Source organism: Camelus bactrianus, chromosome 28, assembly GCF_048773025.1.
Source record: "Camelus bactrianus isolate YW-2024 breed Bactrian camel chromosome 28, ASM4877302v1, whole genome shotgun sequence".
Classification (NCBI taxonomy): domain Eukaryota; kingdom Metazoa; phylum Chordata; class Mammalia; order Artiodactyla; family Camelidae; genus Camelus; species Camelus bactrianus.
The window spans coordinates 10,481,703-10,542,650 of NC_133566.1; the positions used below are offsets into that span (position 1 = coordinate 10,481,703).

General features: G+C 53.2%; 2 protein-coding genes across 3 annotated transcripts; one reads left to right on the forward strand and one right to left on the reverse strand.

Annotated features, from left to right (window-relative positions):
* The first annotated feature begins 7,578 nt into the window (after window positions 1–7,578).
* On the forward strand, window positions 7,579–39,463 carry UXS1 (UDP-glucuronate decarboxylase 1). 2 transcript variants are annotated; one of them, XM_074354375.1, is made up of 15 exons: window positions 7,579–7,750; window positions 15,930–15,957; window positions 17,241–17,289; window positions 18,114–18,157; window positions 20,989–21,049; window positions 23,813–23,993; window positions 27,057–27,161; window positions 29,784–29,843; window positions 31,597–31,718; window positions 32,259–32,378; window positions 32,682–32,725; window positions 35,492–35,552; window positions 36,920–36,977; window positions 38,616–38,719; window positions 38,975–39,463. In XM_074354375.1, the coding sequence occupies exons 1-15, from the start codon at window positions 7,657–7,659 to the stop codon at window positions 39,107–39,109; spliced, it is 1,266 nt and encodes a 421-aa protein (XP_074210476.1). In that variant the 5' UTR covers window positions 7,579–7,656; the 3' UTR covers window positions 39,110–39,463. The 2 variants fall into 2 exon arrangements, with proteins under 2 accessions (XP_074210476.1, XP_074210477.1); XM_074354376.1 differs by having other exon boundaries at window positions 7,581–7,750; window positions 38,978–39,463.
* A 3,070-nt stretch (window positions 39,464–42,533) lies between these two features.
* Window positions 42,534–50,686, reverse strand: ECRG4 (ECRG4 augurin precursor). The gene is made up of 4 exons (XM_010959102.3): window positions 50,312–50,686; window positions 47,809–47,856; window positions 45,540–45,697; window positions 42,534–42,885 (listed from the first exon to the last, which is right to left on the reverse strand). Exons 1-4 carry the CDS (start codon window positions 50,478–50,480, stop codon window positions 42,727–42,729), a joined length of 534 nt encoding a protein of 177 aa, XP_010957404.2. The 5' UTR covers window positions 50,481–50,686; the 3' UTR covers window positions 42,534–42,726.
* Window positions 50,687–60,948: the final 10,262 nt, after the last annotated feature.

Genomic DNA, 60,948 nt, shown 5'->3' on the forward strand with positions numbered 1-60,948 from the left:
GCCTCTCCACACCCGAATTTCTCTATTTGTACATCAGAGGCCACAGGTCTTGCCTGCTCTGCATGGCTCTGCGCCCCGCTCTAGAGGGCCTCCACCTTCTTCCCCTTCTCCCTCTTCCATAGTGGGGCCTGGAATGTAGTTTTGTTTTTTTTTTTTTAATCTCCTGAAGAAACCTCTTACGAGCGGTCCTCGCTAGGCTGACTCAGGACAACCCCCTCCAGTCCTCAAATGCCTAGTTTCCGGGAAATGAATTTCCCCTCGTTGAGGCCTTGTGCTTTTCCCAGCTGGGCCAGGAGCCGTCAGCAAGGAGGGCAGACCAAGCCGGACGTGACCGGAGGGCAAGTCTGATGCCGGTTCCAGCAGGATCACGGGAAGGTGGGGACATTCACCTGCCACTTGAAACTATCCAGCGACGGATGCAGGATTTCTGATTGCTCATCAAAGTGCTAAGTGTTGCTTCACAACGATTAGACTTTCCTTAAAGAAAACAGTGTCCTTTCTACCTGACCCTGAGGAAAGTACTGGAAGTACTGCACTGCGCACGGTCATTCTCCCAACAGCTTTATTTTTCTTTTCTTTTTTTGGGGAGGGAAGTAATTAGGTTTAATTATTTATTTAATGGAGGTACTGGGGATTGAAACCAGGACCTTGTGCACGCTAAGCACACGTTGTACACTGAGCTATAGCCCCCACCCCCAGAACTTTTTTTAATTTAAAAAGCAAAATTACTTCTGGATGAGCCAAAGTTAGGTTCTGAAGCACATTTTCAGGAGCCCACTCTGAACGTATTTGGCTCAAGGAAAGAAAGGAGGAGGGCGTGTTGCAATCCCACTGAACCAAGCACATTTCACAAGGCTGTCCTCCCCCGTCAGGGGTGATATATTAACACTGATTTGCAATTAAACACTAATTAAGTGGCTGGGTAACGGACCATCTTTCCAAACAGCTACCAAGACCTCCTTTCCATTTCAAACAGGCTTTGCCTCCCCTCCTGGGAAAGGAAGAATCAAAGACAGAATATGAACACTTTTTTTTTTTTTGCAAGGCTTTTACATTTTCACTCTTAAAACCATCTGGTGTCACTTCGTAACCATGTACTTAGAGTGCTCACACATTAATCGGACTTCTAATGAACAGATTCATAGTAGTTGGAGGTGACTATTTACAAAGCAAGGAGTCCACCTCTGAGCCCGATGATAATAACCGTTTTAAAAAGTGAACTTGGGGAATCGTGATGGTGTACGTCTGACGGCTGCCTTTCTTTTCTTCGCTGATGGGACGCTGATTACTCAACCCACCCCAGAGAAATCATCATCTTTAATGGCTAATGCAAACTTCACAAAATCCCAAATTGAAACCGTGATTTGCCAGTATGTCACCCTTCCCCAGAGTCAGCTGGTCGATGAGTAGTCGCTGGGCACTCGCACTCCAGCTAGCACTCGCCGTAACAACCGGAATTTACAGCCTGCTCATCGGAAGCCTGGCCCCGGCAGAGCGACTGTTACCAGTCAGATGCACAAATCACGGTTTATGCTTCCGCAGAGGAAGAGCCTTAAGGCGTAACTGAAGGCAGCTTCTTTCCCTCCCCTCAGCTCCGCACCAATAATCGCTCAGCACACAGGCCCTTGTATTTTCTCCTCAAAGATCCTTCAAGTTCTACAGAAGCTTGGAATTAAGCACTACAAATATTACTAGTCCCAGAAGGGGCGATCTCCTCCTAAACCTGGCTTCAGCCTATCACCAGTGAAACCGTCTGTCACGTGAGATCTGCGGGGCCCTCCAGGTGCTCAGCCCCTCCGCTGGTCGCCCTCTGCCCACACTCTCCAGTGACCCCGCTTGGCCAGCGGAGCAAACCTCAAACACCCGCAGGGAAAGAGGCAAGCGCCTCACAACTCACGCCCACTCCCCTTGGCACCCGCTCACGGGGCTCGCCCTCTCTGGCCCCTGGGGCCTGTCATCAGCCTCCCCACTCATCCCCTGTGGTTGCGACTGTCCCCCAGATCCTTGTCTGGCTTGTGGGGGTCCCAGCTCTGCTCTGCTCTGAGGCTCTGAGCCCTGCATAATCCCTGGGGTATTGGTGCACCCCATTGTCTTGCTTCAGCTGCTGCAATAAAATATGATATCGTTAACTCACCACTGATAAATAGTTGTCCTTGGTTAGCTAACAAATGAGCCCTTCGGTAACTTAGTTTGCAGCCTTACTTCCTTTTTGTGCAGAAATTCTGCTTGATGAGATGTTCTAGTTTGCATGTTCTGATTTTTCTGACCTTTGCTTTTCTGTGAACTGGGGATACTGCTGTAAGCGCTCAGTCTGGAAACGTAAGACTGCGTAGTATTCCTGTAGCACAGATGTGTGTCACTGTGTGGTAAGCATGGTGATTTGTCATCCAACCTGATAAAATAATCTACATTCTACTGTGCCTTCATAGTGGACATTCAAAGTCCACTTTTCTTTCCTTATTTTGGCATAATGGTAATAAGAAACAGTGTCGTGATCTGTAGATACCAGTGGCAACTGAAACGTGGTGGAGTTACGGCTGCGTCACCACGACTCCCAGGGTGCTGGGTGACAGTGGGGTGATGAGTGTCACAGGCAGTCTCTGCAGCCCCGCGAGTGAGTGTGTTTATGTAGCAGTAAAACTGGATGGCATGAAGTGGGCATTTCATACCATGTTCATGTCACAAAATACAATTCTCCTTTTGATTTTCTTTTAACCATTTAACATGCACAATGATTCTCCACTTGTTGGCCACACAAGAGCAGGTCAGCAGGCTGTGTAGCGGGGTGAACCTGTCTGGTAATCCCGGACCTCCCAGGACCGCGCTGCCCACCTTCAGAGAGAATCACAACCAGGGTAAGAGAGCATTAGGGCAGGTGTGTGCACATGTGTGTGCGGTCGAGACAGCCACGGAGGCTGTGGTTCTAAGCCCCAGGGCCCTGGTTTCTTTGGTCCTCCCTTTGATTTTGTGAGTCACTCCAGCATCCTTCTTTTGGGAGCAGACTACATTGATTTTCATCATTTGCAACCGTAATGGTCCTAACAGTAAACTGAGTTCATCAGTTGCCAGCAACCTCAGACTGGTGTGTCTTGGTGACACCGCACCAGAGCGCTTCCAGCACCAATATGATGGAGAGTTGATGGAAGATGAGAGTGCCAGCATCACATTTCTCTTGGCGACTGACTTTCTCGGGGCACCGACTACGATAGCACAACCTGTACTTCTGTGACGGTCCTTACAAAGTGAGGTAACACATTTCAAAATTGAAATTCCCTTTTTCTTCACTAGTGAGGATGGTCAGCATGCCTTCGAATAACATTTTCTGTATGATATTTTGCAAAATGAAAAAAAAAAAAGAAAATTATCAGAAAAGTTCAAAGGGTTAACAAACCCAGAGGTGAAGGGGTGTATTGAAATCAACCAGTAACACTAATTGCTAGTTACCAATGTGCTCCCTCCAGCGTTAAACTCAGCGTTTTGAAAAAGCACAGTTTGCTAGTGCTGACTTATTGTCGTGAGAGTCAGCTATTCTGAGCCAAAACAGGCCCTGTCCTGTTTTATGTACATTATTTCTAATCCCCACGGCAACCCTGAAAAGTGTGCATTTTTCAACCCATTTCACAGATGGGGGCTCAAGGAGGTAAGGGAACGTGGCCAGAGCTGGGCTCGGAGTCAATGGACACACAGTCCTGAGTATCAGGCCTGTCCCTCTGCAGTGGTGGCCGGCCTCGGGCAGGGGAGGCGGAGGTCTCTGTCATATGAAACATGGTTAGCAGGACTCCTTGGAGAAACAGGGGCTGTAGGACTGTGGCAGGAAATACACAAGATGGGCCCGGAGTATCTTACAGCACCAGAAAGTAAGGAAATGCTTAAAAAAAAAAACAAAAAAAACCCACAACTACAAGATGAGGCTGTATCATTGGGGCACAGGAGCTGCCAATGACTCAAGCTGAAACAATTCGAGCAAGACAATACCTAAGTATGAGTATTGCATTATAACTGACAGTATAAAATAAAAGTCTCCGCGAGTCCATATGCTATAAATAAATGCGTGAATCACTGAATAAATGGGAGAGGAGACGAACCTCCCTTCATGAAGAATTCCAAGTGATCTCTGTAGATCCTACAGCGTGGAGGAGGCGAGCAGAACTACCCACTCCTTATGCGTGGCTGTGGTCGGTGACTTCCTTCCGAAGGGTACAGAATGGAAAGGGGGAAAGAGGAACACCTGATGGACATGACCTCAGCCAGGGGGTCAAGGTCGACAGCAGCTGAAACAGGTCAGGAGTGTGACACCTTGATGTGAAGTGACATAAACCCTAAACGCCAGTGAGATGCTAGCCAGAGCGGAGACCAGTGGGGGCTGGGGAGGAATGCTCCCTACCATCGTCTCAATGTTTCTGCAAATCTACAACTGTTCTAAAAAAAAAAATTTTTTTTTTTGAAAAGACACAGGAATGGGAATTTAGATACACAGTTTGGAGTTGTTTTCATCGCTGGGATGTAAACCCTCCTGTGTCCGAAGCTGCAGGTCGTCAAGTGCGCTCACTCCCCCAGTGCAAGTGGGATACAAAGCAGCTGGGCAGTGAGGCCACCTCCAGGCCATCCTTCCGCTGAGACCCAGGGGAGTCAGACCCCCTAGGACAGGACTCCAGTGCAGGTGTGACGGCCAGGGGTGGCGGGACACAGCAGGGACCCACCATGGCACAGGGAGGACCCGCTTCATCATAGGCAGCTCAGAAGTGGACCTGAGACCCACCCAGAAGATGTGTCAGCCGAGGTCTAGTCAGGAAAACTACCTGAAGGATTTCAAAAAGATGGCATTTAATATAGGAGTCTGGGCCCAGGGCTGGGAGGGTAAGAAGAGCATAAAGCAGAGGGATCCTGGAGGGCAGGAAAGGATAGGCAATGCCCAGCAACCAGAAGCTGGGATGCCCATGGCGGTCAGCTCCAGGTGAGCTCAGAAGAGAAGCTTGATTCTAGGCGGGGTGGATCCCTGAAAAGGTATCTCCCCACTCTGGGCTGCTGAGGCCCAGAATCCCCCACCCTCAATACCAAACTGGCAGTGCTCGCAACTTCCAGCAACTACTAGCTACAGCCACAGTGGGAGAGCCCAAAGCAGACGGTCTCTCTTCTTCCCGCTCATCTTCCACCAAGGCTGACCCTGCAGGTCCTGCCAGGAGCTGGGCGATCTGGAAGATGCAGTGTGGACCTCCATCCCCACCGCCCCCAGCCCAGCAGATAGAACACAGCAGAGAGGAGCAGACAAAGGCTGAGACCACTGACAAACAGGCAGCAGAGAGATTAACCCTTAAAAAGAACAAAATAATGCCATTTGCAGCAACATGGATGGACCTGGAGATCATCATTTTAGGTGAAATAAGTCAGACAGAGAACGAAAAATACCAGATATCACTCATACGTGGAATCTTAAAAAAAAAAAAGACACAAATGAACTTTTTTACAAAACAGAAACAGACTCACAGACATAGAAAACAAACTTTCTGTTGCTGGGGGTGGGAAAACAGGGGTAAGAGATAAATTGGAAGTTCAAGATTTACAGATACAAACTACTGTATATAAAACAGATAACAGGTTTCTACTGTCTAGCACAGGGAACTATATTCAATATCTTGTAGTAACCTATAATGGAAAAGGATATGAAAAGGAATATATGTATGTAGATGGGTGACTGAAACACGATGCTGTGCACCAGAAATTGACACAACATTGTAAACTGACTATACTTCAATTTTTAAAAAATGGTTAAAAAATGACCCTTAAAAAAGAAAAAAAGATATTAACTCTTGAAGACAGCATGGCTGACTCATGGTTTCTACTAATGTTGGAGGATGTCCACGAGGCCTCCTTTCCCACCTACCTCCGGGTGCACACTTGCTATTGCTTACTCCTGGATTCTGGCTTTGGCTGAGCTGAAATCAGGGTGTCGGGCCCCCGACAGCTTCCAGGTGCTCATGACAGCAGCACCTACTCTGACTGCACCGGCTGATGGTATTTTCCATGCACTTAATCCCAGGGGGCAGGAGAAGGTGGCCACGGTGGATGGTGGCAGAAGACACTCAACAGGAATGCCACGTTGAGGGAGTTTTGACCAGACACCAGACAGAGTGTATTTCACAATTTCTGGCCTGCTAGAACTGATAAATATCTATCAACTAAATCCCACCTACAACCCCATAAGCTTGGAATCTGCTTACAGCTTCAATCTGATTTTGCCTGAGGGCAAGTGTCAACAAAGTCTTTTCTCACTGAGCCTCGCCTTTTATCTACAAATCAAGGAATCGCAGAAGCAGAGGAGCCCAGGGCCCTACCTGCTCCAGACGCTTCTTTGCAAAAATCACAGATTTAACCCCAACTCAAAAGGTAGATGATGTGGAAACTAAGACCCTCAGACAAAAAGCGGTTTGTCCCCGGCTGGTGTGCTCTGGAAGCTCACGCCAGGGGTCTCTCTGCTTCCAAACGTCACCTGGCAGCCTCCCTGGACCCTGCAGAGGGGGTGGGCTGGGGGAGGGCCTCGGCTTCCTGGCAGGGGGCCACCCCAGGTGCGGCAGCGGCATCCACCTCAGGGAAGGGGCACCTCAGGGAAGGGGCACCTCAGGGAAGGGGCTCTGCAAGTTTCCTCTCGTTCAGTGACTCTCCGCAGTTAGTGGGGAGACCTGGAGGAAGGCTGTACTGGAATCACGGGATCACCGCATTGGTGCTGTGCGGTTTGAAAGACGTAACCTATTACTGCTTTGATTTATTGCGAGCTATGGTGTTTATTTTCTTGGAGGTTTACAATAAAGTTGAGGATAGGTATTCGATTGTTCAGTTTAGCAAAAGAGCCTGGCGTTCCCAGAGGTCGTTCCCGCGACCAGGCGCGCTGTTCCTCCCCGGGCTGAAGGTCTGCAGGTGGGTCCGCAGCCCCCCGCGCTCAGGGTCTCTCTCCGGGCATCCCCTGGCCCGGCAGCGCCCAGATCCGCGCTCACCTTCCGTCCCCTCCAGGGGACAGCACTCCGTGGATCCACGATGCCGTCCGCATCCGTGCGTCCTCCGACGCAGCTCCTTGCTGGGAGCAGGCGCGCAGTAGGTGCTCCTGGGAGACTAAGCTCAGGGCCCGCCTTTGCCGTGAGCACACCCTCGGCGCTCAACTACGGCCGAATAAACGTGCACGCCCGGCAGGGGCTGGACGCGGCGCGCGCTCCTTCCCGGGTAGGGCGGCGCGGTCCACGCCTCCCTTCCTGGCCTGTCCTCATCTTACACCACCAGCATTGCTATCTTAGGATAATAATAACTCCTTATTTTAAAAGAAAGACGTCTCAGCCGATTGCAGAAGCGGGGAAAACGCCCGGCGTCTAGAGTCCAGCCTGTTCAGGTCCCGGACAAGCCCCGCCGCACGCTCAGCCCCGCAGGGGCGCACCCCGCTCCCTCCCTCCCTCCGCCCGGGACCGGCTCCCGGCCGGCGCATGCGCATGCGCACCTGCCGCCCGCGCCCCCGGCCGGGCCGCGCCACTGCGCCTGCGGGGCGGGGCGGAGCGGGCGCGGCGCATGCGCGCGGGCCCCGCCGGCAGGAAGCGGGCGCGGGGCGGGGCCTCGGGGCCGCCCCCGCCGCCGCCGCCGCGCACGGAGCCCAGCGGCCGCAGCGCGCGGCCCGGGATGCTGAGCCAGGCGCTGCTGCGCCTCGCGTCCGCCGTCAGCCGCAGGAGGATGAAGCTGCTGCTGGGCGTCGCGCTGCTCGCCTACGTGGCCTGTGAGTGCGCGCGGGGCCATTCATTCCCGCCGGCGGCCTGCTCCCGGCCTGCCCGTTCCTCGCGCGCCGCGGCCGGCCGGACAGCGGGCGCGGACCCTCGGCCCTCGGGCCCCGCCGCCCCCGCCGCGTTCCTGGTGGTGCCGCGCCGCCGGCGGCTCGAGGGGGACAGGAATGCTGTCGCCCGGCGGCGCCCCCGCTCTGGCTGCCTGCCTCCCGGGGAAATTACTCAGCGTTTAACTGCTGGGGAGCCCGGTGTCCCCGGACCCCGCCGTCCCGCGGCCGCGCCCAGGTGTCCGGACGCCCGGGGGTCCCCGCGCCCAGGGATCCAGGAGCCCAGGTGTCCGGACCCCCGAGGGTCCCCGCGCCCAGTTGTCCAGACTCCCTGGGATCCAGGAGCCCAGATGTCCGGACGCCCCGGGGTCCCCGCACCCAGGTATCCGGACTCCTGGGGGTCCAGGAGCCCAGGTGTCCAGGGACGCGGGTCGGCCCAGCGCGGAGGCGCAGCTCGGGGGATCCCAGGCCCGTTAGGCTGGTGCGCTTCTCGTGTCATCACTCACGGCAGCTACGGGGCGACGGGCAGGAGGGGCACTTGGCAGGCATGTGGTGGACCCTGTGTCTTCTTAGAGGCAGAAGCTATTCCTTAAAAAAAAAAAAAATCTATTCGGTGGGAATGTATTTTCCTTGCTACTATTAATACTTCACCAAGTACCAAAATTGGACCAAGTGTGAGCTCCGTTTGACTCCTAGTCACGAGACTGATACACGCTGAAACCAAACACCCGCTCACCGGTTGAGTTCCCAAGATCTGATTGCTGAGGTGAGGGCGCCTCGGGAAAGTGACTTGGGCTGAGCTCTAGGAAGACACCTAGACTGAGAGCCGGCCTGTCGGGTGCAGCCTAGCTGTCCTAGGAGGTGGAGCCCGGGAAGCTCCAGCGGCCCCTGGTTGCTAGGCAAGGCTTCAGGCCGTGATGCGTGTTACGTGGGAGTAGTTTGCAAGGGAGGAAGAGCCAGTCTGAAGTGTGAGCCTGTCTTGAGCCCGGAAGACAGACTTCAGGGAAAAGATCACTTCGAAGCTGTATAACTGTTGTTAGGACTGTGATAACAAGACCTGAATATGCTGTGCGCTTCCCCACGTGTGCGTGAGTCCGTTTCCTTGTCTCATTAATTGTCTCAACAATCCTAGGAACTAGGTACTTTGACTGTTCCCATTCTAGAGGTGAGTAAATTAAGGCCAAGAGAAATCAGGCAGATTTACGGACGGTCACATAGATGATAATAAGCTTTAGAGACCAGGATTTGAATGCAGAAAGGCCTGGAGGCCAGGGTGAGAACTTGGGTCTGGGGCAGGCCCAGTGTTGATTTGGGCGTTTCTAAAAGTAGGGGTCTAGGGAGCAATGGAGAGTTCTCCACCGTTCTGTAGACCAGGAAATCTTACTGAGTCCTCACCGCTGTCTGTCAAGCCCTTACTGCTGTCCTTAGTCCTGTGGTTAGTCCCGGGAGCCCCTGGGAGCAGAACACCTGGGCGGTGGTTTTCAAACTGGCGTGTTTGTCCGAATCACCTGGAGGGTTTTCAGAACACAGGTCGCTACCTCCCACCTCAAGTTTCTGATTCTGTAGGTCTGGGTGTGGCCTGACCGTTTGAGTGTCTAATAGCTTCACCTCAGATGCTGTTGGTGTGGTCTGGAGCCCCACTTTTAGAATGACAAGCTTAGGAGGTGAGGTGGCTGTGACTTAGATAAGCACCCAGACAAAGGTTAAATTGCACACAGGTACAAAGGAAGGAAAGGAGAGCAGGAGGGCTTGTGACAGGCACGCTCTGGGACGCACGTTTCCCCGGGAAGGGAGTCTTGGGTGGAGAAAGGACAGATGTATGGGAGTTAGTCGGGGACATAGGAGGGATGTGTTCTAAAGGAACAGCACGTGCAGCAGTCCTGGGGCTGCAAGAGCAGGAAGTGTTCTAGGAGTGCCGACAAGTTGCAGTGGTTGGGTGTGAAAACGGGGTAGTGATGAGGCTGCCTGGCAGACTGGCAGAGCAGGCAGGCCTGGGAGGGGCCTTGTACCAGCTCAGGAAGTGGGGGAACTGAACTGGGAGGGTCGGAGACTCGGGTGACCATAGCAGTGAGCAGGGTGGTAGATTTTAGGCACTTGGCAGAGAAGGTGGCTCCTGATGGGCGGGGTCCAAGGACACGAAGGTAGAAGCGAGCAGCGATGCCTGTGATGTCAGGTCTCCGCTCTCCTTGTTCATAGTCTTACCTGGCCATTTGTGGAAGCCATCTGAGCTCCCAGAAGACACACAGCCCCCTCCTGGGAGTGCTCTCCCCGGTCCGCTCCATTTCTCACGTCTTTCTCCATCTCGTGTGCCTGTGCGGGCCTGGCCTCCTGCTTGCTGACACACGTCTGACCCAGGGCTCCAGGCACAGGCTGCCTTGCCCTGCACTGGGGCGCTTTTTCGTGCGTGTGTTGTCTTCTCGGTAGCAGGGATTTCAGTCCCTGGAGCACTTAGATCAGAGCTGTAGCTCCTTGGACGCCTTGGAGGTCTGACCGTCTGAAAATCATGCCAGCCTGCCAGGTGGAGACCAGCTTGAGCTACCTGTAGTGTCTGTGACATGCACAGTCGCCTTTGCAGGATGTGTTGGTGTCCCCCGGGCACTGTTTCCCCGACCCAGGGGCCAGCACTTCACTTCTCTGAGCTGGTGATTTCGGTATTTGTCTTTGTGATGCAGAATCACGTGCTTCCTGATTTTTCATTTGTGGAGACTACTAGCGACCTTCTGCTTTAGAAGATGATTATTTGTTCTGCTTCCTTTCCTCCCACCCATGCTCACCGGCCTGCCCCCATGTGGATGTGTAATTTCGAGATCGACATTTACTGTTCTTGCGGTTGACTCAGTGTTACAGGGAGCCACGCTGTGTGTTACCTGGTGTTTTTCTTGGAGCTCATTTCTCCGCTTTCCATGCATGATTCCTTGTTGGATTCAAATCTTTGTCTCCCGTGTCCGTCTCCCCCAAGAGCATCAGCATCCCCGCCTCCCTGAGGAAGGAAGGGTGTGCCCAGAGCCTTCGGACTTCATGCTGCTGACTGTGGCTCCCCAAACCCTTCGGCCTGGAGATCTCCAGTCCCCTGACTTCCTCTCATTTATTTCCCCTGGGTGTCACGGGAGGTGAGTTTTGAGGCATTAGCTGCAAATGTCTTCTCTGTCTTCACAGGTAATTGACAGACGGATGGAGCAGAATTCTAGAGAAGTCTCCCTCAGAACCACTCATGTGTGGCTCCATCCTTCCTAAGCCTTTCTCTGGGCACTTGGTTTCTCCCGGGATCCCAGGCCCCTCTTCTGCCCTTGGTGCCCGAGGTTGGGCTGGTGTGGCCGCAGCCCAGTGCCCGCCCCGCCCGTCCACCCACCCAGGGACGTGCAGCCCCGCCATCGAGGACCCTCACTGCAGCTCTGGGAATACCCTGAGCCATCCTTTGTCTGCTCCCTCCCCTCTGTTTTCTCCGCTTCTGGAGTGTTATCTCTCAGGTGTGGAGTTGCCGTTATCCCGCGGGTGTGGACTTGCCGCGTCTAGCGCTTTTAATTTCCCCTCTCTGTCATTTTAGACTTTCACTCTACTTTTTCAATTTCGTCATCTTCATAAGCTAACTCTTCTAGTGATGTGAAACATTTGTTTTTGCTATCAGTTTTCATTTGAGGGTTCTTTTTCTTTTTTCCCTCTAAATTAAGAAACTAAGACAAGTGGTCTTTGTTGGTTGCAGCGTCTTCTCACAATGTTTCATTTGCTCAGTCTCCTTGCTCTGAAGAGTCTCTTTCCCCCGGTGGCTTCCTTTCTCCTGCGAGGCTGGCCCAGGACCCTGGGCCGGCTGCTCTGTCTGGGTGGAGGACTGGGTGGGGGGACCCTAGCTGCCCCCTGGCCCTCAGCCGCCTTCCTTGTGGGCCGAGTGGTCAGCACCCTCCCAGCTGTGTTGCCAGCTCTCCCAGGCGTCCTGGGGGCCCCGGGCGAGGACACAGTGCCGTGAGGGTCGTCCCAGCTGATGAGGGGCTCCCCAGCCCCAGACCCCCGTTCCACCCTCTGCAGAGATGGGACCGGGCATCTCTGTTTTCCCTGGACACAGGGACTCTCAGAGGCCCAGCGAGGTCTGGTTCTGCAGGCCACGCACTCAGCATCCATCGGCAGTCCTCGCCTAGATCAGTTTTTACTTTGAAATCACAGAACGGTCATCTCCTAATTCTATAACTCCTTTCTGCCTATTAATTGGTGATCTTGGCCTCGCTCTGTCTCCTCTCTCTCTCTGTTCACTTCCTGCAGCTGCTGTCACAAACTGCTACAAACTGGGCGGGTTTAAAACAAGGGACACGTATTTTCTCACAGTTCTCAAGGCCACAGTCAGAAGTCGAGGTCTTGGCTGGCCCGCTCCCTCTGAAGGCATCCTCGGGCTCTGGGATGCTTCACGGCCCTGTGGTGGTCACGTGGCCCTTCCTCTCCTGTTTGTCTCATCTCCCCCTTCCCTTGTAAGGACACTTGTCATGGGATTGAGGGCCCCGCTGTGTGATCTAGGATGACCTTTCAGTCTCAGGATCTTTAATTACATCTGCTACGACCCTTCTTCCAGGTCAGGTCATATCCCCAGGTTCTCGGAATTGGCATGTGGACATATTGGGGGGGTCACCATTAGTTTACGCCCTTTTTATTTAAGTCACTGCGGACTCGTGGGTTCTTTGAGCCTTTGAGCACTTCCTTCATGCCCATCTAGTTTTTCCATTACCCCAAACCTGGACTCAGCCGTCTCTCCAGCGAGTCCTGGCTCCTGTCCATGGAGAATGTGGACTGGAAATCAGGGTCCGAGCACTGGTGGGGGTGTCATTGCCTCCAGCCCTTGCGGTGGACAGAGCCAGGACAGGGACACGTTTTTACCAATCACGAGTTGACGCTAACACCCCCCGTTTAAATCACACCCGGCTTCTTCCCTACCTGCCCCCTTTCCGCCAGGCTCTTTCCTTCTTCCCATAGTGAAAGGCTGGGTTCTGACAGCAGTGAAAACTCCTTTGCTCTGTCCTCCCAGACAAGACAGTGTCAGAATCACTGCATCAGTGCCACTCAGTGATAGAGCAAATGCTTAGCATGCACGAGGTGCTGGGCTCAATCCCCAGTACTTCCACTGGAAAAGAAAAAAAAAGGAAAAAAAATTCCACTACCAACAGCAAACTTAAGAAAGTTCAGAATTTCTTTGTAGTTCTTTTTGTCCTTGGACTGTCACCTCGCTGCAGGGCACAGAAACTGTGTTCCAAAGCTCCGTGAAACACTTTTTTCTCTGCCGGATATGGATACAAGTGAGTTTATTTGTTTTCTGTTTGATGTTCCATTTTAGGGTTTGCTTTTTCCTTTGTCATTGTTGCCAGGGGTAAGCTGTTTGCTGGTTCAGAAGTCAGGCTGAACGCAGAGCTGCGACTCTTCCTAGTCACGTTGTCCTCAGTTGCTGTCTCTGTCTTCGGTCTCCTTCTGCGGGCGTGGACTGGGGTCTGCGTGTGCGCGCGTCCCTGCTCCTCCCTGTGACCCAGAAGGCAGCGGACCACAGCGGCCGGTTTGCTTTTTTCCTTCACTGCGTGGCATTTCCTGGAATGTTCTCAAATCAGTGTCTGGACTCACTTGTGCCTGGCCTCACAGCTGCGTGTCACTGCCGTGTGTGTGTCTCCACACTCTGTGGTGTCTCGTGCCACAGTGAGTGGTCCCACCTGCGATGCCCCAGGACACCGTGTCCTCCCTGACAGAGCATGTGACAACTCACTGGCCAGAAAGGGTCTCTCCTACTTCACTGTGCACATCTCTCAGTGGCAGTGTTAAAGGACCGTTACTGCATCCACTGCTGAGAACAGCTCAGAGTTTGCCCGTTTTTCTGCTGTGTGTTTGGTGGTATTATAATCCCCCTGGTATTATAAATGCTTTCAACACATTGGGGATGTTACTGTCCTTTGTGGAGTAAATTGTAACTGTTTCCTCACGCCTTGGATAATAGGGAGCACATGTCTGTTTGGTCTTGGTCCCATCCTGGGCATGGAACTCCTAAGACCCTTGGGCTATAGACGCGTCTTCTGTTGTTCAGAAGAAGCCCTTTTTGGTCACCCCGAGTTTTTGCCCAGGGGTGATTTAGAGTGGGGTTCGGTGTTGTGGTGGGGGAGGCAGTGGGGATGGTGGGGAAAGATGAGGCTGGAGGGACGAGAAGGGCTCTGCCCAGGAGCACGGCCAGGTCAGGAGGGCCTCCTCCTGGGGCAGGTGCATGGGAGCCAGGGAGGGAGACAAACCCCGCGGGAGGCTGTGCCAGTATCCGCAGACAGAGCTGGAGTGGTTTGGGGGTGCAGAGTCCTGTGGGGATGCAAGGCGGGGCTCAAGGATCTGGTTGGTGAGGAGAGGGGCAGGGGTTATGAAGCTGTGGGGGTAGTGGGGAAGAGCAGCTGGGAGGGAGGGTCCAGGTGCTGGAGGGACAGTGGAGCAGATTTGGGCATTGTCGGTCAGTGCACTGCTGTTATCCGTCTGCAAAGGGGGGTGGCGCCCAGGCAGCACGTGCTCCCCGAGGGAGAGGTGCTAAAGCCAGACCAGTGCTGGGGTGGGCGGGACGTAGGAGGCCGGGTGTCTGCACCTCCCGGGGGAAAGGCAGCCTCACCTGCTCTCAGATGGTCTAAGTGAGCACAGAGGGACGGAGAAGTGTCTCCAAACAGACGCCGTAAACGGGTTCAAGAAAAGGTGAAGAAGGAAAACCCTGGGTGAACTGCTAAGATGGCAAGACTTGAGAAGATTGCCAGAGGGCTCTCGGCACTCAGAAGGCGCCTTCAGGAGTGGGTCATCCTCTGGGCCGGTTCCACAGCACAGGAAGACCAAGGCTTCCTGGTGTGGTTTGACAAAGAGCAGGTCCTGAAGCCAGAGAGTGAGACAGCGTGTTATTCATTTGAGATACACGGTGAGGACGGTTGTCCACGGGGTTTGGCAGCTCCTGGTTTGTGGACGCTGGCATCCGGGTGAGGACCAGCCAGACGGATGCTCACGAGTTGTCTGGGAAGAGACCTCGAATGGGGCGCGCACCTTAGCAGGCATTTAAAAATCTTTCCCCTCCTTTTTCAAAAGCAAAGTAGGCACATAAATACAAGGAACACAGTTACGTCCCCGTGTGAACTCGGTGTTTGGCATCTTCAGACGGCTTTTTTTTTTTTCCTATGTATGTTTTAGTAGCAGAAGTCACACTGCAGATCTGTTTTCCCCTCTGGAACTGTCCTGCCTGCATTACCACGTTACAACGTAGCTTCGCAGTCGTATTTTTTATTGTGTGTGATGAGATTTCAAGATTTACTCTCTTAGCAATTTTCCTCAAGTATACGATGCAGTGTTATTTTTCCCCCACTTTCAAAACTGAAGTATAGTTGATTTACAATGTTGCATACAATGCAGTGTTGTTAACTGGAGTCACCACCCACAGACAACGTCCAGCATCCCCAGTACTTACATTAACCCCATTCCCCCATTTCTTTCCCCCGTTTCTTTCCCCCACCCCCCGCCTCTGGCAGCCACTAATCTGGTCTCTGTATCTGTGGGCTAGGGTGGTTGTTACTGTGAAATTGTATGATTTTGTCTTTCTGTGACTTATTTTACCAGATGTAATGTCCTGAGGGTCCCCCCATGTTACTACAGAGGGCAGGATTTCCATCTTCTGTGGCTGAAATCAGGAGTTCAGGATGTGCAGATACTAACTGCAATATACAAAATAAATAAGCAGAAAGTTCATACTGTATGGCACAGGGAACTATATTCAATATCTTGCAGTAAGCTATAATGAAAAAGAATATGAAAATGACTGTATGTGTGTTCATGTATGACTGAGACATGATGCCGTGCACCAGAAATTGACACGATATTATAAACTGACTAGACTTCAGTTAAAAAAAAAAACAAACAAAAACACGTGCACAGTTGCACTCCAAACCCCAAAAGATTATCCCCAAATTAGGGGATTTATAGGGTCGTTTCGCTTATTTTTAGTAGGACTTTTTATGTTAAAAGTGTGTATTTTGTTGTCTTCCTAAGCTACCGTTTTCTCAGTGAACTGTAAGATGTTGGTTAAATATTAATATTGTACTAGTTGGAGTCCTTGAGTGTCGTGAATGTAAATGTTGACTTTTCCTTTCTCTTTCCCTTACAGCTGTTTGGGGCAACTTGGTTAATATGAGGTAATCATTTTTTAATAACTTTTATAATAGTAACTTGAGTTGTTTTTACTGACACATTTCAGTTGCTGCATACACACCATTGATGTCTCGGGACTAACTGAGGAATGTGTGAAAGTGAAGCTGGGTCTTTTTGCTGTTCACGCATCTGGGCTGGGTCTTCTCTCCCGTGGTTGTTCTCGAGGCGCGCAGCTGGTTTTGATGTTGACCCGAGTCCAGCCCGGGTGTGGAGAGTGGAGGCCCCCTGAGCCGCCCACCTCAGCCCTGCCCTCCCCGGTAGGCGGAGGCGGGTGGACCCCAGCTTTCAGGCTACTGAAATGTGCACTCGGGGAGGCTTTTCCAAGGCCTTTCGAGAAGGGACCGTCCTGGGGAAGCTGTCTGCCCTTGCCCTGGGCCCCAGCCCCCTCCAGGGGAGCAGATCAGTGGGTGTGGAGACCACCCATCTGTCTCAGGGGTGGGGCGGCCTGGGGAGCTTCAGGCCTGAAGGAGCCTCATTTGTGCTGCTGAACAGAGCATCAGGGTCACTAGTAAAATCCTTGTGCTGGGATTCTTTAAAAAAAAAATCAGCCAGAAGTAATAGGCAGTCACTGTGAAAACAGATTTGATGCTGTGCACACAGTTTTGCATTTGAAGAATTCCCTCCACTTTGTGTGTGTGGGAGGAGGAGTAGAAGAGCAGCAGCCAGGGCGGTGCCGGGCAGGTTGTGGGCAGTGCGGCCGCAGGAGGCCCGGGAGGGTGGCCCTGCACCCCCCACCCCCACCCCAGGCTCTCCAGGGCCAGCAAGGTTTGCAGCCGGGCGGGCCGTGTTGACCCGACTCCTTCCACCGGGGCTGCTGTGTGTCTGGACAGAGGCTTCTGTGTGTGGCTGGGAGGGCCACTCAGTCCCATTAAAGGAGCGCTGTCTTTTCACTTGGAAAAACTCCATTTTGCATTAAATCCCAGGGAAGCCCAGCAAAGAAACGTGTCCTCCATAGACACACTTCTTGCCTCTAATTTAAAACCCTACGTTGGGCATCACGTGAAGGTGGGATCCTCTTAGTTTAACAGAAACACCCCAGAAGGTGGTGGTGAGCCTGAGAGATGGGGTGGGGGGCTGGCCCCCTCCCCCAGGAGTCTTGTCCGCTGGCCTCCCCTCCTGGAGGGGCTGGGGGCCTGGGGCGGCCTTTCCAGGAGGAGAGGGAGGGGCTGCAGCCTGTGGTCTGTGTTGTGGTCATTTGTCCAGAAACAAACCTGGAAGCCGCGGAGCCTTTTGGCGAATCTCAGTTTTGTGGTTTTCTGCTCACCAGGTCCATCCAGGAGAACGGGGAACTCAGGATTGAGAGCAAGATTGAAGAGGTCAGCCTCTCTCCCGCATTTTGCTTCTGCCGTGTCTCATGTCTGCCCACTTCCCTTCCCCTGCTCGGGCTGGCAGCTCTATTGTGGCCACTAACCTGCGACGAAGACCCCAGCTCTCCCTAAGTCGTTCCCTTGTTCAGGAGGAGATGTTCTGTTTGTTAGGCTGTGGACACACCTCGGGGCCAGCATTTATCCGTTTATAAAGGTGTGATGTATTGAAACAAATTCTGCCTTAAAGGCAAACTGGATTTAAACTTTTATTTGACCTTTCAGGCGAGCCTTTCCAGGATTTCTTAGAGAAAGGAAGCGAGTACCTGTATCAGGGTTGGAGGCGGGCCCCGCCCCCACTCACCTGAGCAGGTGCCGAGGGGAAGATTGGCCCATCTCGGATGCTAGGACCCAGAACACGAAGGGCCAGCAGGTGCATGGCTGAGGGGGCCGTGCCTGCCTCACAGAAAGCCAGTGCCTTGTCCATTTCACACCTTCTGTTTTAAAATAACTGCTTGTGTTTTGGTCAAATGTAGGGACAGATAAGCTGTTGTAAGGTGGGCAGGGAGAGGGGTGGAGGGTTGCTCACTCTGATTTGAAGCCAAACACCAGTCGTGGGGAAGCCCTTGGGCGTCTCTGGAAAAGAGGTTCCAACACGCAGTTTATCACCTGGACTCCAGAATTGGGTTCCCGCAGTCTGACTTAATGTCACACTGGACGTGCCCTGCAGGGGAACCGACGTCCCTGCTGTGTCATGTCTGCACATCAGAGTCGGGTGAGAGTGGCGGAGGGCAGCGTTTCTGCCTTAAAACGGATTCTGGTTACTTTCGTTTCAGATTGTTGAACCGCTCAGAGAGAAGATCAGAGACTTGGAAAAAAGGTATGTGCACTCTTTGTTTTGTGTCTAAGAAAAGGCTTCTATCTAACGGGCCTTAGAAGGTCAGTATCTCATATAAGTTCATCTCAACTGAGCGAGTCTCATTCCAAAGATAGAAGCACTTTCAAGACAGGAACTTTTCCACGAGAAAGTCAGCTTTCACTCTAAAATGTGGATGCAGTGTTTTTAAACCCTTTTTTTTCCTTTTGTCATTAAAAACTTTTTCTGATGAAAGCTGTGGATTTTCTCCCCCCAAAATATTTAAGTTAATTAATTTTGGGGGGAATCTCCCTGAAGCCCAACCCCAGATGCTTTGTGAAAGTCCTTCTTTTTTTTTTTACATTTTTTTATTGAGTTATAGTCAGTTTACAACATTGTGTCAAATTCCAGTGTAGAGCACAATTTTTCAGTTATACATGAACATTCATTGTCACATTTTTTTTCCGCTGTGAGCGATCATAAGATCTCGTATATATTTCCCTGTGCTACACAGTATAATCTTGTTTATCTATTCTACATTTTGAAATCCCAGTCTGTCCCTTCCCACCCCCACCCCCTTGGCACCACAAGTTTGTATTCTATGTCTGACTCTGTTTCTGTCTTATATTTATTTATTTATTTATTTATTTATTTATTTATTTATTTATTTATTTTAGATTCCACATATGAGCGATCTCATATGATATTTTTCTTTCTCTTTCTGGCTTACTTCACTTAGAATGACATTCTCCAGGAGAATCCATGTTGCTGTAAATGGCATTATGTTGTCAGTTTTTATGGCTGAATAGTATTCCATTGTATAAATATACCACCTCTTCTTTATCCAGTCATCTGTTGCTGGACATTTAGGCTGTTTCCATGTCTTGGCTATTGTAAATAGTGCTGCTGTGAACATTGGGGTGCAGGTGTCATCCTGAAGTAGGGTTCCTTCTGGATATAAGCCCAGGAGTGGGATTCCTGGGTCATATGGTAAGTGTATTCCTAGTCTTTTGAGGAATCTCCATACTGTTTTCCACAGTGGCTGCACCAAACTGCATTCCCACCAGCAGTGCAGGAGGGTGGAGGGTTCCCTTTTCTCCACAGCCTCTCCAGCATTTGTCATTTGTGGACTTTTGAATGACGGCCATTCTGACTGGTGTGAGGTGATACCTCATTGTAGTTTTGATTTGCATTTCTCTGATAATTAGTGATATGGAGCATTTTTTCATGTGCCCATTGATCATTTGTATTTCTTCCTTGGAGAATTGCTTGTTTAGGTCGTGAAGGTCCTTCTTCTGATGCCCTCTGTCAGTTCAAATCCAACAAACTGACGATTCAGACCAATGTCCACATCAGTTATCTGTCCCCCGCCCCAAACCTCCCTGAATGAAATCCCCATGTGGTGTGGACAGTGAGTGAGAAGAGGATTCCAAGTGTGTTGAAACCTTCCTTCCCCAAACCACGTGGGCGCCTCAGTTCCTGCAAAGGCGGGGCCAAGCCTTTCCCTCGAGTGTGTGAGGGAAACGCTGGGTGTTGGAGTGACAGTGGGGTCTTGAGGTTTAAAAAAGAAAAATGAATATTTTCATTCGTTAAAGCTTGTATCTGTTTTTCCCCCTTGGGATGTGTTTGGATGTATGCGTCATTGTCAGAGCTTTCTCTCAAGTCCAGAATAAAAAGGAAGAAATGGAGAACAATTTTTCCTTTGATTTTGGTGTTTTCAGTAACTGATCAAAGAGAAATGAGGATGGAGAAAATTCATCAAACAAAAAGTGTTCATTCACTTTCTTCTTGGCCACAGTTGAGTGTTGTATGCAGTCAGCAAACTGAGTTTTAACCCTTACTGCAGTCAGGGTTGGTGATGGTTTTTAACTGATTCCATCAGCAAGATAAGGCTGTTATTTGTGCTTTAAATCTTTCTTGCCACGATTTGGTCCTGAAATGATAATGCCTGTGACATTTCACTGGAAGGGAACTAGAAATTCTGCCTTTGATAAGACTGGTGTGATTTGAGGAACTTTAATTGAAGCTTTAAAAAAAAATAAATTGTCAACGGTAAGAAATTAACCCCCACAAGTTTTACGTTGCCCCCAAAAAGGAAAAACAAATCTGCCCACTGAGGATCACTTTCTGTACAGAATAATACTAACTTCTTAATGAAAAGAAGGTGACTCAGCTGGAGAGCTCTGCTTACGCCCCGGCTTTACACAGAAGAGCTCCTGAAATAGGAGAATTACGTGTTTCCCTTTGAGGCTTCTGTGATGTCCTTTGTGCTTTTTGACTCAGAAGGAGATGCACACATGTGACTGTAATCATACAGAGTTTACCAGTAGCTCTTTCTTGTCCAGCCGTGAGGACCTGTGAACTCGGTGCCTTGCCCGGGACTCTGGCCGACATGGTCTGTCCCTCGGGTCGGCGAGCCCGTCGGGAGAGCTGGGCCCCCAGTGTTGTTTCAGGCAGAACGTTAGGTGTGGGCTTGGTGGTGGCAGTTCCCAGAGCCCCTCTGTCTACTTTTCTTTCTCCCGACTCTGTGTGGTGAGAAGGGTCCAGCAGCCATCCTGACCCTGGCAGCGTGAGGATGTCACCGGAGGCACGTGCTCCTCACTTGGGGGCAGAGGGGCCCCCAGGAAATGAGGACACTTGGGGAGGTCAGGATTAGTGTACACGGAGGGGTCAGCGGGGACAGGGCTGCCCTAGAAGCCTGGGTCGTGAACGCTCTGCATTTGTCTCTTCCAAACCACACCCCCGTTTCTCCATTTTTTGATTACATGCTGTTTCTTTAATTCCCTGTCCACGTCTTTAAATGAACAGCCTGGGAGGTGTTTGATTCTCTCTCCTCTAATCTCTTTCTTGCACAGCTTTACCCAGAAATACCCGCCAGTCAAGTTTTTATCAGAAAAGGACCGCAAAAGAATTTTGGTAAGTTTGCACATCTAATTCATGTTTGTAATGTCAAGAAATTTGCTTTTTAAGTAGAGGTATAATTCACAACCCATAAAAGTCACCCTTACAAAGCGTACGGCTCAGTGCCACCGAGTCCTGCAACGGCAGCACATCTGGATTCCAGAACAGTTCATCACCCTCCGAAGGAGACCCTGAACCCAGGAGCAGTCACTCTGCTGTCCCCCAGCCCCTCTGCCCCTACGCAGCCACGAATTTACTGTCTCCTTGAGGCACTCGCCACCTAGCGTGGTTTTTTTTAAAAAAAAACTTTTTAATGGAGGTACTGTGCTTGAACCCACGTGGGATGGTCTTCCTGCTGCGCTTAGTCCCCGTCACACGTACCCATGACGCGTGGGCTCAGCGTTTTCACGCATCCTTTGTCTCAAAGGTTAAGCCACATTTCAGAGTCATCTGGTGCCCAAGGCTGGCTTGTTGTTGCTAAAACTTAAAGCCTTTTCAGGAATTGTTGAAGACTTAGCACAAAGAGAAAGTTTTTTCCAAAAGACATCCTTTTTTTTCCCCCTGATTGGCTGGGCAGCACAGGTCTGCACAGTGGCCTGAGCCAGACCCCAGCAGGTCAGCTGCCTGTTCGCCTGCACAAGGAAGCAGCGCCTGGGGTGAGGGCGGGGACTGCAGACCTGAGCACAGCCAGGCAAGGCCTGATCCATTCGTGCACGAGGCCTGCATCCCCTCGCCCCGCATCCCCTCGCCCCGCATCCCCTCGCCCCGCCGTCCTCTGGGTGTCTCTCCGGTCACTGAGGGGTTGGCCTGGGCCTGGCGATGACTTAACCATTGTGGTTCTGTTCGAAATGCTTGCATCAAGGGATGAAACTGAGTAGGAGACACATTGTATAACCACCCAGCTTTGTGACAGAAATCTTAAGTATTTTAGATAGAAAGCAATGATTCAAGAAAAAAAGTTTTAGTCTATTTTTTAAAAAGGCAAAGGTGCTTCCAGCAATTCTGCGTCTCTCCTAAGACTTAGAGGAGTGTTGCAGCTTCGTGTGTAATTTAACGCTCTACATTTCGGCTGGGTGTCCCCGCCGTCCCCTAGTTATTTTAGGTGCAGAGATAAAGTTAGTGTGGACAGAACGTCTTATTTTAGGAAACATTTGCCTCTGGGTGTAGAGTTACATTAAAAGGGGTTAAATTTCTTTTAAAAAGGTGTCATTTTTCTGATTTAAAATCTGTGGGAAAATACAATAAAAGGTAGGTAAGATAAAATGAAATTTCACCCCATGTGTGAAGCCCAGATCTGGAAATCCATTTCTCTTTCCAGAAAGGTATTTTTTCAAATCGTTGTCGAGGTGCACAGAAAAACAGTAGGCGTGCTGACGATGAAACAGGCACCGGACAGGTGGACGGGATGGGTGGCGGGGAGAAGTTGAAATTAGCAGCCTGGGCTGACTCTGCCATCCCAGGGATCTGGGCTGTTGGCCCAGCACCCACCCCCTCGGGTGTGCGTTCTCACCTCTCACGCCCAGGGGACCTAGAAGACCGTGCTCTTGGTGGAGCGCGGACCCAGCGGAGGGCACTGGGGCCCCGGGCTTTACAGCCGAGCCAGTTCTGAGCCTCTGCATTCGTGCGGTCATCAGAGCACACGTTTCTGGCTGGTGGTGGGTGGTGGTTCCTCTCGGGCTGGTGCCACGCCCCGGCCCCAGATCTGCTTTCCCCACCCCGGCAGCGCTGACCTCACCTGCTCACGCCCGGGGGTTACAGGTCAGATTGTGTGTGAGCAGAGGGCTTCATGGCAGATTCAGTGTTTTAAAGCCATAGACCTCGAGGTTAATGTGCTTTTTACTTAGATAAAAAGAATGGGTGCTTTTCCTACTGTTAATTCTTTCGGTTTGGAACAGGAGGATGCCGTGGATGAGGGAGTGGATGGAGGCGAAGGCAGAGGACAGGACAGGGCAGAGAACGTAGTCGCACGTGTGTCTTCTGGGCTTACTCCTTTCCTGCCCTCCCTCCAAAAATGAAATCCATTTTACCTGGTTCTTTCCACTGAGACTATTTAGTTTGAATGAAGTCTTTTTATTCGTTAAATGTTTTTCTTCAATCATAGTTGCCTTTACACGTTTGCTGTGGTTTAAGTTTTAGAAGCACGTCATTGCTGAACTCCTGCCCCTCGTGGGCCCTCGGAGCTGCCGCCTTTCTCTGGCTGGGGCTGCGACACCGTGTGAATGAGCTGTGGGCCTTACTCTTTTGGGCTTTGGTCTGCGGACAGTGTCTACTGCGTATTAACTTGTTCTCGTAGACAATTTGAAAGATAACTAGTGTTTTTTTTTAATCGGGTTTTTGAGTCTAATTTAAATGTCACAGACTTCTTTTGGTAGCTCGCCAGATCGATGCATGTCGCGAATCACCTTTTGGAAAAGTGATCCTCACACTTGCAGGAGTCGCTTTAGAACCACGTACATGGCGCTCAGCATCCCGTCCGCTGTAAAACCAGGACCTTTTTGTAGTAAAATTCTCCAGCAGAGAACACATGTTGAAACTTGTAACTGCTGTTTCTTCCCTGTGTTCCTTCCTGAGCGATAGTTTAGGTTTTTAGGCTGCTTGGACATTTCCGATGGCACAACTCCCTGCCCGGGAGTCAGATAAGACGCTCCCTGGACCTCTGCCCGCCTCCTGCCCATCCCCTTCACCCCGAGGTGGCCGCACGGGGGTGTGTCCCCGTGGTCGGTGGCCCCCGCACTGTCCCAGCCATCGGGGCGCGTCTCACGCTCTGTCCTCACGCAGATCACCGGGGGCGCAGGCTTCGTGGGCTCCCACCTCGCGGACAAGCTGATGATGGACGGCCACGAGGTGACCGTGGTGGACAACTTCTTTACGGGCAGGAAGAGGAACGTGGAGCACTGGATTGGCCACGAGAACTTTGAGCTCATCAACCACGACGTGGTGGAGCCGCTGTACATCGAGGGTGAGCCCCGGGCCGGCGGGCGGGCCGGTGGGGCTGGGGCGCCTCCTTCCTGACCGGGGAAGTGCTTTGACCCCGGCTCCACTGCGGACGTGACAAAAAATCAGCAGGAAGGTGTAAACACGCTGTCTGCTTTTACGCAGAATTCCCCTCTGGCAGGAGGTACCGCTTGACTTCCTGACGGATCCTGAGCAGTCACTGTGGACGATGTCCCGCTGGTCAGGCCTGACCATTTTCCCTTCTGTGTTTATACATCATGTGTGTGGACTCATCTTAAGCACCTGTAGGAAGTTGGTTTGAGGTTCGACCACTGGGTTTTGAGAGTTCCTGGGGGGGGCAGGCGTGTCCCAGCCACCTCTGCCCGCCCTCTTCCCAACATAAAAATAACTGGCCTGCCTTCTGCCAGTTACATGGAAAAGGAAGACACTGGTTCACGTCCCCGAGTCATCCCTCCTCCATCACCGATCTGAGGTCTTTCCGCCTCATTTGCCGAGGCTGCTGGCTCTCCTGCTGCGGCTCCCGCGCTGCCCGGCCTCAGCGGGGCCAGGGTCATGGGAGGGCCGCACGCACGGGCATCCCGTTCTTTCTTTTCTGCTCGGCTCCTCGTCTCCCTGCCCCCAGCTTAGATTTTTGACCGTCCTGCTCGTTTCTGGTGCAGTTTGTGGTGCCAGCGTGGGGCTGGGAGGGTCGCTCAGGCGCTGTTGCTAACGTCTCCTCGTCCCGCTCAGCCCGTCTCGGCGATGATGCGCACTTGTTCCGAAGTTTCCGCCGCTCTCCTCTGGGACGCCCCTTGCAGGAGACTCCGTCAGCGACTGGCCCCGGGTCCTTGCGAGGACAGGGCCTGGAGCTCCGGTCACAGGCAGCACGCGTCCTCCTGGGAGAGGAGTGGCAGTTTTAACTGGGCTGCTTGATGCATTTCTGCTCATCTGTAGGAGCTGTGAGTGTGTTCTGGATACACGGGTGCGACGTGTGGTTTGCAGGTGTTTTCTCCTGTGCCGTCTGCCGCCTTTTTACCCTGTGGAGTGTGCCCTTTGGCACTGGCAGAAAAGTTAAGTTTGATGTGGTCCCATGTGCCCGCTTTTGCTTCTGTTGCCTTTGCTTCTGTCAGATCCAAGAAATCAGCGCCAAGTTCAGTGTCATGCAGGGTTTCCCCGTTGGCTTCCCGGAGTGTTACCATTTTAGGGCTCACATTTCAGTTCTTAGTCCATTTTGGGCTTGTGTGTATGTGTGTGTGTGTGTAAGTATAAGAAAGGGCCCAGCTCCGACCGGTAGCACGTGGATGCCCCGTTTTCCCAGCACCATTTGTTAGGGAGACCGTCCTTCCTCTGCTGAGTGGTTCGGCGCCTTGCCTGTCGGAGATCCTGCGGTTGGACACAGAGGCTGCAGTTCTGGGCTCTGTTCTCTCCCTGCTGTCTCTGTCTCTGCGCCTGCACCGCGCTGTTTTGATCACTGTGAGCTGTGTGGTATGTTCTGAAATCAGGAAATGTGAGCCCCCCAGCTTTGTTCTTTTTCAAAATTGTTTTGGCTGTTCGGACTCCCTTGAGATTCCCTATGAATTTGGGGATGAAATGTGTTCTGTTTCTGCAAAAAATTGAGATTGTGATAGAGATGGTGTTACAGAAGTACTGTTTTTTTAAACTAAGAATACTTGAAAAAAGAAGTCACACAAGGAGCCTGTGGGAATAACTTTTGCGAGGCAGGAAGCCTCCTAAACACCCAGGAGACGGGCCTGCGGCCGCCCTGCTGCAGCCCTGGGGCGAGTAGTTACCAGTTACTCCTCGAGCTGTCAGCCCCTCAAACCCCTGCCCGAAGCCGCTGCCCCCGCGGAACCGTCGGTGCCCCTCCCCGGTCCTGGTGGCTCACGTGTCCTCTGCCCCCTTGACGTCCTCAGGCTTGAAAGAACCAATCGTTAGGGTGGGTAAGTGGGGACCAAGCCCACCGCCCAGTGTCCCGGGCTCTCCTCGTCTGAGGAAGAGACGGCTCCACCACCACCCACCCTGACTGGGGTGAGCCTGGAAACAGCCCAGATCTCGGGGGGCACCACGGGGATCCCCATGCCACCACGGAGGTGACAGAAGACTTTGAGGGGGATGGCGGAGTGTGGTGTGGGTGGGAGGTTGGGCCCTCTGCTGAGGGGCTGTTTCCTGAGGAAGCTCTCCTGGGGAATTCCTCCTCTTTGTTTCCAAGTTCTCCTGTTCTGCCATCATCTCTGGAACGTCTCCCCGAAGGGGCTGTTACCTCAACGGAGGGCAGTGGTCCTGGTGGGAGGAGGTTGGGAGGTGGGGTTGGAGGTCCCGCTGGTGCTGGTGCGGGGGGCAAGGCCACGTGGGGGACGATCACACTGGCAGAGCTGTCTGGGACCCTGGTCCCGGCTGCCCTGCGATGGTGGGGGTTTTCCTCGGCCGCTGTGAGGTGGGCGGCACCTGTGTGTCACAGGGCTGGCTCCCCATTCCTGCTGTGGCCACTGCTGCCTCCCAGGAAGATAAGCCCCCAGCCTCTGCTCGCTGCAGGTGCCAGGTGTCCCCTGAGCCTGGGAGCGAGGGTCATGGGCTGGGATGTTAAAGCAGTTACCTCTGCATGAGGTGGGCCTTGCGGAGTCCAGGCTGTTTCTCCATCCGTGGCTTTAAAAAGCCCCCTTGGACTGTCCCCTCCTCTGTCCGGGTGTTGTGTGGTGCACAGACCAGAGAAAAGGCTCTCTCCTCCAGCTCCTTGGTGCCTTTGTGTCAGATTTGTTTTATAAATTTAAAATGTCGTTTTATATTCACATTTAACTCTGTCTGAAACAGCGTTCCCTTTCTGACCTGAATGCTTTCCTTACCTGGAACAGATTATCTTAGCTCACTAACCAGACCCGTTCTCACTGGAGGAGGACTGGCCCCTTCCCTGCCCAGTGCGCGTCTGTCCAGATAATGAGATTTTCTGTTTTTGTCCGACATTCTTCCAATCGCAGTTGTAAACTAGAATTTCAGGGAAAGATACGGGGACACCTTCGTTACGCGGCCCGATTCTTGGAGCTCAGAGTTCTCAGTGTCCCCGGAGCTAACAGGCCTCGTTTGCCCCCTGCAGTGGACCAGATATACCACCTGGCGTCTCCGGCCTCGCCCCCGAACTACATGTACAACCCTATCAAGACGCTGAAGACCAACACCATCGGGACCCTGAACATGCTGGGTGAGTCGGCCAAGCCTCATCCCACAGCTGCCGCCGATGGTCCCACTCCACTGACCTTGGTCCTCAGACCCTTGCTCATCCCTGTCCCTGCTCTCGTGTGACTTGATTTGCTATCAGAACTTGTCACGGGGGGGTGGCCTCAGTTCCTCTCCCCGGGAGTGGCCACCTGGCTTCCAAGGGACCACCTGTCCCCCTGCCCTTCCCCCCACACGTGGCGCTTTGCCTGGAGGCTGGAACTAAGCACACGGCGTTTCAGAGTGCCCCCGGGGGCACAGGGCAGCCCACCTCATGGGGTTGTGGGAGCTGGGCTCCAGCCCTGGACGGACCGCAGGACCCGCCCTGGCCCTGAAGGACAAGGGTGCCCACACGCGTGACTCCGCTGACAACATGCCTTAGATCCAGAGTGTGGGGGTGCGCACGTACTGAGGACTGAATTAGGGGCGTGCTCAAGTTCCCACAGGTTTAAAAAAACTGAGGGTTTTGATTAGTTGCAAAGTGGAAGGAAGGAGCCACTTCTTTAAATGTCAAGTGAAAGTGGATTTGATTGTATGGCATTTGAATCGGGGTCTGTAAATGGCTTCGGAAAGCACAGGTCTGCGCTTCAACTGGAGTGAAGAGGGAACAGGATCTGAAAGGGCAGTGGAGGTGGGGGTTCAGTCTCAGACTCCACGTGTGGGGGTCCAGCTGTGTGTGAAGGAAGGAAGGGCAGTTCCTCTGGTCCATGAGACGCGTCTTTCCCCCCCGTCACGGCCCTGCCCGGTCACCAGACAGAGCAGAGCCCCAAGTCCTCACCCAGGTATGCGGGGCTGGACACCCCGGTGTCTGGCACTGTGAGCACCTGTCCCCTCCCCGCTCTCTGCCCCCCACCCCATGCCCCCCGCCAGAGCTGGATGTGGTGGAGGAGTAGGCAGCCCTCGAATGGTGTTTAGAAAGACAACCTTCGTTCCAGCCCTTAGGTGATGCTCCACCCCGTCCGACCTGGGAGAGTCAGGGAGGATTACTCTCAGGGACCGACCGAGGGGCATGGAAAGTTCCCAGAGCGGGTGCCCTGAAATGCCATTAGAGCTCCGGGCAGGGGCCTGGGAGCCTGGGCTGCACCCGTGGGTGAGGTGGGGTCTGGAGGTGTTGAAGGAGCGGGAACCAGTCTTCAGGGACAACACGGCCGAGGGCTCGGCCGGAAAGAGACCTGCTGGGACCAGGAGCAGCTATCCTTGGCCTCTCGCACTTGGACAGATGCTCTGAGCCTGGTGGGGCCCCTCCCCGTCTACGGTGTCACCAGCCCTGTCTGGAGTGTGGCTATTCGTGGTGAAAACGTGTCCAGTCTCAGTGCGAACACCTGGGCGCAGCCCCACCCTGGAGGGACCCTCGTGGTGATGGGGTTTCTGCGCCTGTGCCCCGTCAGTGTCCTGGCTGCAATGCCGGGCTGTGGTTCTGCACATTTTCACCTCTGGGGGAAGTGGGCTAAGGCTGCTCGGGTCTCTGGTGGTTTCTCACAACCACCCGTGAATCCGCACTCCTCTCACATGAAAAGTTAATTTAGGAAAGACCTCGGGATTCTTCGTTGGCCCCGTGGTCTCCGTGCGGCAGTGGGGTCTGGAGATGCACCTGGCCGGCTTCTGTGGGGCAGAGGCCGCGCGAGGAGGAAGGGTCCATGATTGCCACCTCTGGCCGCGTCCCTTTGGCCATTTTCTTCCCCAAGCGCGTGGTCGTGTCTGCAGGGTGTCTCCACCTGCTTCTCTCCTCCGCACTGCTCTCCTCGCCAGGCATCTTCCCGCCCCCCTGCCCACCCTCCCCCGTGTGCTCTGCACACGCACACCCGATCCCCTCATCCCCACCCAGCCTGTGCGCCCCTCGGCTCTCCCTCCTCAGCCCGTGTGGGACCTGCACCCTGTGCAGAGCTGCGTGGACGGCTTGGCAGCTGGCCCTTCACCAGATGGCTTCTGTGCACAGAGGCCCTGTCGGGGGTCACTTGGGGGCAGTGGGTTTCTCTGGTGCAGGGCCTCCTGTGACTGGGACTGTGACAGTGATGGGGACGCCCGAGCACCCCAGGTGCTGCTGCTCCGTTCTGCATGCTGGGGGCACAGGCTGGGAGGGGCCGGACCAGGACAGAGGCTGTGGCCAGTTGCTTTAGAGAAGGTTCTCGGAAGCTGGACCTCCAAGGAGGCGGGGGTGGGGGTGGGACGGAGGTGCCCAGAGACACTGGGTTGGGCACTTGGAGGTGCTGGGGGCGTGTGGGGGGGGGTTGGGAGCAGGAGGCTGGCCGCTGTGGGGACAGTGGGGTTAAGGTTCGAAGGGCTTTGCCTTCTGCCTGTGGGGGGAGTTACCCCATGGAGTACCAGGCGGTATGTTTGGGCGAAGGAATCCTCACCAGACCCCAGGTCAGGCCTGGGACCGCACTGGGCCCCGCTGAGTTACACGCGCACAGCCAAGCACAGCGCTCTGGGGCTCGGTTGTGTTTTCTTCACTGTTTCTGTTGTAACGTTGGCTCCAAAGTAGAGGTGGAGACGCATGGATGCTCAGATGCCGTCGACACTAAGAAACTGCCTAAATCGGCCGCAGAAACGAGCGTGTGTCCCTGTTCCCTGAACTGACGGTGTCCTGTGCTGTCTCTGCTCCCCGCAGGGCTGGCGAAACGAGTCGGTGCGCGGCTGCTCCTGGCCTCCACCTCAGAGGTGTACGGAGGTGAGTGGGACATTGCTGTGGCCCCACTGGATGGTCACATCCTGTCATGGGGGGAAGGGACCCGTGCTCCGGACTCTGCTCTGCTTTACACACTTGTAACCAAAGCCCAGCAGGTGCGCCCACCTGCCCACCCGTGCCCCCGCGGCTCTTGGAGCAGGTGGTCGGGGGGACCTCACGTCCTTGTCCTTCCTGTAACTAGACCCTGCAGAGGCTTGGCCAGTCCTTGTACGGCCCTCAGTGGCCCTTTGCTTCTCCGTGTCACAGAAGCAGCGGTGCCAGCGCCACCCAGGCTGCGTCCTTTAACTGACTCAGGCGAGGTGGGCGCATGGCCGGCCCAGGGGCCCCTGGTCTTTTCCACATCCACCCCTCCCTCACTCATCATCCCGTCTCTGATCGCAGCCTGAGGTCTTTGGAGCTGTGGATGCCCCGAGGGTGGGACTTGCTGGGCCCCGCATGTCGGGTGTGTCTGACAGCAGTGCTGCAGGAACCCACCATGTATGATCCCGTGCCTGGTCCTCCCCCGCACTGCCCCTGTGCTGCAGGGGAGGGGCTGACTCCACTCCAAGTCGGGTGTCCTCCACACCTTTACTCTCTGTCAGAGCAGAGTGACTCTGTGAGGACTTGAAATCTGTCACACCCTGTCATTTTAGCCCAGACGGGCCAGTTGAGGGGCCCCCCCCAGTCCTTGGCTACACTACAGCCATCTCTCTTGGAGCCCAGCTTGCCCCGCCTCACCAGAAATCCCCAGAAAAGGCCTCCCCTCATCCGCACATCCATGTGGACCCCCATCACTGGCTTCTGCTCTCGGGGAGCATCTGTCCCAGAGCTTCCCGCACGAGGAACAAACCATAGTGGCAGCCACAGAGACTGGGTGTGCGGTGGAGGGGGTGCCGGCCGCCTGCGGGGAGGGGCGGCCCGGGCACACGCGGTCCTGTCCTGTCCTGTCCGTCCCCACACTCCCTGCCGTGCCCCTGGGCTTCAGCTGCAACCTGAGCAAGAAGTGAACTCTGATGTGGAGCTCCTGACTTCCTGGCAGAGATTTACACATTTTAGAGCCGAGTCATATCCCATCCCTGCTGCACCAGATAGATGAGGTGTTAATTCAGGTTCCAAAAATATGCTTGGTTAAAAAAGAATCCATTACTTGGTTTCTTAAATAATCTGTTCCTCCGGTGCATCGTAAAGTGTGATTGATTTATACACCAGAAAACCAGGAATTGGGAAAGCCAGAGTGCGGGCTGGAGGCATGAGTCGTTTGCATCGGGCGCTGGTCCTTGGACGACCAGGGCCGCCAGCCTGCCGGGCCTCAGGTCTGCTCTGGGGGCAGCTCAGGGGAAAGCCGTCGTCATCCAGAGAGAGGCTTTTAAAGCGTTTTCAACAAGTACAGCTTTACAAGTTACTTATTTGTCAATGTGAAATTGGACCATATGTCTTTTTACGGAGATACTTACTTTAGTTTGTACAACGGCCTGAAAGTTCAGAACAGTTTGCGTGAGAGGGGAGACACTTAACACTAAGGTGCTTGGATCTCTTGGTTACATTTTTTTTCCCTGTAAAAACGCTGTCGTCACTTAATACAAGAGATAAGACGGCCACGCCCCACTGGACTGGAGACACGCTCAGGAGCGGGGAGGTCTCTCCCGGGCAGACGTCTGCCCTCCCCAGGCCCCTACTCGCGTTGTAGGAACTGTCCTCCGTGCACGTGGACCCGAAAGCAGGGAAATCCTGAAGCCGCCTCACTGTCCCCCTGCAGATCCGGAGGTGCACCCCCAGAGCGAGGACTACTGGGGCCACGTGAACCCAATAGGGCCCCGCGCCTGCTATGACGAGGGCAAGCGGGTGGCGGAGACCATGTGCTACGCCTACATGAAGCAGGTACTGGCGGGCGGGCCCAGGCTCACAGTGTAGACCCAGCTGCTCCGGGGGACGCGGGGCCGGGAGGGAAGCCCAGCGCCCCAGGACCACGAGTCATCTGTGCGTCCGCAACTTTCCCCACCCGTCTCCGGGTCTGTAAGATGATTTCCAGGCTGGCTTCCTGGGCGTGGACACCGGGCATGGCTGTGACAGCGACCTGTTCCTGCCTGGTCGCCCACTGGCAGTTCACACGTGCCTCCCTTTTCCCAGTGCCTCCAAATTGTGCCCTTTTTTCTTTTACTTTCCTTTCAGTTACCTAATGGGCATAAGAACGAGTTCACTTCTGCTTTAACACGGGCCTCCGCAGGGGTTATCTGTATCCACCTGCTCTGGTTCCCAGCTTCCTAAGTCCTTGCCGCGCTGGGGCTTCCCTGGGAGTGTTCCACTCAGGACAGAAGAGCTCTGTCATTTGGACCAAGGAGCAGAGTTTTCCTACCTGCACCTGTGCGAGCTGGGGGCCGCGGCCCCAGGGGCACAGGGTCACCCCCATCTCTGTTGCAGGAGGGCGTGGAGGTGCGCGTGGCCCGGATCTTCAACACCTTCGGGCCCCGCATGCACATGAACGACGGGCGGGTCGTCAGCAACTTCATCCTGCAGGCACTGCAGGGGGAGCCACTCACGGTCGGTGCAGGGACTCTGCTCGGGGGCGAGGGAGGGGCGGACGTCTGATGGGGTGTCAATCCTGAACTTCTGCCTCCCCGCTGCCCAGCCAGGGGACAGTACGTGGAGGGAGCACACAGGGCAGGGACCATGGATGGTCACCTGGCTCCCTGGGCCACAGACTCCCCTGGCACTGGGGATCAGAATCTGCCCGCACAGATCTGCACATGTTCCTGGCCCGTGGCTGTAGCCAGGCACCCCCATCCCCAGGGTTTAAAGGCCTCTGTCTTCGGTTTCGGGACCTGACTGTCGGTTTCCCCTCAGGTATACGGATCCGGGTCGCAGACGCGGGCCTTCCAGTACGTCAGGTAAGATGCTCAGGGCGGCGTGGACCCCACGTGGGTCACCTGTTCCTTATCCTCCCAGCTCCGAGCAGGGCTGGGTTGAAGGTTAACGCGGGTCTTCACACAGGAAGCCCCTCAGTTCTCTGTTTAAAAGTTACACTTGACCGGCTCGTCTGTTACTTTGCATTGGACTTTGTGGTTGGAGGTGAGATGTGCTGGGCCCTGCTGCCACCTGGCGTCTCGCAGGTAAACTCGCCAGCCGGAGGGCCACCGGTGGCTTCAGTCCAGGCCTCAGGCTCCCAGCACACCTACAGCCCCACCTGCAACACACCTACACCTACATGGCTTTCTGGGGTGACGAGGTTGTCCTCATAAAGGGGGGATGAGATCGAATGTCCTAATGTCGGGTTTTATGTTGAAACCAGATGCAAACAAAAGTGTTCTTAAGGACTTAGTTGAACAGTGTCACGTGCTGACACTTACGGTTCTCTTGGTCGCCCTCGTAAGCCTGGCTTTTGGTCGGCCAGTTCAGTTGGCGGCTGGTTGTAAAGTGCAGTTTGGGTTCTGGGGGAGGAGCTATTATACAAGCAGGCGCACCTGCCGAGCTCACTTCCCCACGTGGCGTGGTTAGTGTGACTTCTGCGTACATTCGTGGTTTCCTGAATCTCTGTAAAATCTAGTTGTGTTTTGCCTCTAATGGTTTTCACTTTTCACTGCAACTGCCCTGGAACCCCCGTCACTCAGAAAATACTGTTCCTGGCACCTGGCAGCCACCCCAGGGGGGCTGTCGGATGAAGTGGTGGCAGTTCTGGGCGGCCCCCAGCCCCCTCGGCCGAGTGACCGCTTCTGATCATGGGAGGGTCCCAGGAAGACGTCTCCTTGAGATGTGGGGCTACTGGTTCAGAAAACAAAAAAAAAAAAAACCCACAACCACTTTTTTGCTAGTCAATAAAATCTTTTAAGCGTGGATGCGGGGGCCGCATTCCAGCCGGGGACAGGATGTGCCCTGTTGCCTGGCCCGTGCGGTTCACACGTTGTCACCAATGCAGACGCCAGCGTCCAACCTGGAAGGACCGCAGTTGGGTCACTAGAAATGTGGCCAATGACCCTCCCTTCACGAAGCTGCACCATCCGATGGCCTCATGTCTGTCGTGAACTCAGGCTCCCCTGACTTCACCCAGCTCGGGGAGAGAGCTTTCCCGGCCTGCACTCCGGTCACTCGGGGCTCGGCTGAGAGAGTTAACTTACCAGAGTTTGGCTATTTTAAATAAGCCATTTTTATAGAAACTGAGACTCTTACTTCACAGTTAAAATGCACAATGTGTGTAGTTACTGAACTAAATGACCTGCTTCCAAAACCCACAATTGCCCTGAAACAGCATCTCACGGTCTCCGGGGGACTCAGCCATGGTCCTGGGTGACACGTCGCATGACACATGGCCTGATGGTGTTCGGTGTGTCCGTGCTTAGGTTACGCCCTCACCCTTGTAACGAAAGCATGCTGTGTTGTCTTAAAAAGCCACTTGTGCAGTTTGGACCTTAAAAGTGGCCAGTTTATTGCAAAAGAGGCAATGATGAATCTCCCCCGAGGACAGTGGCCTGAGAGTCCGTCATCCTCCAGCTTAAGGTAGACCCCCTCCCCCCATTTCAGGATTAAAACCCACACGGATGCTACTGAGTGGCAGCTTTTAAAGTCTCTTCCAGATCCACAGAGAAATCCACTGTGGGGGCCTTTCTGCCTTAGTGTGAAGTGACTTTTTGCTGGTTTCTAGAAGAGAGGAGTCATCCAGAGCCAGCGGTTATTTGCATCTGTGCTTGGTCCGTGAGGACGGAATTAATGTAGGCGCCTTCATATAAAACACACACTGTGTTGTAAACAAAATCCCAGAAACTCGTTTGTTTGCTAAACACCCCACCAAGAAAATTCTCTTTTTCAATGACAAGGAAAGCCCAAACTGAGGTTTTCTTTTGGAAGGTTAGCCTAGGGACCCGCTCCTGGCTGGAGACAGCAGAGGCGGAGGGAGGCGTGCCGGGCCGACTGCGTTGGGAGCGGAGCCTCAGTCTCGTCGGAAGCCCAGGCAGGGAAGGCAGACGGTGCTGGCCCAGCGGGGAGGTGTCATTTTTATGAAGTAACTTTTTCTTGACAGAACCACACTCTAAAGCTTCTGAAAATAAGAACCAGACCTTGGCAAGCACAAGTTTGCTTCCTCACCGCCACCGTCGTGGCCCGGGCTCTCACGATGTGTACGCCACATCCAGGTGCCCCCAACTGTCCCCTAGGGTGCGGGGCGGGGTCTGGAGGGTGGTGAGCAGAGGGTCCAGGGAGTTTATCTCAGGATCGCTTGGCTTTGTCTGTGACTTACCAGTGTGGGGATTCCATACTGGAGTTCCTTCAGTTCACGGGAGGAGTCTTACATGAAAAAAAAAATCGTTTGCTTTTCCATACAGGCCAACATGAACATTCATCAGAAACTTGCAGAAATGCCACCTTTTGGGGGGGGGTGTCTGCTTTAATTTACTTTTACTATTTAGTTGCTGAAGGATTTCAGAAACACACACAGTGGAGAACTCCGCCCCGTCACCCAGCTGCCGTCCGGTGTGGTAACTGCACCCACCGCGGGAGGCAAAGCCCAGATGCCATGTCGTCCCCCCACGAGCCCTGAGCACCCTCCACGCCACCCTCTTGTTCGCAGGACTTTCTTTTGACGCCCAGGCTCCCATGTGGGCTTTGGTTTCCTTCTGGGAGGTGGCCCGTGTCGGACGCACCTGACCCGGCCCCTTCTCTTCCAGTGACCTGGTGAACGGCCTGGTGGCCCTTATGAACAGCAATGTCAGCAGCCCGGTCAACCTGGTGAGTCCGCCCGCACCCGGCCCCGTCCTTGCCGGAGCCCTGGGGTCTGTTCCGGGTCCTCTCCTCGGCCACCAACCCCCACTGCAAGGGGCTCCGCTTCACGGGGGTGCCCCCCACCCCTGGCTCATTTCTTTAACCCACTTCCCTTGGAAACCTTTCCTTGTCCTTTTTTTTGTAACCGGTCACTTTAGACACATTCTCCTCCCACTGGGTTGGGAGGACACCCTGCCGAAGGCAAAGGGTGGGCCCCCGAGAGGCCACTCCCGGTGGGGCTGCGACCAGCTGTGGGTGTTGGTGGCCGCAAGCACCCAGCCAGCACCATTTTCGTGCAAGAAATCGGCAACTGGAAGTAAAACCGCATAAGACGTGTTTTGTGAGCCTCCGCCCATCCCGAGCGCCCACCTCCTGACACCTGGGGGGCCGGGCCGCCCTGAACCGTTTTCCTCTTCACCCTCCTACAAGTGGGCGTCTCGTCAGCAGCCTCCTGACCACTCTCTGCTGTGAAAGCCGTGTCCTTCTTGCCTCCTTTTGGGGGGCTTTTGCACAGGGACGTGTGGGAGCCTCCATCTCCTGTAGGAACCTGTCTTCCCTAAAGTCTGAGGGTGTCTGCCAGTAACCCCAGCAAAGAGGGCGCTCCTCCCAACCCCTCAGTCCGCAGCCAGTCCGCCCCTTCTCGGTGCTCACAGTCGGCCCCGAGTCCCTTCCTGCCCCGTCCCCACCCCTTCCGGCTTCAGACGAGACTGGGAGCTGGGAAGGAGGGTGCTGAGGACGTGTAGTTGCCAGACTTCACGGTGGCCTCACACAGGGAGAAGCAGGATTGGGAAGGGAGGGCGGAGGCTGCTGCTGCGTGTGGTGGGGAGGAGCGTGAGGGGGAAGGCGGTTTTATTAAAGCCCCCCCCCCGTGCACCCCATCAGCTCCCTCGTAACCACACCCTGTCTTTCCCTCCGGCCACCCGGAGCCACATCTGAGTGTACTTTGTTTCTGTCGGGGAGCGTCCCAGCTCACCGTCTTTGTCACTGAGATGGTGGCTTGGTGTCCGCAGGAGAGAGTTCTGGGAGAGCTGGTCATGCAAAACCAGACTGTCACCAGAGTGACACCGCAGTTACCATAACCTTGCATCTGGAAGTTGTCCTATGTCCGGGCCTGGGGATGTGTGTCCAGTAGACACTCCTGACCTGGCCCTAGGGCATCGGACAGCAGGCATCCTGGAGGACAAGGCGGAGGGAGCCGCCACCCGGCTGAGCCACCGCCGCCTTCACGGCCGAGGCCCCGGGGAAACGGACGAGGCTGGAGTCCGGGGCCTCTGAGCCTGCAGGGGTGGAGCTGCCCCAAGTGCGCGTCTCACCAGAGATCTCTTCTTCCTTAGGGGAACCCCGAGGAACACACAATCCTAGAATTCGCTCAGTTAATTAAAAACCTTGTTGGTAAGTAGGACAGATGCTGTGAGGGACACCACCTCGCCCGGAGAGCGTGTAATTAGTACCTGCCAGCGAACTGGGGGAAGCGCAGAGCTTGACCAGAGCATGTCACTGTTTGGGATTCTTTAATTAAGGGACAGAAAGACAAGGGGGAGGGGCTGGCTCCGTTCACAGTTGGCACCCTGCAGGTCTGAGTGGAGCGGGAGGGCCCACTGTCCCCGGGGCCTGACACGTGGTCCATGGCTACCACTGGTAGATTCCACACACTGGCCGCGGTGCGTGTGGACCCTCAAAGCAGGAGAGTGTTTCTGACAGAATCCAGGACGAGTTTTAAGCTCTGTTTGCAGTTCTCACCAGCCTGGCCATGAGGTGTTGGAGGTGGTGTGGACACAGGGTCGCCCCAGAGAGAGAGCATGCTCTGAGCTGCAGGCATCCAGGCATTTTCCACCAGCCTTGGGCTGCGGGCGCCCGCTGGCCGTGACCTTTGCCCCTGGCCCTGTGGAAGAGGGCACCAGGGGACCTGCTTCCCAGGGCGTGTCAGACACTTGAGTCCAGACACAGCCAGGTTGGACTGTGGCTGGCTGGACCTCGTAGGGTGGGGCATTCCCAAGCACCAGTCCGGACCCCACGCTTGGCTGGCCGGCTCTGCGGGGTGCACCTGCCAGCACGGAGCTGTCAGCCACCAGCCTGGACGGTTGGACGGGACAGTGGATGGCCTTCCTGAGACATTGTTGACAGCTGCCCCCGTGCAGGCCCGCTTCCCTAGCGTCTCCTGCGGGGTCCATCTGCACCCCTCTAAATGGGGAGGCCCGTCTGGGGTCCCAGCTAAAACCCTCCACCCCAGGAGGCCGGGTCTTCAGAGACGCGCGATCCCACACCCCACCCGCGTCTCCCAGATCAGAATCTGCACTTTGACCGGGTCCTCAGGTGGTCCTGACGTTTGAGAACTAGTGGCCTGAAACCCAGGGGAGCTGCAGTGTGACCCCGTGGGCGGCTGTGACACCTCCCCCCCGACCACTGGCTTCAAGCAACAGGTGTTCTCTCTGCTCCACATTCTGTGACCCGGGCTGGGGTTCCTCTGCAGGACTGGCCAGGGTCGCTTGCCTTGCTCTGCTGGCCAGCGGGGTGTGGGCCCAGCTAGGATGCTGGACAAGCCAGCCTTCTGTGTGGGGTCTGTGCAGCAGGATGGCTGAACCTCGCTGGGTGACTCCTGCAGGGCATGGGTGGCTGGGTCTTTGTAAGGCGTTGGCCCGCAGCCGGCCCAGTCACTCCCCCCGCACTCTGCCAGGTAGACAGGGTGAGGGCGGCCTGGCTGCCGGCCTTGATGCCCTCAGGGTGTGAGTGCCAGGGTGGCCGTCAGGGCATCAGGACCACAGACCACTTCATGGGCTGTATTGGCTGAGGGTGGGGGTCTGCGTGGGGCCCTCCCCCTCATCCCCCCCCCCGGGGTGGCCCACACCTGTAGGGGCCGCGGGCCTGCCCTCACTGAGAGCCGCGGGGTCGGGAGCACAGCCCCTGGGGCAGGGGGCGTGGGGGCGCGCTCTGCCCTCGGCACTGTGTCCCCTGCGCAGGTGGGACCTCACTTTGACGTGCATGGTGAAAGTCACGTCCGTGGTGCTCTTCCCTCTTTTCCCAACAACTCAGGCAGCGGGAGTGAAATTCAGTTTCTCTCTGAAGCCCAGGATGACCCCCAGAAAAGGAAACCAGACATCAAGAAAGCGAAGCTGATGCTAGGGTGGGAGCCGGTGGTAAGTGGGGTCCCGCTGCCTCGTGGTACGTGGCCCCACCGAGCGTCCTCCTCCTCGCGACATTCCAGGGAGGGGCCCACGTGGCCCCGGGCGGTATTTCATAAGTGCCCTTTGTGTGCCGGCTTCAGCCCGGAGCAGACCCTCAGTCGGCAGGCGGAGGGAGCGCGGGGCGTGGGGTCGGAGCGCACTGGGGGGGTGGGGTCTGTGGGGCCCACAGCGCGGAGGCGGCCCCGCCCCACCCTCGCCCTCTGCAAGCAGGTCCCGCTGGAAGAGGGGCTCAACAAGGCGATTCACTACTTCCGGAAGGAGCTGGAGTACCAGGCGAACAACCAGTACATCCCCAAGCCGAAGCCCGCTCGGATCAAGAAGGGGCGGATGCGCCACAGCTGAGGGCCCCTCAGGACAGGGGCGCCTGGGCCACACCTGACCGGATGTAATTTTTTTTTTCTTTTTTCTTTTTAAAGAAAGACTTAAACAGGTGTCGTGAAGAACAAACTGGAATTCATCCTGCAGCTTGCTTTTTACGAAATGGATGTGCCTAAAGACTCCCATCAAGAACTGCAGATTCTGCCTTGCACTTTTTAAATCTGTCTTTTTACGTAAAATAGCGTCAGTGCACCTGTGCGTGTTTTCCAGGTTTTTATCTCGCTGTGAGAGCCCATGTCGGGACTGTTGCCGACAGTTTTATTTACTGGTTTCTTTGTGAAGCTGAAAAAAAGAACATTAAATGGGGTGAAAAATGCCGATTTATTTATGAAGTGGGTACTTATAAATGAGACGTTATACTATGCATAAAGGGGGAAAAGCAGACCCCGCAGTGTTGGCCGGTGGGTGGTAAATACCACGTTTATTCTCAGGCAGATAAAAGAATTCTGTTTGAGAGCTTTGTTTCTTCTAATTCAGAATTTTTCCAAGGTCTAGTTTTTAGTTGCAAACTTGACTTTGAAATATTTCTGTTGGTTATCACGGTCGATCCAGGATATTTGAAATCACTACTGTGTTGTGCTGCATATCGGGGGGGTGGGGGGGCAAAGTTAACATATTCTTGGTTAACAGTGGTTAAAAATGCTATTTTAATAAAATATTGAAACTCACTGTCAGTTTTAAAGGTTGACTTTCTGCTTTGCACAGTGCATGGTTGGGTTGGTTAGAAGAATATTGGAGAATTTCAGTTAAAAGAAAACTCTGCGAACATCCAGGTTGGTGCGACCTGTGCCTTGCTGAGTGGATGTTGGGAACATTTCTGTGCTGCTCGGGCTGGACCCGTGCACAGCGCTCACTGCAGTGTGGAGAGGGTCCAGGTCTTACAGGGTCAGAACCGCAGGTGTCCTCCTCCGGAGGCAAGGACCAGGTGGAGAAAAGAAGTGTCACTTGTCTCGTGACCTGTGAACCAGGCTCGTCGAGCCGGAGCTCAGAGGACTTCCACTTTCAGTAAGAGTTATTTCAAGGTTTGGTGTTAGGAGGCTTTTATTCCTTTTACACAAATGGAAGTACATGCAGCAAATTAGAGCAGCACATTTTCGAGTCAGTTGGCTCCGTGTGGCCGTGGCCGATCCCGCCGGGACACCGAGGAGGGGCGCCGTGCTGGTCTTTGTGACGAGCCAGGGTGAGCTGGACGTCCTGTCCTACACAGTCACCTGGGGGGGAGGGGGTTCTTCATTGGATGTGTTTTTCCAAGGAGAATCCCTGTGATCCGGACAGAATCCATGTGGTTTTGTTTCATTTGTTGTGCTGAATTCCCCAGAAAATTCTGGAACCGAGGGTCAGAGCTGGGCAGGTCGGGTGTGAGAAGGAGAGGACTCAGGATGGTGTCGTATTTTCAGTTGTCATTATTTTGGCCTAAGCTAAGTGCCGCCCCACTTACTGAGCAGGGATGAACAGAAGCGCTTTGGGGACTAGAAATGGTGACCTGGTTCACAGGTCACAAGACAGTGACATTTCTTAGAACCCAAAAGGCTCCACCCTGATGTGGGACCAGGGACAGATGAACCCATCCCCCGGAATGAGCAGGGAGGATGCTTCCTTTGAAACTTCCAGTTGGGTGGGAGCCCCAGAGGACAGGAACCCCAAGCGTCCCCGTGGGGACGTGTATCGACTCTAAGTGTGTGTGTCCCACGGGAGTTTGCCTGCAGCCTCCGATGAAGCCAGATGGACAGAATTAAAGGAAAAATGTGTCAAATCCATCATCATAGTAGATTTTAACACATTTACCAGTAGCCAGTAGATCAAACGGACAAAAAAATTAGTAAGAAAATAGAAAATGTGAACAGCGTAACTGTGGGGCTTGAGCTCATGGGCTTCACTGCGTGTGATGTCTGGAGAGACATGTTCCTTCCAGGGATACGTGCACACTCGCGCTCAGACGTAAAGCTGGCCTTGGCAAACTTCAGAGAACTGGAATCTGACTACATTTTTTTAAACCCACACGCAATTAAGTTAGAAAACAAAGCCAATAAGATTATTAGAAAAATCTATTCACTTGGAAATTTAATAACACTTGTAATCAACTCATGGGTTAAAGGAGAAATTATAATTGAAAATAGAAGGTTTCATCTCACTTTTCACATCAAATTCACGGGAGACAACCCTTGAAAGGAAACTTAGAACATTAAGTGCTTGACTTTTTTTTTTAAAGGCGCAAAAATTGAGCTAAGATCTAACATAAATCAAAGACCCACAGATATGGAAGGAAAGAAATTAGGAAAAAAGATATTTATACAATAGAGAAGGCTAAAAAAGAGATCAACAAAGCAAAAAGATACATTTTTGCACAGAGAAATAGAAAACAGTTCATGTTAGAGAAACAGCAAGTTCCGACTGTACAGCATAGGGAACTATATTCGATACATTATAATGGCCTATAATGAAAAAATATGAAAAGGAATATATTTTACATATAACTGAATCACTGTGCTGTACACCAGAAATTAACACAACATTGTAAATCAACTATACTTCAATTTTAGAATATATATATATATTTTTAAAAGAACAAACTGGAAAAAAAAAAGTTCATTTTAAGAGGCCAGCATAAGCTTGACACCAAACAAATGAAACCACAAGGAAAACCCACCTTCCCCGTGGACAAAGGATGCAAAAATCCTGAACACAGATGCTTCCATCAGGCTGCCCAGGGGTCTGTGACCCACCAAAGTACAAGGCCCCTCCCCTTGGCAAGTGTCACAGGCTTGCAACAGACCTCCTGTCAGAACCAGTCCAGAATCTCCGCTCACCTCCCCATCCCGCCCACCTCCCTCCCCTTCCCCCACCACCCTAATCTTCCTCCCCTCCCCCACCACCCCCACAGCACTTTTCTCTTTTATCCACTTAGGTTGTTTAAATACGATGCAAAGTATATTCTCAGATCCTTCTTGAATTCATTGGACAAGGTTTAATTTTTTTGAGATAAGTGAGGCTTTGAAATCAACCAGACTTCTGTGTTTTCTCTGTTAATTACCCTTTATTTCCTGCCTGCTATCACTAATGGTCCAGCCCCGGCTCAGGGCAGGAGGGGAACAGCAAACCTGCACATCCCTGTGGGCGATCAGAACCCTCCCACCCTGTTCTGTAACCTTCAGTGATTTCCAACTAAATTTTCTTGCCTGTTTTTTGTTTACTTGGCATTTGGCATGGAATGGATCTTGACACACTGAAGACGCCTGCTGGACGCCACGGCCTGCCTGGGGCGGAGGTGAGGACTCTCAGGAGGGCATGGGATGGCCGAGGGCAGGTGCCCCTGAGATGCTGCTTCCTGTCCAGAAACCTCCAGGAAGACTGTCGCCCACTTAATTTTCGTCGAAATGAATTCTGAGACTTTTCTTTTTAACAGAATGCTTTTATTCCTATCTTTAAATGAAACACATGGTTAAGTACTCGCACGAAATCTCCAAAGGCGTTGATCTTTTTCAATTTAATGCTTCCTCTCTGGTCACAGACGTGGGTGGATGGGATCGGCCGGGACAAGGCTCAGCGGACGGCGGGGCGCAGCCACGGCCGCGGGCGGGACCTCAGTAGTCGTCATAGTTGACACTGGCCCCGTGCCTGAAGCTCTGGGGCGCCCGGGGACCCAGGGCCGCGTCCTCATCGTGGTGACGCTGGTAGTAGTCGTCGTAGTCGTGCCGGTTCCGGTCTCTGTCAAGCCAGTAGGTGATGTCGTCCTCAAACTTCTGTAGGAAGCGAGAAGGAGGAGGGGTTTAAGGCGCCATCCCCTGGAGCCCATCTTACCCACAGCGTTGCTCTGGGGTGGGTTTTCGTCAAAGACGAACGACCCCCCTGCTGAGAACAACTCCTGCAGCAAGGTCCTGCTGAGCCGCTCGGGGGACTTACTCAGTGTCTGGTAATAACCTATCATGGACAAGAATCTGAACGATTAGACATATACGTGTGACTGAATCACCTTGCACACCTGAAACTAGCACAACGTTGTAAATCAACTATCTTTCCATTTAAAACATAATCAATAATAATTGAAAAAAGAAGAGGAGCTCCTGGCTACAGCATCCCTGGGCCAGAGGTCAGCGCGAGCAGCTGGAGAGCCCTCCCCCAGAGGGGCGTGCATCCACACCCCTGAACACGTCCGACGCCCCAGATGCAGGCGTTTTTCTCTTTTTGGTAAATAGAAGGGACATCTCCCCAGTACAGTCACGCCTGCGCCTGATCCCCAGCGCTGCACATCGGACGAGGCAGACGCTGACCTGTGTGTCCTGCCGGGGCCAGGGAGCAGGCTGAGGCTTCGCTGCTGGATGGAATCAGTGCAGCCTTGGCACAGGGATGTGGCCGCGTCTGCTGGTGGCTCTCACACCTGTGGTGTCGCCCACACAGGCCTGGGGGCACTGATTCGTGCCACCAACACTTCTCACGAGAACACAGCCTGTCCAGCCCTGTGCCGGGCACTGGAGGGCCGCCCACAACAGACCGAATTCCTGCCTTCCAGGAGCCCATGGCTCCTGCAAGATCACAGGGAAACAGCTGCCTTCACACAGGCCTGCAGAGGGAGGCAGGGCTGAGGATGGGGGAGCACAGAGCACCCTCAGGTTTACAGCTGGGGCAGCTGGTCTCCGCCGTTCCTCCAGGTCTTTATTGGGGTGGAACCGACATATAACATAATCGGTGTTTGTGTCTGTTTAGAAACCATCACCACAAGAAGTATACTTAACATCCATCACCTCGGGTAGTTACAACACTTTTTTTCCTTATGATGAGAGCTTTTAAGATTTACTCTCTTAACTTTCATGCAATACAGTTTTATTAGCTCTAGTCATCTTACTGTGCCCTGCATCCTGGGACTTGTGGATTTTATAACTGGAAGTTTGTACTTTTGTCCCCCTGGACCATTTGGTGACCCTCTCCACCCCAACTATGAATCCGTATATTCAAACAGACTAATCTGCACGGTTGTGGGGAGAGGGCAGGAGATGGGTCTAGTTGGGTACTCGCTCATGTCCACGCTCAGGACTTGGGGAGATTTAGCAAAAGGGCAGAGATAGGGGAGCAGAGGCAGACTGCCTGGGGAGGTTGGAGCGTGTCTGGAAGTCTGGGCTTCAGGACCAGTTCTTCTCAACGTGCGGCCAAATCTCTCAGGAGGCTGTGGAATGCAGATTCTCAGGCAGGCACCACCCACTCGTCCTGGATCAAATTTTCTGGTGGTTGGGTCTCAGGAATCTACTTTTATTTTAGTAAGATTGCCAGTGAACACTAACTGTCTCAGACACCTTGGTAAGGCTGGAACCCCCAGCCTCCCTGCCACGGCCTTCCTCCTCCCAGGCCTCCACTCTGGGTGAGCAGCGGGCCGGTCGGGGCTGTGCTGAGAACAATATTACCTTCATCTCCGTCAGCTCAGCCGGGGGCTCCGGCATCCTCTGAGCCTCCCCAGCCTTGGCCTTGAAAAGGAGACAGCTTGCTTTCTGCACAATGCTGCAGTTTTTTTTTCTCAGAGTGAAGTAGGCTTGTTTCTTGGTTTTTCTCATTTTAGAATCTTTTTGAGGTTTGGGCTTAAAATATTTTTTCAATAAATTTTTAAAATATTTTATGAATACAAAAATAACATTTTAAAATGTATATGTGAGAGGAAGACAAAGAAGGGAGCGATTTCCGTTGCCAAAGGTAGCCACTACTGATGTTTTGCTGAGTTTGCTTCTAGTCTCTTCTGTGCACATGGAGTTACTGTAATCTTTCCTCAATCCTCATTTTCATTTTTTTCCTTAAAAGGAAAAAGTATTCTTTTCCCTTAATTTAGTTAATATGTCCACTCACGCTACCTGGACACACGAACTGAACCATAGTTTCCTGCAAATGCATTGACAAATTTTCCCCAAAACATTTGCAAAGGCCTGTCTTTTTAAAAGGCACTTTTTTTTTTTCATCTGTTTCCACTATCCTCATGGGTCTTTCTTTGCTTTGATCTTGTTGTTTCTGACTTTTTTTTTTGAGGTGAAGTTGAAAAGGCGGAGGCAGTGAGTTATTTTAAGGACACTGAGGCAAAACTGTACAGAGACGCTCAAAATGTTCCTAAGAAAATAAGATGCTTGATGAATTTAAGTCCCAGCCAAGGACGGTGACTTCTCTGGAATTCTGCTTCCAAAACCTGACGGGAGAGATTCCTGCTTGGGCATCCTGGGATGGAAAATTCCAGGGGATGCCTTCACGCGATGGACTGACGGTCATGTGATCCAATGCCTGGCCAGCACGTGGCACAGAACGAGGCTCCGATTTCAGAGCAAATAATAAAACTTAATTCTCTGTGCCTGATTCTTCAAGCCAGGCCTCCCCCATCCCTGAATGCCCTGCCGGAAGCCAGGCCCGCGGCACCCAGAACACCCACCGCTTCGTCGAAGCCCATGTACAGGAACTGCTGGTACCACTGCTGCACCTCCGGCCGCGAGCGGTCCCACAGCTGCCGCCGCTGGCGCCTCAGGCCGCTCAGGAATTCCTTGGCTTTGCTCTCGGGCACGGCCACCGGGGTCTTCGTGGGAGCGGGCGCTGGAAGACCGGTTCCCCACCCCCCCGAAGTGGAAAGATGATTTCTTTCCTTAAGGGCTGTGTTGCTCTTTTCTCTCCCCCTCCCCCAGCCCCACCCCGCAGGCAGTGCTGTAACTGGCATTGCCTTCCTTCCTACAGGATGCGGGATACAGCGCAGCTCACGCCATCAGCCCCCAGGCTCTGTCAGTGAGCTCTCCCTTCTGGGCACAGCCAAAGAGCCGGGCAGGAACAGAATTCAGCTCCTGGTCTGCAGTTCCTCACCACACCCAGGTCCCAGCCCCCAGCCTCCAGGCCCCAGACCCCAGCCCTCAGACTCCAGGTCCCAGCCCCCAGCCCCCAAGCCCCCAAGCCCCAGCCCCCAGTCCCAGGTCCCAGGCCCCAGACCTCAGACCCCAGCCCCTAGGTCCCAGGCCCCAGACCTCAGATCTCAGACCTCAGTCCACAGCACCCAGCCCCAAGGCCCCAGGCCCCATATAGGAGCTGGTTGGTGCTTCCTGTGGGGCGTTTGGGAAACAGTTGGGCATCCAGGGCCACACTGGGGTGCGTTCATTGTCCGTGCAAACAAGAGCACACTGTGCTTGCTTAGGAGACCAGAGGGAAGAAGAGCTGGAACCAGGGCCTGAGAGGGCCAGGCCAGGCCAGCCTAGAGGCACAGCAAGTCCTCGCATCAAGCTGCAGGGACACAAAGTGTCATCTTGAGCCACTGTCTCTGGGCCTCACTGTGATCACAGACGATTCAGGTTCCTCTTGAAGTGAGACTGACTTCCCTGCACATCTTTCCATCCCAGGCTCAACTGCCTAAAAGGCCCCACTTGTGCAGACATGCTTGGGGAAGCCGCTGTGCCCTGGGCTGGCCCTGCTGTCCAGCTGTGAGACTCTGTCCCCTCATCTGCGACCCTGGACCGACAGTCCCCATCTCAGGGGAGCTGTGCAGGAAAAGGAAGTTAAATGCCCCGAGTGTCCGTGGATCACATGGGTAAGTATCAGAGCATTTGTTTTTTCACCTCTTGCTCATCCGTGTATCTCCCTCGGGACCTGTGACACTGTTCTGTATGCAGTAGGTGCTCAATATGTGTTGCTTGGCTTGACTTGAATGAAAAAAAGCTAAGGATGTACACAGAGGCGTGGTGATTATCTCAGCTGTTTTCAAATGGCTGGCCCGGTGAGAGCTTCCATCACCCCCGGTGTCATCCTCGTCCTAGGGGAGACGCCACCCAGCCCAGGGAGGCACCTAGATCAGACCGGGGATGGACCAGGGCCTCGGGAGAGGCTGGAAGTGCTGGGAACGATGCTGGGAGCCCCTTCCCCAAAAGGGGTCACGTGGGCTCAGCACGTGTTGGGGGGGGGTCCCTGCAGGGGCTAACTGGGAAACAGGTGCATGAGGGCCCGGCCTCACCCCCACAAGGGAGCAGACTTCAGCCTCCTGGAACCCCCCGTTAACCTAGGGGCAAGAATAAGTGCTTAAATGTTCACTTGAAAAATGTAGTTACATGTCTTCAATCTAAGGGGCAGATCAATTACTTCTTAATTTACAGGTGAAGATGAAAGTTCCGAGGAAAAGTGCTCACAAGTCCACAATGGGTCCGACTGATGGAGCCGCTTACAGCTGGCCCAGAACCGCCCGCGTGGCTCCCAGACGGTTTCCATGACATTTTGCTGAACTTCCACATTTATCTGGGGAGCCTTCCCCAACAGGTGTCAGTAACAATACGATCTTTCTGTTCAGTCCTCCCCTGAGAGCTAACTGGATCCGAAGGACCACCCCAATACTGCCCTGCGCTGTCCCAGCAACTGAACCCGTGAGTGCTCCAAGTTCAGGCACGTGCTCTAAAATCCACAGCACCCAGCTAAAGCTGCAGCTCTGTTCCTTTGATTTCTGAGTACACACTGCCAGCTTTCAGAAAAGCATCCATCCACAGGCAATAATATTTACCTGATGATACCCCACACCGCAGACCCACAGAACGAACCCTTCAGATCTGCTCACCTTTTAAGGAGTAAACACTTTGGATTTTCCAAACCCAAGACTCCAGAGAGCACACGCAACACAGCCATTTTCACTGCAACCCAGTTAAGGCTGCAACCCTTACCCGTTTGGGCTATGTATTTACCTTCCCGTTTCTGAAGCATCAGTTGTAGCTTATTTCCACTTACGCCACCTGAAGGGATGAAAATAGAAACCGTTTCTGGGTTGCACTGTGCTCTTAAATTTCTCAAATGCAAAAAATCAGAAGTGGAAAAAAAAAAGCACACAAAAAAGCTTGCTTTGGCAACTTGGTAGTGTTACAATGGTTAATGCTTGTTGGCATTTCCTGCTGTGTAGAAAACGCAATTCAGGCTGCCCGTGGCGCAAACTGCTGACAAGGACCATGGCTGACCGGGGCCATCTGAACCCTCTTGAGCCAATCTGAGCTCTTTCCTAGGTAGAATGACACTGACTTTTTAGCCCTTCTTGGTCACAATATTCGGGCAGCCACCTGTCACACGTACCTGCCTGTAGATGACTTTTCATGGTACAGTCGATTGAATAGTGTCCCCCTCAAACGCATATCCATCCAGAACCTCCTAATGTCAACTTACTTGGAAGCAGGGTCTTTGCAGATGTAACGAGTTAAGGATCTGGAGGGGCTATGATACTGGATTCAGGGTGGGCTCTAAATCCAGTGACTGGAAAACACCTCAGCGCTCTGAAAGTTCAGTCCCGTTTTGTAGCTTATCCTGATTGGCTTATAATCGGGCATCACTTATACTGTTTGCTGCTGTTTTCATTCAGATCTGAAAGTGTTTCCAACCTGCCCAATCATTTCATGGGAAATGATGAGTCTGACCTGATAGCCCCTCCGCCCGGGGAGCTGGTTTGAGGACCTGTGGGGGCATCTGATCGTACCTGCGCTGTTAGGTAGGCAGGTCTGTCTGCCTGCCATAAGAGCGCGTTACAGCTGACAGAGGAAACATGGCCTGATGCTGAGACAGACGTTAGGTTTAGGCATTTGTGATGAAGCTGCCGTTTCTCACAGCAAACGTGTCTCACTACAGCCCCAGAGATAAACGTCTCACCAAATTCAGCCATACAACTGAAAAGCGTGGCTAAGCCCTGAATTATGGATTGGTGATGCCACCGTGCCAATTACTACACATGGAGTTGTAAATATTAATGCATCAAATTGGACAGCATGCCCCGTGTATCTGAAGAAAGGAATAAACAACAAAAGAAGAGCTGTGATTTTTTTCCCCCAGTAGTACTGTGGATTTTTTGACCCCAACAGCCCTGGTCACTATTTCTAGGCTGTGATAAAAGGCGCTCCTGAGTTGATCAAATATAGTTACCTGGTGCCAGCTCTCAGAGTGGGATCAGAGTGTCAGGATGCCCCTCTGAAGTTCTTAACAAATTGATCTTTTTCCATTAAATGCTTCTGGGCATCAGAGACAGCCCCCTTGGGGACTCTACATAGAGATAAAGATTCTTCACTTTGGGTCCTAAGAACTCTCACGTGTCTGCTCAATGATGATAGTATTTTAACTGACTCCCATCATTACATTCTTGGTAGAAATGAAATAAAAGTCCTGAAAAGGGGTGGCTCATAGCTGATACTCACTTTATTCAGATGTGCTTCTTAAAAAAAGCAAAACAAAACAAAACCCGGGAAGAGCAAAGGGGGAGGTGCTAATTCACTGATGTGAAATGATCCCCTGGCCTCCCCTGTGGTCCCAGATCAGACCAGCCTCACCCTCCCCACTCCACCCCTCCCTACTATTCCAGCACCCCCAGGGCTGACCTGCCTGGGGCCTCCTGTCAGCTATTTGGCATCCCCTACCTGTGCCAAAGACCCAAAGTACTGAAGCCAACAGCCAAGGGAGTCTAGCATTTCCACCACCATGTGGCAGCGGCTGCTTTGTGCTGGGAAGTGCACCAGCCTGGGATCTTGGGAAGTCACCCCTCTCCTTCCAGCTCTGGTGCCTCCGCAGCAGATCTGGGGTCACCACACCACACAGCCTCTCGTCCTGAGCATCAAAAGCACTCTTGTCTGCAGGAAACCACCCGTGAGCCATGAAGGGTGGTCCTCAGGTGGGGTCTGTGGGCTCCCAGGGTTCGAAAGCCTGCATACCCACCCACTTCGTTTGCAGCCTGTGTATGAATGTGCCCATTTTGTAGAGAACAAAACCGGGATTTTTCAACCCATTCACAGAGGGCTCCGAGAAGTAGAGAAGGTTCAGCCTTTCTCCTTTAAGAACTTTTCCTCATCTGGGAGGTAAGGCCTGCTAGCAGCTTTGCAGGCCTGGAACTTGACCGAGTGGAAGCCCGGGGAACAGACTGCCTGGACGGGACCCTAGGGGTGGTCCTTTGGCTGGGCTCAGTCCTGGGCGCACCACCCGCCTCCAGCTCCCGCAGCGCCCTGCACCTCGCCAACCGCCTACTTTCACAAGGTTACCGCGCACATCTGAGACCCTGCCCTGGACTCTGGACTCTGCCCCAGCACGCCACTTCTCACGGTGCAAGGGCAGATCGCAAGACCCCTTTTACCCCTTGGCCTTTGCCCGGGCTCAGGATGGGTGCCTAGGCCCCCACGTCCTCATAGACCCCCTCCCCAGGGCGCCCTGGCATCTCTCCCTTACCTGGCCCCAGGCACAGCAGCAGGAGTAGAGCCAGCGCGGTCATGACCAGGACGGCGGGCGGCGCGGAGGAGGCGGCCATGACTGCACCGGGTGGGCAGGAAGGAGGCGCGCGCGGCAGCCGCTGAGCCGAGAGAAACACGCGCGGCAGGATCGGGCGCAATAGGACCATGCGCGGGAGGATCGGGCGCGGGAGGACGAGGCGCGGGGGAACTGCCGCGGGAGGACTGCCCACGGGGTACTGGGCGGGCGGGCGGTCCCTGCGTCCCCGCCGGGGCGGGACTCACCAGGCAGGCGCTGTGCCCACTGGCTGCGGGCCAAGCGTCGTCTCGGAGCCACCGCGCCCCCTCTCTGCGGCCGCGGTTCCAACAAAGCCACGTGACTCGGGGGGCTGGGGCCGCCAAGGACCGCGCGCGAAGGGCAAGCGGGGTCCGGCTGCCTCGGGAGGGGCCGCGGCATCCGGAGAGGGGCGGCATCCAGAGATGGGAGGCCTCGGCGCGGGAAGGGCTGGGGATGCTCTGCCCGACCCCCGCTCAGGCCTCCGGTCTCGCCCGCAGTTTTCGCTGCGCTTTCTCCGCGCCCCCGCCTCCCCAGCCTCCCTGGCCCGCTCCCTCCCGCGCAGGCCTTCGGAATTTCCTCGATCCCCGACACTGCACTTAGCGATGCCTCTATTAGTACAGTGTTCCGCGCTGCTTTTGAAAGTCTTCACAGTCTGGGTTCAGAACTGCATTCCAGGAAAATCTCTCACCCCAAACTACTCCGATAGAAAAGCCTTTGAGAAACAGGGAGTGGGTGAGCCCCGTGGGTGTTCGCAGGACAAATGTCCCCACCGTGCGCCCCCCTGCAGCGGTACCCGCGTGAGGCCCGGGGAGAACCAAGCGTGCCTTCCCAGCCCCGGGCGAGTTCAGACCCACAGGACCGGCCCATCACAGACAGGGCGGTGCGCTGAAGGAAGACAGACCTTGAGAGGGTCACCGAACTGACTGGGCCCCGTCTACACTCGGGAAGCCGCGTGCATTACAGTCAGGCCCCCCCACTCCCCCCTGAGATCTGTCCGAGCTCAGCTGAGCATCTCTTGCTTTCTCTGGATCCTCACTTCTCCCACCTCCTGGCGGTAAGTGCTTAGCATCGCACCCTGCACCCAGCTCTCCGTGGGAGTGGCTGGCGCGCTCCAGCCGGAAAGAAGCACGTTTAAAAGGCCGAAGGAGCAAAGGGAAAGGGGGACCGGGTTTTGAGAGGACCCCTGGCCTGGGGCGGCACAGGCTTCCCGAGGCATCCGAGAGAACCCCAAAGATCACCTCCCACTTCCAGTGGCCGCGGGGATGTGTTTAAACCCCGGGAAGCCGTGGAGCCGGGGCTGGATGAGAAAAAGCAACACCACAAACAGTACCTTCACTTCTGCCCAAGGACAAGACGTGCCTTATAAGGAGGAAGATCCAAGCAAAGCGGAGCTGTACCCTGTAGGGACTGTGGAAGACACTCTCCCTAATCTCTCCATTATCTGGCAGAGGTCACCCCGCCCGCCCGCCCCCCCCCCCCGCCAGCGTCAATTTCCCGCAGCATTTACTTCTATGATCACATTAATTTAAAAACTTGTTTCCCTTTCAATTAGCCTAATTGAAATTTTTTAAATTTATTTTTTATTGAAGTAATTTCTGGTGTACAGCATAACAATTCAGTCATACATATACATACATTCTTTTCCATTATGGGTCACTACTGGATATTGAATATAATTCCCTGTGCTAGACAGAAGAAACTTGTTTATCTATTTTATATACAGTTAGTATCTGCAAATCTCGAACTTCCAATTTGCCCTTTCCCAGTAATCATAAGTTTGTTTTCTATGTGTGTGTCTCTGTTTTGTAATAAGTTCATTTGTCTTTTTTTTTTTTTTAGATTCCACATATGAGTGATCTCATACGGTATTTTTCTTTCTCTTTTCTGGCTTACTTCTCTTAGAATGACGATCTCCAGGTCCATTCATGTTGCTGCAAATGGCATTATTTTATTCTTTTTTATGGCTATGTAGTATTCCATTGTATAAATATACCACAACTTCTTTATCCAGTCATCTGTCAATGGACATTTAGGTTGTTTCCATGTATTGGCTATGTAAATAATGCTGCTATGAATCTTATCTTTTCAAATTAGGGTTCCCTCTGGATACATGCCCAGGAGTGGGATTGCTGGATCATATGGTAAATGTATTTTTAGTCTTTTGTGGAGTCTCCATAGTGTTTTCCATAACAGCTGTATCAAACTACATTCCCACCAACAGTGTAGGAGGGTTTCCTTTTCCTCCACACCCTCCCCAGCATTTATCCTTTGTGGACTTTTTAATGATGGCCATTCTGACTGGTGTGAAGTGATACCTCACTGTAGTTTTGATTTAAATGCTCCTCTTACCCAAGATCTGATCGTAACCATCATGTTGCCTGTAACGATGGTAGCTGCCTTCTTGGTGGGGAGGTTCTTTTTCCGTCTCGTACAAAGAGGACTTCATCTCGTGCCCTCCCAATTCCCGTTATTTTTTTTTTTTTTTTTTTTTTTGCTAATTCCAGGATTCCAAGGGGGAAAAAGTCTGCTCTCATCAGCTCATACAGTTGTAGGATTTGAAGACAAAATAAACATTGAATCCTAATTTTTTGTAAGTCTATAGTAAAAAAAAAACCCAAAATAAACATTTTAATGTGGAGTTGGTAAGACAAATCAAGGAACCCAAGGAATTGCCAGTAAAGGTGAAGAGCATTTTCTGGGAATTAGGCTTTAACTCTGCTCCACAGGGAGGGGAAGGAGGTGAGGTTATTCACGGGCCCCCTTGAAACGGCTCTAAGGACGTCCTAGGGGAGTGGCCAACCGGGCCAGGCCGGGCAATGGTGAGGAAACATTGTCAGAAGGGGATAATGATACTGAGTGTTCCTCCTGAGCTAAGTTCACACTTTCCAACCAAGATGGCAAAAATGGCGGCCACTGGATAGAAAGGATCCATTTGGTCAGAACAGAGGGCTGTGTTTACATTCCTTACAAAACTAGCATGGTTTCCGGGAGATTTCACAGTTCGCAGGTCAGTGGAGCGTACACATCCTAACTGATAGCTGACTTCTCCATCTCTGCCGCTAACAGAGACAGCCTCTTCACGTCACCTTTTTACTGAGATGTCACATAATACAGAAGAGTGTGGAGATCGAACATACAGCATGGTGATCACGAAGCCACACTTCCGGCACCCCAGGAGCCCCCGTGCCCTCTGAGTTCCTCTCCACCCAACATGTAATGGAATAGTTTAGTTTAAAGTGATCCTCTTTTAAAAAACATTTCATTGGGATTTCATTTTCATTTCCTTAAAAGGAAAAAAAAAGAAAAAGAAAGGCTTATGATTACCAGTTGGAAGATGCTAATTAATAAAATGGATTAAAGACATGAGATTCGTGACTGTCAGTTTTATTCCACTCAGTTCCGTTCAATCCTGTATCAATGTCGAGTTCTCGGAATGCTCACTGGACATCCTGGTAGACAGTCTTCCAGACTGAAGAGTCTTTGGCTCTAGCGCTTGTGTCCGCCTGACACGTTGCATTACTGATGAAAGTCCCCATGTCCCCACAGGGAAACAGCCCTGTTAGTGGCAGGACCCGCTCCCTGCCTCCCTGGGGAGCTGCCAAACACAGGTGCACCGGCTGCAGACACCATGCCAGTTCCGACAGCCGGCTTCCTTTCCACTTGTTTATTTGTTCAACTCTGTTTACTTATAAAATGCTGGCTACACATGCGGCCCTGTGAAATATCCTTTTCTTCCTATTTACTTAAATTCATCATCCCTCCTCCCGCCTCTGCTGCAGCTGGTCTGTTCTTCATTCCACTCTTTCTCAAACTCTGTCTGAATATCCCAATGTGCTTGTTCGTGCAGGTTCCTGGGCCATGTTCCCTGGAATTCTGATCCACTTGGTCTCCCACCTTTAAGACCAAGCTCAGGAGCTGCCTCTTCCAGGCAGCCTCTCCTGTTTCCCCCTTTTGGACCAGGAACATACTTCTTTCCAAATTCCTCCGAGCCTTATGTTTTCCCTGAAGCTGTCCCCATTCTACCTTGGATTTCTCTGGGTACCTTATTTCTCTTTTCTCTTTGGATTTTGAGCTTTTGATCTCAAGTTGTTCATTCTCTTTTTTTTTTTTACTACCCCACAGAAAACTGACACCCAATAAATATTTGCTGAATGACTAGATGTTGCTGTCTGCAAGTAACCTGCAGTCACACAGGTCTTGTGTAAATGAAAGCATCTCATATGCCCCCGTGTATTTTGAGTTTGATGTTAGAAAAGTGAATCTTACACTTACCAACAGTTCGCAGCAGCCCAGCCATAGTCACGAGGGAGGACCCTGAAGACAGACCCTCCCCAAGGGCCAGTGGAGAAACTGCCTGCCTCCCAGGGCCGGCAACCACGGGGTTAATCTTCACATTCAGCGGTGGGTCCTCAAAACTCCTTTCCTGTTTATTGAGCAAATTCTCATGCTGGAATTTTAATAACTTTTGCCATTTCAAATAACTAACTGAAGCCAAAGGCAGGGAAAGCATGAAAGTCTCAGCTTAAAAAAATACCGAGGAGCACAAAGTCCTTATTATGCACTGTTCTGCTCCCTGACCGGCTGGGGGCAGGGCTCTGGAAGGGCCGGGACGCGCGGCAAGGCAGACTGGTCCTCAGCGGAGGCGAAGGTAAATCCCAGCCCAGGGTGCAGAGACGGCCAGCGTCCTCGGGCCCCTCAGGGCCCTCTGGTGGAAGGAGATGATGCTATGAGACCAGTTCCACGGTAAATGGGGCCAGTTTCCAGGCCCTTCCTACCTTAAATTTGCAGCATTTTAACCAAAAAGACCCAAAAGCTGAGAAGACCTCAGAGTCACAGAGCAGACCGCCAGGGTCCAAGGTCACACAGCCACCCCGGGTGGAACCAGCCCCCCCGCACATTCCCCAAGTCCTTTGCCCTGTGGGTCCGAGCTCAGCAGCTTTCTTGTATAAAACCCAGAGCAGCTCCACCACGTGGACACAAAAAGTGGGTGGCACAGTGGGCGGCTCAGGGCGAGCCTGGTCCTGGGGTGCACCAGGCCCCATACCTGGCGGCCAGGAACTGGGCAAGGCCACTGTCGCTGGGCACTGATGGAGCAGGCAGGGGCCACAGTACTGACATGACCACCAGGACCTACGTGGTTCTTCCTTAATGAATGACTCAAAACAGTCCTTCCAACTCGGACAGGTGCCCTGAGTCCCAAGGAGGGGGGACAGGTGTCTCTCATGGTCTTGCTTCCGCTGATCTTGGTGGGCACTGGGGGAGCCCTGCCGGGCTCTCCTGGGGCCACTGGATTAGAGCCTCATCCAGGCAGCACCCACATGGTCCCCCAGGTCGCTGGGGCTGTTCTAATTTCCCTTTGTTTCTGGCGTTGTTTTCATTTCCTTTTGTACCAGTTGATGTTGTGAATTATGGACCACAGACTTTTGAGACAGCTGTGTAAACGCCTTATGGTTAGTGTCAAAACCCGATTCAGCCTGGCTCCCTCCAGCCCTGGGTGTGTATCAGAGACTCATGCCTCCTGCTTGGGCAACATATCTGCAAAGCTCTCTACTCAAATACAAACATTTTTGATCAGGTAGTAACAGTCAAACAGCCTCCGTTTATGGAGATGGAAAAAGCATCACCAGCAAACACTGTCCACCCCAAGGGTGTAGGCACCTGTTAGGTACAAAGGGCCACCCAGGGACGCAAAGCCTGCAGTTAAACGGTGCTTAGAGTTTCCAAGTCCTTTCCAGGCCTGCAGGGCAGGCAGGAGCAACTCCTCCATTTTGCAGGCAAGGAACGTGGGGGTCAGGGGTGGTGACCCCCCAGCCAGCAGTTTTACAGTCCTCTGGTCCATCTGCCTCCTCGGAGGTTCCAGAAACGAGACACCGCGCTGGGTGCCGAGCGTGGGAAGGTGTGAGCCCCGGTTCCGGTCCTCAGGGCCCTGTCCGTGCGGAGGGGGAGGCAGCCCATTCACAGGAAGGTGTCCGGGAGCCCAGACAGTGACTAGATTCAACAGCAGTTTGAAAGCCATCTCAGAATTGGCATTTTGAGGACCCCCCCCGCCAAGCAATCAAGATGACTATTATTAGAAACAAGAATGAAAAAAGTTTATATACATGACTGATAGTTTATAAACACCTTCACGTGGTGTGCTTTACTTCAAACTCATGGTTCAGGGCTGAGGTCATTTCTTTCTGCCAAAACATGTCTCTTCTTCTTAAGATTCTGCGCCAGCACCTTGCCTCACCCAAGATACTGATGCAGGAAATTTCCTTGCCCGTTGATGGCCGTAATGCTATTTATATCACCTTAGCAGGCTCGTTGGAACTCGTTGAGGTGTTTCCATTGTGAGATGCAGACTTTGCTCTGTTTTTGGGGCTCACACCTGTGTGTGTGTGTGTTGCAGGCGGGAGGGAGGTATTTTTAAGCCATTTTTCATACTGAATTCACCAGACCCTCCAGGCGGTGGCGGTGAACCCCTGAGTCACTGTTTACTGCCTCGGCGGGGGACTGCACCCCTGGAGAGCTGTCTGCCAGGGCGGGAAGGGGTGGATAGCCTGATTGCTGAGGTGGCTCCAGGACTTGGAGGTGGTTGTCGCAGAGGGGGACCCGGTGACCCTTTCCCACTAGTCTTGTCTCTACTTGCAGGGTCCTCAGAGCAGGGAGCTCCTGTCTCCAGGTGGGGTGTCAGCAGTCACAAGGCACGCCCCCATGGCGCCCCCTGAGATCAGGGTGGGTGAGGGCTGTGGCCCTCCTTCCCTCCGTCCTGAAGCCCCGGCTCCGGTCACTGCAAGTAAAGACTTCATCAGAGCCGCACTCCCACCACGAAACCCGTAAGTCCCTGAAATGCAACTTTCCCCTGATTTTCCCGAATGTCCCAAACCTGAAAATGGAGGCTAATCACATCAACATTTTCTAGTGGCTTCACCGAGGCACAGTTGAAGGTTTAAAGTGTGCAGTTCGAAGAGTTACGTCCAAGGCATCCGGCTGCACAACCAGCACTCATCTGCGGCTGAGAACATCCCCTCCGCGACACGTTCCCTCCATCCTTCCATCCCTCCCTGCCCCCACCCCGTCCCCGACCCCCGGTGACCTGCTTCTTGCTACAAAACGGGTGGATCTGCCTTTTCTAGGACCCACACACATGGAGTCGCGCAGCACACGCTCCCGGCATCCGGCCCCGTCCAACGCGTCCGTGCTGTTCTGTGTATCGGGAGTGTGTCCTCTGCATTCCCGAGCTTTATGACGATTCTGTTGCACGGAGATCACGCACTTCATCTATTTGTTTATTCTCCATTGATGCATATTTGTGTTGTTTCCATTTTGGGGCCATTTATTTTTACAATAAAAGCTGCTGTGGTCACCCGCACACACGTCTTTGTGTGGCTGCGTTTTTGGTGGCTGGGTGGAGGGGTGGCGTGTGCTTAGCTACATTTTCTAGCCTCGGTAGTGACGAGGAGGCTGTGTGAAGCCACCTGTTCATTCACCAAATGTGAATGGTGACGGGTGTGGGCACAGGAAGGCCCCCCTTAGAGGGGCCCCCAGGGGGAGTCGCTGTATTGATGGGCTCTCACAGGCACGCCTGCTCAGTGCGGGACCCCACCCTCCCTCCATGTGGACACTGGTGTCGGGACCTCGGCCCCCTGTGGAGAAGCCATTCCCATTTGGGAACCTGCCTAATCAGCAGGAAGCTCTTCCCTTGTTGGGCTCCATCGCCTTTTCATGGCTGCGTAGTGTTCCATCATGTACATACACCACAGCTTCTTTATCCAGTCATCTGTCGGACATTTAAGTGGTTTCCATGTCTTGGCTGTTGTAAACAGTGCTGCTGTGAACATTGGGGTGCAGGTGTCTTTTCAAATTAGAGTTTTCTCCAGATATATACCCAGGAGTGGGGTTGCTGGATCATATGGTAACTCTACTTTTTGTTTTTTGAGGAATCCCCATACTACTTTCATCAGTGGCTGCACCAAACTGCATTCCCACCAGCAATGTAGGAGGGTTCCCTTCCTCCACACCCCCTCCAGCATTTATCATTTGTGGACTTTTTGATGATGGCCATTGTGACTGGTGTGAGGTGACACCTCACTGTGGTTTTGATCTGGATTTCTCTGATAATTAGCGACATTGAGCATATTTTCATGTCCCTGTTGGCCATCTGTGTGTCCTCTTTGGAGAGATGTCTGTTTAGGTCTTCCACCCATTTTTTGATTCTTTTTGTTGTTGTTACTGAGTTGTGTGAGCTCTTTGTATTTCTAGATATTAAGCCCTTCTGACGAGGGTGTCATGTGTAAATGCGTGGCGCTGGGCCACACCCAGAACAGGCCCTTGTAGTGCCCAAGACAGCCTACATTTTGGCTTAAGAGCAACATCCAACCTTGTAGTGATCTTATTGTATTTTAAAATTATTTTTTGTGATAATGTGCAATTTAACGTAAAGCCATGAAATGCCAAACCAAAGGAACAAACTAAGGTTCCGAGAGACACAGTCGAACCGCAAACACATCATGTCCTGTTTCTGCCCAGTCCCAGACCCCCCGGGCTTCCAGACTCGCCCCTGGAAGATGCTCTCAGGACCTTGCCCGTCTGGGGCGTGCTGGTCCCTCGGCCTCGGGGGCCCCGTGCCATGATTTATTGTGGTGCTTTCCAAAGTCCATCTTGAATTTGGTGTCTAAATGCCTGTTCATGTTTTTACCCAAGACATACCAGTTGCCTGTAATTTCCTGCTCTCAGTCTTGGTAGAATCTTGTTTTTCCAAAACCTCAGTTCAGCGAGCACTCATCGTGCCGGTGTGGGAGGCACTGTCCACACAAGCCAGGGCGTCTGAAATGCCAGGACATGCTCCCTGCCCTCGACAAACAAAACATCATCTGCTCTGATTGTTCATCCTGCCTCGTCTTCACTCCGGAGGGTGATGGGAGCCATGTAACCAGGAGCACGAAGCACCGCTTCTCGTTTCTTGTTTGGGGGGCATTGCACCTGGGTTAAAGTGCAGCTTGCTGATTGTTGTTCTCAACCAATGAAATGATGCCCATGCCAGTGGGATATTGATAAAAGACCACAGAAGGCTGTGACCAACCAGCACTGAGTCACAGCCCAGAGCAGGACCAAGCCCATCTCACCCTGTGTAGGGAAGAGCTGTCTTGTCTGCATTCTCACAGCATTTCCCTTTCCACCTGCTCCAAACTCCCTCCCCTCTTCAAACACGTGGTCCCCCTCTTAGGGGACCTGCTCTCCAGGCCTCAGTCGGTGAACCCAGAAGTGAACAGTTGACCCAAGTCTCTTCCCTGGGACTTGTGGGCATCTGTCGGGGACAGCATGGCTCAGAGCAGCCTGGGCTGGGCTGGGGGACATGGAGGGACCACTGGGTAGCCATATCTGCAGGATGGAGCAGAATGGGGTCATGGAGTGAGGGCAGAGATGAGGGTCAGTCACCCAGAGATCTGTGGAGTCCGTGACCTTCACACTATCTTCCCAACAAACCCAAGTCCTGGCTTTCCTTCGCTCCACAGGGATTTGTGACTTAAGACCCCAGGCGGCCTGATACACCAAAATTTCCACAGACAGGCCTCTCCTGACTCAACATGGAGCCTGAGACAGTATCAAAATTACAGAGCCCGTCCCACAGAGCATCCTCTGTTTGAGTTCACATTTTTGTACTTGGGCCAAAACCATTTTATATTTCCTGGCTCACGCCCACAGAGGCCGGCGTGTGGCGGGGCATGTAAATGCAATCACGGGGCATGAGGCATTTAAGATTCATCCTTGTGGTGAGGTTTGAGTGTCCATTCCCTTTTAATCTCTGAATAGGATTCCATTGTCTGTTGTACTACAGTTTGCTCATCCGTTCTTGCTTCTCCAGGTTTTTGCAATGATGAATCAAGCTGCTGTAAACATTTGCGCGCAGGTTTTGAGTGCACGTGAGTTTTCAGATCGGTGGGTAAATACCTAGGAGTGTGGTTGCTGGATCATATGGTAAGAGTTCATTGCGCCTTGTGGAAGCTGTCAGACTGCCTTCCGATGCTGCGGCACAGTTTTGCTTTCCCACCGACCAGGAGCGAGGTTCCTGCTGCTCCACATTCTCATCAGAAATTGCTGTCATCAGGGTTTTGGATTTGAGCCACTGGAAAGGTGTGTCCTGGTAGCTCATTGTTCACTTTCCAGTCTATGTAGGAGCAATGGCCAATGTGGAGCCCGGAAAAGTTTTCCACTGGCCCAGGATTTTATATTGTTTTTAAAGATATGATTCCATCAAGGCTAAAGAACACGTTTCAATAACTCATTAAAATATTTACAGTTAAGAAAGTTATAAAGAGGCAACAATCAGTTCCATTCGGAGGCGATGGCTGAGTGTGGAATTTTCAGGGTGTACCCACCACTCACAGCTGTTTGTGTGCGGGGCCGGAAGGAGGGATGCGTGCTGGACACGGGGCCATCGTGCCCTCATCTGCTCCGGGTCTGACTGTCAGTGACCCCGACGAGCTCCCCAGGAGCCCCACGCTGGAGGCGGAGGCGTGAGCGCCTCTATTTCAGGCAAGGGCTTCCTGTTTTCCAGCGTCTCTGCCTGGCTTGGCTCCCTGCCTCCTGCCTCCTGC

What these genes read in the sequence shown, in the direction of transcription:
- UXS1 (XM_074354375.1), top strand. Translation starts at nt 7,657, where the DNA reads ATGCTGAGCCAGGCGCTGCTGCGCCTCGCGTCCGCCGTCAGCCGCAGG. An exon ending in CGGGACCCTGAACATGCTGG is followed by an intron (nt 27,162 to 29,783) that starts GTGAGTCGGCCA and finishes TGCTCCCCGCAG; the next exon opens with GGCTGGCGAAACGAGTCGGT. An exon ending in TGCAGGGGGAGCCACTCACG is followed by an intron (nt 32,379 to 32,681) that starts GTCGGTGCAGGG and finishes GTTTCCCCTCAG; the next exon opens with GTATACGGATCCGGGTCGCA.
- ECRG4 (XM_010959102.3), bottom strand. Translation starts at nt 50,480, where the DNA reads ATGGTCCTATTGCGCCCGATCCTGCCGCGCGTGTTTCTCTCGGCTCAG. An exon ending in GCTGCTGTGCCTGGGGCCAG is followed by an intron (nt 47,857 to 50,311) that starts GTAAGGGAGAGA and finishes TCATCCCTTCAG; the next exon opens with GTGGCGTAAGTGGAAATAAG. An exon ending in ACATGGGCTTCGACGAAGCG is followed by an intron (nt 42,886 to 45,539) that starts GTGGGTGTTCTG and finishes CGCTTCCTACAG; the next exon opens with AAGTTTGAGGACGACATCAC.